A 72,089-nucleotide genomic window follows, 5' to 3' on the forward strand; every position below is an offset into this window, starting at 1 on the left:
AAATAACTCCTCAGATATTTAAATCTTACACAATTTGGTTCAAAATGATTATTTTACCCCTCACTTCCTCTTTCTTTCTTTTTTTTCTCTTTTTTTCTTTTTCTTCTCTCTCTATGTCTCCCCCTCTCTCTCCCTCTCCCTTCTGGCTAGTTATACCCCCTTTCGCTGGTCCGATTGCTCCAACACCTGATCTTTGGAAATCTCCTTACTCCCCTTAAACACATAGACCTTGCTCAATTCGGCGAACCCCAATTCATGCACATGCACTTAAGTCCTGAAAGAGATGAACCCAACCAAAGCATTCTCAGGCATAACCCAATCGCCTGTTTCGACGCAGATTTGACATAAGCCATCTCCTCCTCGATCATACACATGTCAAGCACGAAGACGAAGACTAGCGCCAGCAGCGAGTGCGGAGTCGAATCGAAGGGGAGGGAGTACTGGATAGTGGTGTACTGGCCGAGGATGTTGGTCTCCAAGATTAGGGTGTAGTGGGGAAGGAAGTGGTTGCGCTGGTAGCAAAAGGGGCAGATCCAGATCTTGGCTTTGAAGTAAATGCGCGAGAAGGGGTTGAGGATGGCGGAGCAAGTCTTGTAGCGCAGAGGCGTGTAGGGGAACGTGGGGATGTCATTGTGGAAGCGGATCGGGGAGTTGCAGGCGGCGAGTGGGTGCCCACACGTTCCCTGCCATGCGAACTCCATCGATCTCCTCAGAGTCGGTGTTCACCATCTCCGACATTGCTACGATCCGCTTGCAATGTGTGAGATATTTGAATAAAAAATAAAAAGAGGAAGTGAGGGGTAAAATAATCATTTTGAACCAAATTGTGTGAGATTTGCATGTCTGAGGAGTTATTTGTTAAAATTAGGATGTTAGGGACTGAACTGTCGACGCACCCAAAGTACAGGGTGTGACCAGTAATTTTCCCAAAAACAAAAAAATCCTTACAGGCAAATTTCTCAAAATTTTCCTGTAATTGAGAAATTTGCCTGTAATTCTTGGTGCTACTATAGTTAGAACATATGCTTTTAATAAATAATTTTCCAAATATAGTGTTGACCCATACAATAGAGAGTTATCCAATTTATGCTTCTTGATGCAGAGCAAGAAATGGAAGTTTCATTTGCTTTCCCAAGGAAGTAATAGGAAATCTGAACTACTGATGCCAGCTATTTAATAGTTTGCACTGACTAATATAGAGGCTTTTTCTTCTTTTTGTTTTCTTTGTTTGATTAACTTATAAAGTAAGCTGTTGAAACATGGGAAACTGAAATTATGACGAAGTAATGGCTATAACTTTAAAATCTAATTTCTGCATGTTTCCTTTTTTATTGATATTTAGAGTATACCTTCATGTTGCTGTTAATATTAATCTTCTATCAGGCCTTATCAACTATATTCTCTTTCTAATTCAGGGAGATTTCAGGAGTAAATGACTGTGGTATTATACTTAATGTGATAATTGAAGCAGATATCAGTTACATGCTCTCTTGTGTGCTTGCAAGTTAAAGTTACTCAGCTGCATCCAAATGTGGAACTTTTTGGAGTCTAGAGAATTGGCCAGAATTTTGTCTTTGCTACTCAAGAACCGTTCATTGATTCTTATGTCTTTGCTTTTCCATATTCAGTTGAAAGATGTTTATATGTAATTTGTATGATTCTGAGAACAAATAAATTTGTGGAATACAATTCAGCTTTCAATCAACGAGCGGCATTAAAATGAATTTGATAGTACCACTGTATTCTATTTTCTATTGCAGATAAGAAACAATGGAAATGAATCCATAGTTCACTCGAAGTTATCAAATTTCACATCGTGTTTTATCCTCAGCCTATATATTGGTCAGATCGAACAGTATTTTCATCATGTAAAGGAGATCGATGAATTTTTTTTAACGAGGGCTGGAACCCAATCTAGCTGAGGGGTTTGGCCCTCACACCCATATCATTAGTTTAAGATACAAAGGGGGGGGGGGGGGGGGGGGGCCTTAATTAATTCCGTAACCCCATGAGATTTACATGAATCGATTCTCTTAGATATCGATGTAAAAGAGAGAAACTGTAAACTAAAATGCAAAGTACTCAAAATCTGAATAAGCAGTATTCCACTCTCCTACTTCCCTGGTATTTGGTTGCTCATCAATCATTAGATCTTCCAAAAAAGACATAGGCCAGCTTTCACCAAGCATAGCGTCACTCAAGTTCCCTCCATACACATTGGCTTCAGCTCCCATTTGCTGCATCGGATTTTCGTCTGGGTGAGACTGCAGGTCATCAGCTGCAATTGATGGTGCATCAAGTTGCTGCGCATGCTCCAGATTTTCTTCTCCTAGTTGAGGTTCAGATTCCAATTGTTGCAGTCCTGAATTCTCATCAACTAGCGAGGCAACATTTTCAGCATAAAATTCAGCTTCAAACCACTTTTCTAATTCAGCAAACTCCAAGGACGATGCTTCTTGATCAGCCTCGAATTGTTGCAGTCCTTTATTTTCATCCACTTGCAAGAAAAGTGGTTCAACTTCTAATGGTGTCGGTACTGCTTCTTGTGTAGCTTCTAATGATGGTGCTGACTGCAAGAATTGTTGGTCGCTTACCAAGAATTGTACTTGTTCAGCTTCCAATGATGGTGCTGGCACAATATCAGTGCATGGTAGAAGACGCTGCCGTTTCTCTTGCGGCTCCTCACTAACCGATTCAGGATCGATGTTATCTCCATCTTCGTCCTCGACATAATCTTCAAGCATCTCCTCTTCTTCTTGCCTTTTTCTCTTCTTTTCCGGTAGTACATCATTCTTCCTAAGTAAACAAAGAACGTATTCATTCTTGTAAACTTGTTTCCTTTGCAAGAGTTGTGACTTGTCAAGTTCAAACTCATACATGATCCAGCAACCATGATGCACAGAGCCCTTGTTCTTGTAGGTGTAGGTTTTCTTGAAACCAAGAAGAGTAGATGTTGGCTGCTGATTCTAATCAAGAAGATATATCTCCGGCTGCGTTCTGGCCTTTCCAAGTACCGCCACTCCCAACTGTTCGGCTTGTACGTGAGCTTCTTGCAGTCTTCTTCTTCTTTTGGGTGAAGAAGTAGAGATCTTTGTTTCTCCTCAAGTCGTTGGCCCTTCTTGCTTCGAATCTTTCCCATATCTTCCAATCACCAGATCGATTTGATGTGAATCACTTCCGCCCGGCATGATTGATCTTGATGCCATCTAAGTAGCTCGTGTAATCTGAGCAATTGATGAAGGGATATTGCAGTTCAATGAGATGTGAGTAACGTGTGGCGCAAGGAAGAGAGTTAGGAAGAGAAAGAGCGAGGGAGCAGGTGATCATTATAAGACAACGTTGGGCAAATGTGTAAACAAATTAATTTATTTATTTCATTTTTTTTAATTTCTTTCAGCTATTTTTCTTTGCAAAATTATTTTTATTTGGTGCTGCCTTTCCATTCACCTTGGAATACCAGATACTAGAGTATTGCACATCTTCCATGGGACAATAACCCCCATGTTGAGATTTCTGCATTGATCAAACTTCAAATGACTCTTGAGTTGGACATTCTTGTGGAACATGAGCTATTTTCAGCCAATCCTCACCACTGCCTTGTCTACATCTTTCCTCAAGTTCAGGACATTCTTGAATAGAGAGGTGCTGGAGTTTAGTGAGAAGTTTTAGACTTTGTGGCAACAGTTTCAAATTAGGACAATCCAAAATGGTCAAAGATCTGAGTGAAGCAAGCTTCTCAACCCACTCTGGCAAAGCTGTTAGATTCAGGCAGCTACTAATTTCCAAACATTGCAACGTCTTCACATTTTGAAACCCTTCTGGCAGAGAATCAAACCAAGGACAGCTCAAGATAGACAAAGTTCGAAGGGCTGAGAGGTGTTGCACACCCTGTGGGAAAGAACCAAGGTTTGGACAGTACAAAATGGTGAACCGATCAAGGAAAGCGAGTTTCCAAACTCGATGACAAAGAAGTCAGATTACTGCAGTTCTCAATGAACAAAATTTGAAGGGACCTCAAACCTCCAATTGCACCATCTGGCATCGAGATTATAGAGCTTCAAGGTTCTGCAAACTCTGTGGCAGAGAGGACAATTCATCACGCCAACGAATGGTCAATGATCTCAGTGCAGTGAGGTTTCCCATCTCCAAAGGCAGTGAACAAAGCTTGGGGCAAGATAAGACCTCCAGAGAAGACAGATTAGCTGATGCAGAAAGCCCTTGTGGTAGACAGCGCAGCTCTGGAAGTTTTTCTATAACAAGCACTGTCAGCAAAGCTAAACCTCCAATGAAGATTGAAGATGGATTACAAATTTACAATCCCGCAGCTCCAAATGTCGAAGAGACAAACATAGTGGTATATGTGCTAACTTTGGGACACCTATTTATGGTTAACTTCCTCAAGCTCGGAAATGCATTTTCATTATTTGCACTTGACCAGATTTCCAAGTTGTTCAAGTCCAGCACACGCAGGTATATACAACTTAAAAACATTTTACTACTGTCTTTTGGAAGTCCATATTCTCCAATCAATAAGACATTTAGTAAATGTTCTACTTCAAAGAGAGCTTCTGGAATTGTAATTTCCCTGTATTTATAAATAATAGATGAGCGGCGAATTTGTGCTGGATTACTTGGTGGAAGACCTTGTTCAAGCATAACGGATTCATTTCCAGAAACATATCGAGCAAGATCATGAATGACATCATTCATTTTGTATCCAATTGTGCTACCACCATCACGTAATTCTACTTCTTGAAAGAAAGACATCCACAGCAAATCAGAAAAGTATTCATCACCAATGTCTTCTGGTCGCTTGCTACCTTCTTCTAGAATTAAGCCCTCTGCCATCCACAAGAGAACTAATTTATGCTTCTTGAATTCAAAATTTTTAGGAAATACGGAGCAGAATGCAAAGCATTGTCGAAGATGTGATGGCAGATGAAGATAACTCAACATAAGCGCTGGTAAAATTCTTTGTTTGCATCCATCTACTTCCCAAAGTTTACTATTTTGCATAAACAACCATTGCCGTTCTTCTCTTTTAAAGCGCATAACACTTCCCAAACTTTTGCCTGCTAATGGTACACCACCACATTTCTTCGCAATCTGCTTTCCAATCAGGCAGAGGTTGGGATAGTTCTCTTCTTCTCCTCGTCCAAAAGCCTGTTGCTTGAACAAAGCCCAGCAGTCATCCTCAACCCTTCAAATAATATGGCGAAGTTGGAGAGTCCATCATGAATGAGACTTTTTTATTGCGGGGAGTGATAATGATTTTGCATCCATCAACTCCTTCTCTAAACAAAGATCTTAGTTTGTCCCAGTCATCTTGATCTTCAGTCCAAACATCATCCAACACAATTAGATATCTTTTGTTGTGCAGCAAATGCCAAAGTCGAGATTGAAGTAAGTCACTCCGAGAACTTTCAATCTTCCCTTGTTACAGACTCAATAACTGACGTCATGATCTTCTTGATATTGAGATCATCCGAGACAAAAGTCCACATCCTAACATCAAAATGTTGGATTACCCGCTCATCATTATATGCCAACTGAGAAAGAGTCGTCTTAGCAATTCCTCCAATACCAATTATCGGAATACATTAAGCATATCCATCCTGATGACACTCAGAAGACAGCAACAGTTTCACTAACTTTAACTATGTACAAAAATGTCACAAGTACAGAGCCAGCTTGTCAGCAAGCAAAAATGAGAAGTATAGCAATAATGTTTTCACTGATTGAACATAACTCACACAGGGAGAAATGGACATATAAGCATGTTTTTTAAAGTACAAATGTATTGAATGGGAAAAAAAAAAAAAAAAAAGGGAATACCATCAACAGTTCCAGTTGGCTTCATTTCATAATTAACATGATATGCAGAGTTACAGAACTTATCATGGTCCATTATGCAAATTGTAGATAAAGGGAAGCATTCTACGTATTCTGAAATTCTTAGAAAGTCACATACAGCATAAACCCCTTACTAGACTGCAATCAATTATCTATTTAGCAAAAATAATAATGATTGATACTACACCAAGAAACATCCACCATTTTTATAAGGACAAGGGCAGCTAACAAAACCGGTGACCTGCACTGGCCCCTATATTGAAATGGTAGGTACCATTTATAACTTCTTACATTTCCATTTCTTAAGTACAATTAGGTGCAGCACTCAATTCATGTGACTGAGCTCAGAGATATTCAAACCCCCTTCATATTCCTTCTTCATTAGCTAAGCTATGCTATTCATCACTTTGTTTCCCTTCTCATTGACATAAGAACCAGTTTATAAATTCAAGCATATCCGAAACTTTATATAAAGACTTCCTGAAGAATACTTGAGCTTTCTCGATCTCATTACATTATTCCCAAACACCTCAACAATGTCTCAGCCAGCTTACATTAATATGCTCAAATCAAAAGAGATTAGTCATACAAATGCTTTAATGTACAAAACAAATTCGTGTAAATGCTCAAGTCACGACTCACAAGTCAGAAATACATTAGGAAGATTTTGCAAAGTAATTGATGATATCCTCATACAAGGAAGAACAAAAGGATAATTATATGTACAAGGATCCCTGTTACATACAGTTTTATCAGTTGCAATGCGGAATGTTCCAGGGATTGAGACACCAGCACCGCCACCCATGGTAACGCCATTCAAGATAGCCACCTGCATGGATATCATCAGTGACATTGTCAAGAAAACCCAGCAGTAAATTTAGCGATACACTTGAGATTATTTTTACTTTCGCAATAACCCTTCCTCAACTCTTAGTGCCTTGCTTTAAGTAAAGCAATTCATCCTATCTAAGAACAGAACTCAACTTAATCCTAAGGCCATGTATCCAGACAGAAAGGGCTAACTTATAATAAACTGCGTTAACTTTTCTCAACCATCAGGTGTGAAACACAACACAATATAAGAGTGCAAGTAATGAAGCACAAGAAAAGAAAAAGGAGCCACAGATGCACTAGCACACTCATTTGAATAAAAGCCTTTGAGAAAGTCACTACAAAAGAAGCTCACAGCACTGTGAATAACACACAAGAATGAAGAGTACTCACATGTGGCTTTAAACATGTGCCCAGGAGATATATAAAAGGATACAATGCCCTAAAAAACTCCTTACAATCTTCCATTCTCCCTGCAAACAGTAAAGCAAATGCAGGGCTGTCACAAACAAAGAAACAGACTTTCCAATAAAAGAGTGGAGCCTATTATCAAAAATAAGTATATCTTTGGTGTACATCTCAGCTAACTGCATAAAGCCAATTTTCTTATATAAAAACATGCATGCCATAGAAATATGTTTATGAACTAGCTTACTGGAAGGGAAGAAATTGGCTATCTGGGTCTTAACAAAGTCAAACATATGACAGTTCTACCTTCGTTTATCAAATGATAGAGAGACACTACATCTCCACCCGCACAAAATGCCTTGCCACTGCCCTTCAAAAATTCAAACCAATTTATATAAGTTACCACTTGTGTAATCAAAACCAAGCAATATCAGCTTCAGCATGGGACAAAAGAATAGTAGCTCATATTAAAGAACCAAAATAGTGGGAAGCGGGGCGAAAAAGAAACAGAATTACCTTCAATGCAATAAAGCCCACATCCGGATTATCTTCCCAACTTCTGTACAGTTTCTGCAATCTAAGCCCCTATAAAATCACCACAGACCGCTCATAAATGGGTGTCATCCAAAATCCCAAACCAAACAAAAGAAACTAAATGCAGCAAACAACTAATCACCCGGATAATCAAATGTCAGAATAACAACTAAAATACCCAATTCTAGTAATTGGGTATCTGCCAGTTAGCCAAAAGCTCATATACCCACAAAAGCCAACCAAGCATTACATTATATAACAATTCAAATGTATCAAACTAATGAAAAAAAATCACTTGTGAAAGAAAAACACACACCATTGCAGTAGTGAGAGCATTGAGCACAGAAGGTCTGTTGAGAACTGCAGTTCTGGACCAAGCTTTGCCTTCAACCAATACCTGAAACAGAGAGAAAGAGAGAGTCTTTCACATAATTGAGCTCATATAACATTATCGTTAGGATTATACAAGAAAAGGGTGGTGAGAAATTGACTTGGTTATCAAGATCATCGTTGAGGGCAGTGTCCGGGAGAGAGCAGAGCCCTCTTCTGCTGCAATGGCGGAGGAAACGACAACTGTCAAGGCCGCCATGTCTGGCCAATACAGCTACCTTGAGCCTCTGCATCATTTGCTTTCGAAATTCTACTAAACGAGTAAAGGCCCGATGATTTATAGTGTCTGCTTGAGCCGTTCCAACTCCCTTTTAACTTTGTTTCCAACTTTAAATAACATATATTAATCTATTCTCTTTTTTATATTAAACTAGAAATTACAAATGTGGAATATTGGTTATCAGTGTGTGTTCTTTATTTTTTATTTTTTTTATTTTGAGAAAAAAGATAATTTATTAATCCAAGAGGATACAACAACGGGGATGACACTATAAATCTCAACTACTCCAATTAGATAAGAGGACTCACTCATACCCTTAATATAGAACCAGCGATTACAAACACCATGAGCCAATAGGGGCTCAACTGTAACCTACAGACAAAACCTACCCCAGGAGTGTCGATACATCCTTACAACCAACCTCAAGAAGAGACAAACCTCTTCCGACACCATATACCAAAACTACCAATATGTGTAGAGGCGTCTCCCCATTACATTGACAGCAAGAAAATACTGAAATTTAAAAACAACTTGTCCCTGGATATGAAACCATAACAATGGCACAACCACTAAACCTAACCTAACCAAACAACCCTAACTCAAAAGAGTAGAAACTGATTAAAACCTAAACCACACCAAAAAAAAAAAAAAAAAACAAAATAAAACCCTAAGAGACTTAAGTCAACTGTAACATAAAAACGAAATAAAATACTAGAATAAACCAAATCAGGCCCCAACATGGGAGCCCGGTGCCCGAGCCCAATGATTTAGAAAAGCAGCAAGGAGAGTTAGTTTAGGGTGGTGCTATTCACACACCAATTTTCTCTATTCACACACCCCTCTACTTTTCTATTACTTTAAGTCAATTTATTTTTACAAATTACCATAACTATCCTCTCTTACAATTCTGATTATTTTTTTCTTTTTTCTATTTGGCAAGTCAATCATAAATCAATTATCATTTTTTTTTTACATATCCAACTATTACGCATCTTCCTATTAAAATAAGAGAAATGTAAACTTTACAAATTTTTTTTTTTTTTGAAACAGGATGAGGGGAAGATCCCTAGTATCCCAGAATTTATTAAAGAATAGAAAAAGAGAACAAGGGAGGGGACATATAAAGCCAAGAATTCCCTAAAAAAAGATACCAACTATTGAAAACAAAATTTCAGAAGACCCAAACTGTCCTCATTACAAAGCGAAGCAATAAAAGGGGGAGCTATATTCCACCACACAAAACCATTATTCGACATACCATAGTTAGCCAATGCATCAGCAACATGGTTTCCTTCACGAAATATATGAGATGAACGAAAATTTATCTGAGAAATACTGAACAAACAGTTTTTCCATTCTACCTGCAGTTTGTCCTCATACGAGTAGGAGGTTGCAAAGTTTGTCCTCATACGAGTAGGAGGGGTAAGACGCCTGCTTTACTCCTTTGTTATCTGGGGTTCCAATATTTCATCTAACTTATTAAAGTTTCTCGTTTCTTATAGATTGGCAGTAAGCCATTTTCATATGCAGTCTGCAAATATGGAAAAATTTTGGGCACAGAAAAAAATGGAGTATAGTTGAAAATTAAATGAACGAGACTTACCTGAAGGGTTAAACAAATGCAGACACACGCATAATCAATAGTATGAAACTCTTAATATAATGTATTTTAGATAACTGTATTGAAAGAACACTCACCCATAAATAAAAGTTCAACTATTAGGATGAAAAGAACACTATACTTTGGATATTACTTCGGGTATATCACAAGTAGATCCTATGCAATAGTATCTCAAATGTTGCAAATAGCATCCAAAGAAAATACAATAGCACTTCAGTCGAAAGATTGTTGTCACGTAGCCACATAAACATAAACAGAACATAAATAGAAAGAGCACAATGTTGGTCAATGCAGAGTTTTATAATGGATATCAGTAGCCACATAAACTTTCTTGATTACTTCCTCATCGCTCAAAACTTAAATTCTTTGTGCAAAATCTAAAGATCATGGTCAAAATTCTGATGTTAGGAAAAAATTTGAATCATCAACCCTACATAAGATTTTAAGAACATTAGCTAATGACTTAGAAAAATAGTCTGCCTCATTAAAATTGTCAACGTTCATGAAGCACAAAGGTGCTCCTCATTTTAGTTAATATTTTAGTTGCCCTGCAAAACTAAATAAGAAAAAACACTCAATTTCCTTGATTACTTCCTCATCACTCAAAACTTAACTTGTCCATGCTAAATCTAAAATTGCTTGCTCTGTCATAATTGAACTTCAAAGCATCACAGTAGAGAGATGAAATGACTATGCTAGAGAAGTTTTTGATGGAAAAGAAAAGAATGAATCACAAAGAGTTTTGAAGTCTTCGGTGATCTGCGGGTAAGGGTTTAGAATTTGGCGATAATTGACTTGCAAAACAGAAGAAGAAAAAAAATCATAATTGCAAGGGAGGGTAATTAGGATAATTTGTAAAAATAAATTGAATTAAAATAATAAAAAAATAGAGGGGGTGTGTGAATAGAGAAAATGAGTGTGTGAATAGCACCACCCTTAGTTTATTACCCTGATTTTTTGGAATAAAATCACTTTATTTTTTTAATAGATTTCATATCGATGTATTATTAAACTCAAGCTAGAATGAGTCATCACATATATATCCTCCTCCTACCGATATGGAGTATCGGTAGACAAAAAGTTTGTGGTGGTGCTACAACGATATATAGAGTATGTTCACTTATTCAACAGTTCCATAGAATTCATACTCACTAAAAGCAAGTCTATAAATAATATTAACACCACAACATAGTAAGAGGAATGCTAACAACATTTTCCATCTGCCTTCCCCTTCCAACATTTTCCACTTATTGTCTGCCAAGTGTCTTGTAACTTTACTCAATCATATAAACTTAATGCTGTGAAAATAAATTTTATTTTCTTCCCAATTTGCCCAAAATAATGCAATAATTTATTTTTCCTTATTTTCTTTCTTTTCTCTCTCTTGCTTCACTCCTTCGTCTCTTTCTTTCTTTCTTTTTTTATTTTATTTTTTATTTTTACTTTTCCTTTTGATTGCAAAACCAGAAATACTTCACACACAAAAAATAAAAAAACCCAAAAAATACTAATATCATCATATAAATCTACAAAATAAAACCAACCCAGAAATTCATTAGGAAAAATTTAGCTCGTTAAACCCTTAAATTCTAATTTAGCTTATTAGCTGAAAAATTTTCATCTTGTGGAAATTGTATTGTCTGAGTTTCAATCGGAGGAACGAGAGAGAGAGAGAGAGAGAGAGAGAGAGAGAGAGGGCAATGTGAACAAAGACATCGAGTGGGAAAATGTTGACAAGCGTATTATAGGAATTTAGGACATGTTTACTTACTTGGAATGGGAGAGAATGATTATGAGGTAAATTTATTCCTGCATTTACTAACACATGAAGGAATCAGAATGGGTGTAGGTCCCATCTTTTTATAAGGAATCGATTCCTGAATACTCAGGAATTTGATATCGAAGGGGGGGGGAGATGGGTTTAGGAATCAACTCCTCCGGAATCAATACCGATTTCTTTCTTCTCTCATTCCAGTTGTCTCCGATTCATGATTATTTCCATTCCAAGTAAGTAAACGTGTCATTATCCATTCTGTCTCTTGCCACGTCATCACTTGACGGATAATTTGGATGGAGTGTGAAGGATTGGACACGGCTGATAAAAATTGAAAGTGTAGGGATAATCTTGATGAAATTAGGAAAAGGGAGACTAACATGATATTAACTTAAAGTTGGAGAAAAATTAATCTATAATGTTTCATGTACTATATATACGGATTGTGAAGAACACTCATAAATGCTTCATGCCTGCCTTAATAAAGATCAATCACTCGGTGTTAGATGAAATGTTATAATTGGACCAAGATTAGTTGATATATCAAACCAAATGACCAAAATTAGATATTTTTAAACCACATGAGCAAACACAATCATGACCGCAAACCACGGGGACCATTTATAACATTTGCCCTTCATTTTTCTGTACAAAATTGCTCCCAAACCTTATAGTGGATATACAATGAATTGCCCAACTCAATTAGGTAAGCGGCCTAACCAATTGCTTTAATACTCTTGTCAATTACCTCACGTTACAGAGACCAAAAAATTATTGTAACGACTTTGGCATTTATTATGGTGAGGCTATTACTGGTATACAAATTAGTTGGACCAACATTAGTTGATATATCAAACTAAATGACCGAAATTAGATCTTTTTAAACCACAGGGGGAAACAGTGTCATGACCCTAAACCATGGGAACCATTTATAACATTTGCGCTTCATTTTCTTTGTACGAAATTGCTCCCAAACCTAATAGTAGATATACAATTAATCGCCCAACTTAATTAGGAAAGCCGCCTAACTAATTGCTTTAATACTCTTGTCAATTACCTCATGCTACTGAGACCAAAAATTATTGTAAAAGTTTTGGCATTTCTTATGGTGAGGCTATTATTGGTACAAATTTGTCACCATGCTATGCATATATTTTATCTCCGTCTTTACTCTGAAATAAAAATAACAAAATTCAAACAATTTTCCACAAGCGAATTAGCATTTGGTCAAGTAGATCAAACAATTGTCATTTTTTTTAATCTCCTACTTTCTGATAAATAAATCAAAACAAACAATGAGCCAGTCTTGGTCATTACATGTAATGCACACCTATGTAATCACTTGAAATGTTTAATACATTTGTAATGTTTTCAGTAGACGTATCAATCTTGAGCATATGCAAAAAAAAAAAATTATAAAAAAAAAAAACAAGTTTAATTTTTACATTGCATGTGATGCACATCTATGTAATGTTTCGTCAAGAACTTTTAATATAAACTAAGAAAAAAATTGCAATTGTTGGCACATGGTGCATATTGTGATTATGAGCATGACACTGTTAGTATTGCAACCTACAACCATTTTTTACATTAGTGTTCTATATAAGATGAGTTAGATGACCACAACAGTTCAATATTATGTAGTAATTGTTTGAACCCCAAAATTAACATTTTCCCGACAAGGACGTCTTGAAAGAATCAGGGTCAATATCAGTGGTCCAAGCTATATATTTTTGATAAGTTCAAAATATATTATTTCGTGAATTTAGAGGCTAAATAAAGTCTACTTAGAGATCAAGCAATCTTGAAGCAAATCTAGATATTCATTGATTTACTAGTAATTATCAAATATTTAATGGTGATTTATTTGCTTGATTACCAAGATTGTGAAAGAGCGAAAGGATTATGCAAGCTGCACTTATGGTTTAAGACGTGAGGCATGCAAATCTATACTATTATTAAGAGAAGAGAGTTTGTTAGCTAACACAGAAAAATTTTACCAAAATATCCTTCAAATATTAAAAAATATTTGAAATGAAATATTTGAGAAAGGCAAAATGGCCGATTCACAAATAAAAGAAAAACAAAAGAAATTTAACAAAAAGAAAATCAAAAATCAAAAATCAAAAACAAAATATGTGCAGCAATTTTCTCCACATTCTATGGAATAACTTCCTACATAATTATCCACACCTATAGGGTGTGTTTAGAGTATAGTATTCATAGATTCCATGCAATTAAGGAATGGCGAAACATGTGAAAGAAAGTAATCACATATATAGGCAGCCTCCTCTGCATGGTGGGCCATCAACATATTCGCTACCAATAATCAAGGTTGCCCATTCTGAAGATCCTAGAAGGAGCCTAGAGGGGGGTGAATAGGCTCACAACCAATTTTTTTCGTTCAAAACTTTCTCAGGGATTGCAACTGGGTGATCAATCCTGAGTGCTGATATTGAACAGAATATATTGAACAATCAAGCAAACCAACTAAAGCATTAAAGAACACAGATTTTTGTTAACGCAGTAAACACCCTATCGAGGGAAAACATATGCGTGGCCTTTAACTCTTGAAAGACCAAAACCAATTCACTATGAAACCAAATTACAAGATTACAACACAGTGATTGCACTGAACTCGGCAACCATTCTAGACTGACTCACTAGACTGTTTGTACTTAACTCTTGCTAATTGTTTACACAAGTGAACAACTCAGAAATCTCAGCTATGAAACAAGCTATGAACGCAGCAAGTTCTTCTTGGAGATTTCACCTTTGAAGTTTGCAATACCCAAATGACCTCATGGGATGCAAGATATGATATGTATGAATGATTGAATGGTTTGTTGTTTTTCAAATTGTTTTCAACATGGAACAAGACACTTTGAAAAACAGAAAACCAAAGAGATAGAACTTTAAACAACAAAGGGATTGAAAACCCAAATATTTTCAATGCTTGAGAATGAACAGAGAACCGATATATATATAGGAGGAAGAGAAAGCACAGTTCACTCAAAGAACCCTTAAACTCAATTGGAGAAGGTAAACCCATACCCATAATTTTAGATTGCCCATGTAAACCCATGCTCCTAATTTCAATTGGGAATACCAATTCAAGAAACTAAAACACTCAAGCTCCATAATCAAAACTGACATAGGAATGGAACCCATGAAAAACCATTGGGTTTGAGAAAGAGATGCCATGCATGAGCTTACTTGAGCCATGGGAAGAGGGGTCTTCTTTTGATCTGCAAGGTTGAAGCTTGATCTTGGACAAGACAACAAGGTGAGATGGGATGGGGAAGCACATCAACAAGGCAGCAAAGCAGCAAATTGATGAGGTAGCAAGTTCTAATTGAACTAGTCTTCAAACTTGGTCTTGGTCTTCGACAGCAAGGCAGCCCCCAGAGAGAAAAAGAAGCAATTTGCAATTGATCAATTATGCCAGGATGGGAAAGCTGCTAGCAACTGATTTTCCATTCTTCACGAGGGTCTTTGACAGCAAAACAACCAAGTCAACCACAACAATTGTATTTAAACAAGTATGGGCTTGGGCTGCAACCTTGGGCTTCTTAATGAATAGAGTTTTGTGAAGAAGGAATGCCAATACTATACTAACACATTCAATCAAGGAATATGGCATGCACGTGCGATATAAGGAAACATGCAACCACCTTGCTTGCAATCATCAAGGATTACATATATGTAATCTTGTTATACATATATAATTGCTCATGCATGGCAGATGGTCAATTAAGGAACCTATCAAACTTAATTGCGTGAATATATAGATATATATGCAAGATGTGCATATCCAACAGATTCGCATCTAAGAGATTGGTTCCCAGAGACAATTAATCTTGCCTATATTCTAGCCAAGTACAGAGGCAAATAATAATCTCTTATTACCTATGATAGTTATCAAGACTATTAAAAGTTTTGATTTGATTTAGGACCAATAACTGTGGCCTAAAATATAGTATTTAATTCCTATTAAGAAGGTGAATCTGCAGTCTATACATAGAAGCTAAAACAGAACAACAAAAGACAAAAAAGTTAAAGAAGGTTAAAGAAGACCAAGTGCATCACAAGGAAGACATATTCAAAAACGTTAAAGAAGACCACCAAAAAAATATACAAAAACAAAAAAGCTAAACATCAATATCTTCTTTATTTGTAGATGAATACATTGGGTTGGTTCAATATCGAATGTGGAAATAACATGTTCAACCAAGAACTAGTTTTGGAACTAAAATGATCAACCAAGAAATACCTTTAGAATTTTCATTTTCAATACTATTCAACTTTTTTTTTTAATCAAAGGTGTCAGCCATTTATTGAAAGAAAAGAAGTCTACAAAGTACAAAGCTCAGCTGCAATCACAGCTTGTAAGAAATTTGGAACTGAAAAATAAAAAGCATTCTGCCTAAGAGAGTGACCATAGGTAGCCAACACATGCGCAACCCCATTTCCTTGCCGACCAACATGTAACACCTGCACCACATTCTGGGACTTCAAAAGTATCCCTACATCATCATAGATTCTGCCCAATAGCGATAAGTTAGCTTAAGCACACCTCGAGAGCTGATGTTGAACCTCCAATGCGTCGGTTTCCAGTATAGCTGGACCAAAACCGTGCTCCCCTGCAAACTCTAATGCAGATTTGCATGCCAAAATTTCAGCGTGTTCCAGAGAAAGCAAACCACTCACAGGCCAAGCCCCTCCTCCTAACATCACTCCAGTCTCGTTTCTGATTACGAAACCCAATCCACCTTTCCTAGTAACATGATGAAATGCACCATCCACATTGATCTTAACAGACCTATTGGGGGTGCTCTCCACACTACTCTGTGTACAGATTTGGATTGGGGAGGTTTCTAATTATGAAATCTGAACTCCTTCAACCAAGATACAATCCCCAAGCTAACATCCCAGGCCTCGAGCCTCTTTTGATTCCAAACTCTATCGTTTCTTTCCTTCCAAACACCCCAATGAGAAAACAAAAGTTCTCTGAACTGAGGTAATGACAAGTCTTTAGCACACTGACTTAACCAACTAATGACATCCCCAGTCATATTGCTAGGGCTATAACATACCCATTCTTCTGTAGTACCAACCTAGTATAGGGACAATCCCTACATAAATGGAGAGTCGTTTCAGTAAGATCTTCACATAAAACACATACATGCGAGTCCATTACCACTTGGTTCGAGGCTAAGCTTCCTAAAGATGGAAGTATATCCAAACACGCCCTCCAGACATGGATCTTGGCTTTGTTTGGAATTGCCACCTTCCACTGTTTTTTTCAAAAACCCGAGTCAACTGGGAGTTGCAATGGCTGATAGTTGGATGACTTCAAAAAAGCAAACCTATAGCCTGTCTTCACAGAGAAGTTTCCATCTTTTGAAAGTCTCCAACATAGGCGGTCGTTCACTACTCTCCTACTCAAGGGAATAGCTGCAATCGCCCTTCGTCAGCTATGAAGACCCCCTGTATTAAGGGTATATTCCACCTGCCATGTTCACACATTAAGTCATTCACTGTCTGGATGTCACTATCAATCAATCCTGTGGGTAGAGGTCTTCCAGCAGGCAATGCCACCACCCAATTTTCTGCAAAGATGCCAATGTTCTCTCCGGTACCTACCTGCCAATAACAACTCTCTTTAAGCAATTCCCGGGTAGAGAAAATACTATTCACTTAAATAAAAAGAAATTAATATTCAAAAAAATAAAAAATAAAAAAATTTAGATGTGCACCAAAGTGATCGTTGTTTTACAATTATTTAGTCCAGTGACATCAGTCTTCGACTTGAAGTTATAAGTTATCATATCTGATTACTTGTATTGCTAATTATCAAACCATTTTTTTCTTTTTTTTGGGTGAAACTAGCAGCTAAATGAGACACCTTACCCTTTAGAATTTATTTAAGAAAGAAAAATGAGAAATACAAAAGAGGAGTACAAAATTAAAATATGCTCAGAAAAAACAACATACAACAAACAAAATTTCGAGACCCCTAAGCTTTCACTGTTTAAAGAAGTAAAAAGAAATGAAAGAGTCAAGTCAGAAATGCTCCAACTGTGCATTGCGGCACAGTGCCTGGCCACTTTGACAGTTTCGGGGTTCGAACCTAGGTTGGAGAGTACACCCAACTAGGCAAAAACCACTAGGTCACTTGCAGTGGTTACCAAAAGGAATTGATAGATGATGTACCATCTTTCATTCATACATCGTTAAATTGATTGCCTTTACGAAATACTTACTACACAACAATTAAACTTCAATATGAAAACATACTGTTGAGGAAAATAGACTTCCACTGTGTACAAAATTGTCACATGTGAGTAAGCCAGAATGAGAAGGAAGTATAGCAATAACGTTTTCACTTGACTGAATATAACTCACACAAGGAGAAATGGACATATCATCATGACTGTTTTAAGTGCAACTGTATTGAATGAAAAAAAAAAATCATCGACAATTCAGTTAGTTAATAGAATAATTTAACATGAGATGCAGAGTTTACAGACTTATAGTACTTATGGTCCCTTATACAAAATGTGGATAAAGGGAAACATTCTACTTATTATGAAATTTGTGACGGTAAATGAAGAAAAGGGTTCTGAGGAATTCACTTATTGGTGATCAAAATCGTCGTTAGGTGCAATTTCTAGGAGAGAGTAGAAATCTCTTCTAGTGCAATGACTGAGAAAATGACAACTTACCGTGAAGATTATCGAAGCCTATGAAGGAAGCACCGAGTCCGAAGGTTATTTCTCGAATGCTAGTTAGTTGCCTTTGGCACTCATTTTTCCATTTTTTCTGTTGGTTTGAAGGGAAAAAAGAAAAAAAGAAAAAGAAAAGCTACCATTGGTTGCTATACCTCAATGAAGCGGGAGGAAATCAGCTGTCCCGAAATTGGGTGTCCCATTCTGTCTCATCCACTTCTATGTTGACGTGTGGCATCTTACTTAACCACAGCTAACTCTGTTAGGGAAAAGAAAAAGAAAAAACAAAAAAAAGGTTGAAAAAATAACACAATTAACCGAATAGGGCTTTCCTTCCATCTCTCCTCTCTCTTCCTTCATCACTTCCTCTTTTCTCAAGTCATCATGAAACTGCTTGTCTGGCATATAATAGTTACTGTACTGAGGAACTGAAAAGCAATTATGAAATTCATAATTTTCCTTGTTTTGTGAATAAACTATGGGAAAAAAGTCATCATCTGATTCTGGTCATCGTCTTCCCCCAATTTATCCCTTCTCTTTTTCCTGCAAAAAGCAGCTTGTCGTCTCTTCCAACCCTAATTCTGCATTAAATTCAAATAAAACATCGAAAATAATTTCTGGAAAGGTATCAACTGAATAATTGAAAGGAACCTCATGATCTCATCTAATTCAAAATACCAAAGTTTGGAGAAATTGAGTGATAGAAAAATTGAAAATCATTGGCTCTCCAATTCTGTCCAAGAGGAATGCTAGCGACCTTCCTCTTCTACTTTTCCCTTTTAACCTTCCCTACTCAACAAATGACATGTGGATTCCACTACCACTTTAAACTCAATATTTATTACATTGCATAACTAATTCTATTTTTTCCATGTCTGCCCTTCTAATAAATGTCTCACATTTTTTTTTCTTTCTATATTTTACTTTGACTTTGTAGGATATTTAAGTTATTTTTCATTTTTTTTTCTTAATTAATTTTGCATTTTTTAATTGTTATTTTGACAATCTGGGTTGTGGTTTTTTTCTTTCTGGGTTCATCTAGGTCAAACTTCCCCATACCTATCTTCCCTTTCTCTCAAATATTTCTTTATCTCTTTCTATTTCTCTAGCATCCATTCTGAAATCCATTCCCATTTTCGTTCAATCAAATCTTTTTTTTATCTCATTCTTTTTCTCTAGCATCCACTCTGAAATCCATTCCCATTTTTTAATCTTTGTTCAATTTCATTTCTTTGGCAGGGAAATGAAATTGAACAAAGATTTTAAAAATTGTTGTTGTTGTTGTTTTTTTTTTTTTTTTAAGAAATTGAGCTAACTAAACCCTTTCACCGGACATACCATTACTCTTCCACCACTTATAAAAACCACAGATGGAAGAGGTTCTATTTATTCGGTTGAATTGTCGGCTGACCCATGTTTGTGTCCTAATGATTATGAAGTACTAGTACGATACAATAGTGAGTTTCTTTCTGTAACCAGTCTTGCTGCATAGTTTAGATCAGGGGATGATACTTGGACTCAAATAGGTGATGAAAGTTTCGCTAGCAAAGTTAGATGGTGATTAAGAGTATTGAAAGTGATGTTTTACTAGATAATAATAATGCAAGCTAAAAAGAAAAAAACCACAACCCATATTGTCAAAATAACAATTAAAAAATGTAAAATTATTTAAGAAAAAAGAAATGCAAAATAAATTAAACATCCTACAAAGTCAAAGTAAAATATAGAAAGAAAAAAAATGTGAGACATTTATTAGAAGGGCAGACATGGAAAAAATAGAATTAGTTATTCAATGTAATAAATATTGAGTTTAAAGTAGTAGTGGAATCCACATGTCATTTGTTGAGTGGGGAAGGTTGAAAGGGAAAGGTAGAAGGGGAAAGTAGCTAGCATTCCTCTTTTAGGGCTTAGGGTCGGGCCGGGCCAAGTCAAAGTCAACAAAATTTAGGGCCGAGTAGGGTCGGGGCTTAAATATGCTAACCCTTACCCGCCCTAAAAGCCCGATCTATTAGGGCCAAAAGAGCCGGGTCGGGCCGACCTTCCGAATATGGCCAAATAGGGCCGAAAAGGGCCTTATTTTGTTTAATAAAAAAAAACTTACATTATTTTTTTTTCCTCAAAATGTGACTCAATGGTTATATAGATAATATAAGACATTGTTTTTAGTTGATCATATTTAATATGTGTGTGTGTGTGTGTGTGTGTGTATAGGAATTAACTTATAACATTTATTAATATTAGTTAAGGTGGTTATATTCAATTAACTATCTCTCTAAATCTCCTAATATTAATTGTTATGTAACAAAGAAAATAAAAACTAAAGAAAACAAAGCTTAAGAAATCAATTACAAAGAAAGAGATAAATTGCATATTATAGAAAAAAGAGAAACATAATTAAAAAATAGAAAAAATGGAAAATTATTAGGGCTTATTCGGGCGGGCCTAAAGGGTCGGGCCGAGCTTGGCCCTAAAGGGCTCAAACGGACCGGGCCGGGTTTCATTCTCATGACCCATACCTTACCCTATTTAAAAAATGGTCGGGCCGGGTTGGGCTTCAGCCCTACAGGCCGGGCGGGTTTAGGGCCTAAGGGCCAAATGATGACTCCTAAAATGGACCTCACCTGGCTATACCATTTGTAATTCTAATGGGCCCCACGGAATATTTCTCATTTTCTCTCTCTTCCCTCTCTTCCCTCCCACAACAAGAGACCCTCAGTACCATGTCTAATTGTGCAGGCCTTGCCTTGCAAATTTTTTGTACAACCTATGTCCATTTTATTGTATAAATCTGCTTTTGTTCACTTTAGCATTACTCAAGTGTGTGATTAGACTAGTCGAACAAATTATGGCTTAGTGATTGATTGATGGAGGAAAAAGTTGATTAATTAGTTACCAATTTCTTTTTGTACCTACCTAGTCTCACAACATCTAGATGTCGAGCTTACTTACATAGTATGTACATTCTTTTCTACTTGGCGTACAATTAAAATATTTCGCTTTAAAACTTAAAAGGCATCACGTTGTCAAGAAGCAAACAACAAATAGGTAACTAACTACACCTCACTGTTTCCTCAAAAAAAAAAAAAAAAAAAAAAACTACACCTCACTGTGGAGCTTCAAAATCTATTAAGTGCGTATTTATTTTCTTCTGCTAACGAAAAAATTGTGATATACAAAAAAAGTTGTATTTCTTGAATATTTAGTTTGGTACAAGGATTGAAATTTCTCTGAAACTGCTGAAAGGATCAAGTTTCCTTTTCCAATGCTTACTTGCCGCAAACCAAATGAGAGTAAATTCACCTAGAAAGTAAACTAAAAAACGACATGAGATTTATTAAAAATTGGAGCTTCAATATTGAATGTGGAAATAACAAGCTAGAAACTATAAGAGTAAGGTTATTTGATTAATGTGTTCTCCTTGTCTATAGCTATGTGCGAAGATTTTGTACAATATTTAATTATAATAGAAATTTAAAACTACCATAGCGATTAAAGTGAATTAAACTACCTATCTCTAAATACCCAATAGACCAATAGAATAATCAACAATTCAAGAACTAGTTTTGGGACTAAAATGATCAACCAAGAAGTACCCTTAGGATTTTCATTTTCAACACTATTTAATTAAATAAAAAGGAAATTAATATTTAAAAAAATAATTTTAGATGTACACCAACGTGATCGTTGTTTTACAACTATTTGGTGTAGTGAGATCAGTCTTCGACTTGAAGTTATAAGTGATCATATCCGATGTGGTGTTAGCTCAGTAGTTAGAGCACCCACTACCTATGTACGAATGTACGAAGTCATGGGTTCGAGTCACCATGGGGGTAGGAGTGAAATCCTTTAATCCTTTTTTTTTTTCTAAACAAAAAAATGTTATAAGTTATCATATCCGATTACATGTATTGCTAATTACAAATCAAAATTTTTTTTTTGGGTGAAACTAGTGGCTAAATAAGACATCTTACCATTTAGAATTTATTTAAGATAGAAAATAGGGAAATACAAGAAAGGGAGACGAAACCAAAACATGGTAAGAAAAAAGAACCTATGACAAACAAAACTTCGAGAGACCTAAGCTTTCACTATTTAAAAGAACTAAGAAGAAATGGAAGAGTCAAGTCACACCAAAAGAAATTTATTGATGATGAACCATGTTTCACTAATACGTCATTAAATTGATTGCCTTCACAAAATCTTTACTACACAACAATGAAAATTTAATATTCAAACATATGCCAAGCAAAGGAGCCTCACTGTGTGCAAAATTGTCACATACAAAGCCAGCAAGTGAGTATGCCAAAATGAGATGGAAGTATAGCAATAACATTTTCACATACTGAACATAACTCACACAAGGAGAAATGGACATATCATCATGCCTGTTTGAAACGCAAATGTATTGAATGAAAAAAAAAAAATTCGACAGTTCAATTGATTTTGTTCCATAATTAATAGAATAGTTTAGAGTGAGACATAGAGTTTATGGACTTACAGTACATGTCATAGTCCCTCATACAAAATGTAGATAAAGAGAAACATTCTATGTATTTTGGAATTTGTGACGGTAATTGTAGAAAAGGGTGTTGAAGAATTCACTTGGTGATCAAAATCGTCATTAAGTGCAATTTATGAAAGAAAGTAGAGGTCTCTTCTGCTGCAATGGCTGAAGAAATGACAACTCACCATAAAGATTATCAGAATCCCATGAAAGAAGCACCGAGTCCGAAGGTTATTTCTCGAACTCTAGCTAGTTGCCTTCAGCACACATTTTTCCCTTTTTTTTTGGTTGGTCTGAAGCAAAAAAGGAAAAAAAAAATTATAAAGAAAAGCTAGCATTAGTTGCTAATATGCTATATATACCTCAATGAAGCAGCATGGCATCCTCATCAGCAAACCTCTTCTTTTTTCCCTTTTTTTTACTATTTTCTTTTTTCTTTGTCTTTTCCACGTTAGCAACAGTAAGAGTTAGTGAGCTGGAGTAGCGTCCAAATCTCAAATGCTCCGATCAAAACGGACCTGGCTATACCACTATACCACGGAGTATTACTCACTTTCTCTCTCTCTTCCGTCTCTTCCCTCCCGCCACAAAAGACCCTCTCCATGTCCAATTGTCCCATGCCTTGCCTTGCAAATTTGTTGTATAACCTACGTCAATGTTATTGTACACAGTTTTTGTTCACATTTTTTCTTTTTCTTTTGGAGAATATAACTGATTTTGTCACTTTAGCGTTACTCTAGTGTGTGATTAGACCAGTAGAACAAATTATGGCTTAGTGATTGAATGATGAAGGAAAAAGTCCATTAATTAGTTACCCATTTCTTTTTGTACCTACTCATATAATTGCTGGTTAGCTCATGAAATCTTGATGTCGAATTTATTTACATAATATGTACATTTTTTTTAACTACATATATAGTTAAAATATTTCGCGCTAAAACTTAAAAGGGCATCACATTATCACGAATGATAAATAGGTAACTAACTATACATCACTTTGAAGCTTCATGGAGAAATGGACAAATCATCATGTCTATTTGAAGTTCAGTTGGTTTCGTTTCAATAGAATAATTTAACATGACATGTAGAGTTTATAGACTTACAGTACATGTCATGGTCCCTTATATAAAATGTAGATAAAGGGTGTTGAGGAATTCACTTGGTGATCAAAATCATCATTAAGTACAATTTGTGGGAGAAAGTAAAGGTCTCTTCTGCTGCAATGGCTGAAGAAATGATAACTCACCGTGAAGATTATTGGAAACCCACGAAGAAAGCACCGAGTCCGAAGGTTATTTCTCGAATGCTAGCTAGTTGCCTTCGGCACACATTTTCCCTTTTTTTTTTGTTGGTACGACGGAAAGAAAGAAAAAATAAATAAAAATAAAAGGTAGCATTGGCTGCTATACGGTCTACACCTTAACAAAGCAGCATGGCGTTCTTATCAGCAAACCTCTTCTTGTTTCCGTTTTTTTTATTTTTTTTCTTTTTCTTTGTCTTTTCCGTCTTGGCAACGGTAAGAGTAGCTGGAGTAGCGTCCAAATCCCAAATGCTCTGATCAAACGGACCCACAGAATATTTCTCACTCTACTCTCCCTTCCCTCTCTTCCCTCCCGCCACAAAATGCCCTCACCATGTCCAATTGTCCCATGCCTAGCCTTGCAAATTTTTTGTACAGCCTATGTCCATTTTATTGTATACAGATATTGTTCACATTTTTTTTTCCGGAGAATATAACTGATTTTGTTCACTTTAGCGTTACTCTAGTGTGTGATTAGACTAGTAGAACAAATTATGACTTAGTGATTGAATGATGAAGGAAAAAGTCGATTAATAGTTACCCATTTCTTTTTGTACCTACTCATATAATTGATGGTTAGCTCACAAAATTTTGATGTCGAATTTATTTACATAGTATGTACATTTTTTTAACTACACATACAGTTAAAATATTTCACACTAAAACTTAAAAGTGCATCACGTTATCAGAGAACGAATGATAAATAGGTAACTAACTACACATCACTATCACTTTGAAACTTTAAATTCTATTAACTTAAACCCAAAAAAAAAAAAAACAAACAAAGGTGGAGCACGCTCAGCTCCGTACGAACGCATAAGGCCAAATCAAATTCTGCATGGCACCACTACCACCCTCCTCTCCCCTTAAAACCTCCTCTGCTCTCTGTCTTCCTCACCCACCCAGCATTTCAAATCTCATTATTCCCATATCACTGTCTCTCTCTCACTCTCCTCTCCTAAGCGCTTTCTTTATCCACAACCATGTCTTCATCGCCTCCTCCTTCTGGCTCTCCACTCCCAAGCAGGTGCTTAGATCGATTCTTTAATACTAAAACATATGGAGTACTATATTTATTTGTTTTGGCTGAAGACTAATACATATATCTTAGACTATTTCTCTTTCAGGGGCTCTGGGCTGAACTTTCCAGACTTGTTCCAGAGCTTCAACAACACTGATGCTGCGCTGGGGTATGAGTTTATACCTAACCTAACCTCAATCACTGTTTCCAGGTATTCTTTTTTCTTTGTCGTGGTTACTTGCGTTTCCTGATAAATCTTCTCAGTTTTGGGTCATGTGCTTGTCTAACTCTATATGGGTTGTTTACGTGTATAAAGTTTGCATTTGTTGGTTGTCTGAGAAAACAAACTGTCTGAGAAAACTTGATTACTTGGAGAATGATCTTCAAAACCTTGGGAACCTTGGTCGGAGTGGGGTAATGGAGGAAGGGGAGTTGCTGTAGAAACTTCTTCATTCGATTGATTGAAAGGAACACAAGGAACGCTAGCTCGTTCTTCAGAAACGACAGGAATGCCCGACTGTTCTTCAGGAGGTACAGGAACGACTTCAGGAACGAGAGAAATGCTCGACCGGTCTTCAGGAATGATAGGAAAGATCGAACGTTCTTCTGGAATGAGAGGAACACTTAACCGTTCTTTAGGAACGACGGACAGTTCTTCATCTTTTACATCTTCAGCTTTTTCATCATCTTGGCTTCCACTGACCATCTCTTCAAAATAGCTAAACCTCTCCCCTTGAAGAGAAGTGTCGGTGGGAGAAAAATAGCAGGCATCCTCGAAGAAGTAACATCCATAGTAACATAAAACTTTTTTGTGGGAGGATGAAAACACTTAGACACTTTCTGATGAATGAAAAACGATAATTTGGAAGACCCAAATAATCAGCTTGTAGAAACCTGTGGAGCTCACTAGGAGGATTAACATACCAAGTAAAAGTTGCATTTGAGATTCCCAGGTTTGCCATCTTGTCAGCTACAATATTACCTTCTCTAAAAATATGACTACATCTAAAATTCATTTGGTGTACTTTAGAGAGACAATTGCCCCAACGAACTCTTAAGTTCCATGGAGGAGAAAAGGACCTAGAAGAGAAGCAAGCTACCACACTAATAGAATCACTTTCCAACCATAAATGGAACCACCCTCTAGCAAAGGCAATTTCGATAGCCAAGATAACGGCATAAAGTTCAAAATAGAAGGAAGAATTCCAGCCAAGGGACTGACAAAAACTCCCTAAAAAACCTCCTGAGGCATCTCGAAACACTCCCCCACAAGCTGCCGGGCCTAGATTGCCTTTCGCTAAGCTATCAGTGTTTACTTTGACCCAAGGAAAAATTGGCCGGCCATTTCCAAAAAACATGGTGAACTTTGGGAGCCTTATCGCATTTAGGAGCAACTCTAAGAGAATACAATAATTGGGCATCTAGAACACCCTTATTGTGACCAGGAGCAAACAAACTAATTTGACGAATCTATGCCATAATAGAACAACACATAGTAGAAAAGAGAGGGGGACGATTATCAAACCTTAGTCTATTCGGAGCCTTCCATATTGCCATAAAATTAAACATGCCAGCCTCTAGCCACAAATTAAAGAGCTGAGAGGAGAAAGGTTTTTGACAATAGCTCACCCAAAAGTCCAACAGAGAGTCAGAAGAAGAAAAAGAAGTACGAAATTGAGCAGCCAACCATCCCCAAACCCGTTGGGCAAAAGGGCAGTGTAAAAATAAATGTAATGATGATTCCGCAGAACTATAACATAATTGACAAATAGACACAATAGGAATCCCACATATTTTCACTCAATCATCAGTAGGGAGCCGATCAAATAAGATTCTCCAAACCTAACTGAATTGTTCAAATCCAATTTACTGATTACTTGCCATAGGTGGCAGGCCAAAATTTGTAATATAAGTAAATATTGTTTTATGATAATACCCACGAATATCGTGTTGGAGAAAGCTCCGTTGTGATGAAAACAAAAAAATATCAAAAAATGAAAAAGCAAATGAAACGAGAAAAATGTTAAATCCAAACAAGCCCTCAAAGAATTTAGTTGTAGTATTAGTTTCATTACTAAAAACTGTAAATAACATCGATTGAAACAAAAACCAAGTAATAATCAATTAGTACAAATTGGCTAATAATACAATCACTACTCTCTCGATGATAGTTTAAGCACTACACTTACTACAGACAAACAAATTTTATAGTTGAAGGCACCGTCCTTTTAAGCTGATGCATGGCATGATCTCTTGCCTTTTTACTCTTCTCAACTCTTCTATCTGGTATCGTATGATAGCAAGACCAATTCTCAAGCTCAATAGGATCGATAACAATTTTCTCAAGTGCAACAGCATTCTCTACTAAGTCCATGACATATTCAACAATATGTGGTCGACCATGATATCCTATTATTTCTACTACCTTCAGACAATGATGTGGCCATTTGGGTGCTTTTTCTAGTTCCATTGGCATTCGCTTGTGCAAATATTCTGTATCTCGATCTTCAGCAGGATAGAAGCACAACTGTGGCCAAATAAAAAAAGCATCCAAAAACTAGTATCAAACCTAGACTACAAGCTCCTAATCCCATCCATTGGGTATTGCTTCGACAGATTGGCGACATGGCTGGAGCTGATGATGAGTGGGTACCTCGATTGGAGAATGGGGGCGAAGAAATCTCAAATTATGGTGAGTGACTGTATTGAAATTTCCATTACATTAAATGATTACGGTGTTTAATGGTGGGTTACAGAGTTGAATATGTTATTGATTTTGGGTGTATGCTGACTAAGTTTGGTCATTTAGGGTTTTGGAAGGTTCAGATTTAGGGGTTTTCAGTTTAGGGTTTAGGAAGTTTCTAATTTGGAGCTTTCTGTTTCATAAGATTCCAAAGTTGAATATTGAATGATGCGTATGGATGTTGTTGGGTAGCTGAAATAGGGATTTAACTAAGTGGTCCTTGTTAGTGTTGTTGTGGTCCTACGAATGTAGCTGAACCCCAAATCATATGATTGGTTAATTGGTAAGTCTCAATCTCCTATTTGTGCATTCTTCTGTTTATATTGTTAAATGGGCACTAATTAATGTGAAATCTTTTACACTTTGTAGATCCTCAAAGAAACCCTAGGCACTGGTGCAGAGTTCACTTTCATATTGTTTTGAAATGTGATGTGCTCTTGAACAACCTCTGTGAAAGCTTCAATGCTTTCATCTTACCTGCTAGGTCAAAGCCAGTTATTTCATGTTTTGAGGATATAAGGGTGAAACTGATGAAGAGGGTTGCAATGAGGAAGGAGAATATGAGCAAAGTTGTGGACCCCGTCTGCCCCAAGCCTAGGCAAATCTTAGAGAAGAACAAGGCCGGAAAGGTCTGCATCTGATTGCATCCCTTATGGTTCTAGAAGTCCCCAGATTGAGGTAGAGAGCTATGGAGAAAGCAGATATGTGGTTGACCTGACAAGAAGGACTTGTGCTTGTAGGAGGTGGGATTTAACAGGTATCCCTAACAAGCATGCCATCTCAGCTATACATTTCATGAGGCAGAACCCTGAGGACTATGTGGACACATGCTACTTGACAAAGACCTATATGGATATCTACTCTAACACAGTAAAGCCTGTGAATGGGATGGACCTGTGGATCCCTTATGATGAACCTGCAATCCTCCCACCACAGTATAACAGGCAGCCTGGTAGGCCTAGAACCAAAAGAATCAAAGATGTATCAAAGAGGGAAACTGAAGGCCCCAAGCTGGGAAGGGTTTAAAAGTCCTTGAAGTGTTCTAATTGTCACCAGTAAGGTCATAATGTGAAGACATGCCATAGGCATCTTCTACCAAAGGAAAAGGCAGCTAAGAAGAGAAAGCTTAACAGAGGGGAGGGATCATCTACTGCAACTCAAGTAATTTGTGTTTGTGTTTGTGTTTGGTTAATTAGCAGCAGATAATGCATTCGGAAATTGGTGTTTAAATTGATCAATTTACTTGATGCAGGCTAAGGGTACCAGAAAGGCCTCAAAGACAAAGAATGACCTTAGGGCAAAGGCAAGGTTGAGAGCTGTAGAGGCTAAGGTAAATTGAGGGCTGCCATGTTTAGTGAGAAGCTATGAAGAAAGAAGCTTTGAAAAATATCATGAACCAATTGAACTCGGCCTGCCATAGATAATAATTTTTCATACCACCCAGCAAGACGAGCTTTTGCTTTGTCAGCAATAGACTAAAGATGAACACGTCGTGGCTTACCTTTGAAAATAGAAACACTTAAATAAGTAAAAGGAGCAGCCCGATTTGAACCCCAAAATTCTTTGAACATGCTTACGCCTATGGGAATAAAAATCCCCCATATGTCTTCTTTGTTGAAGGATGTCGACATAGTGTGCCTCTACAAACTAGGGTTTAGGATTGTAATAGGAAAGTGTTATAGGTATTCAATTGTATTTGGATTCTCTTACGTTTTATATACCTTGTAACTCCCTATTTAAAGGGCTTCTATTTTCAATGATAACACACAATTCCATTCTCATACAACACGTTATCAGCACGAGTTCTAACCCTAGCCCAAAAAGAAAAAGGAAAACCAAAAACCCTAGCTTTGAAAAAAAAAAAAAACTTATCTCTGCCGTCAACTCCACCAGCCTCCAGCCCGTGCAGCACATCTGCCAGCCCACCGCAGCAGCACACTGCAACCTGCGCACCAGCCCACACACGTCCCCGCACCAGCCCGCACATGTCCCTGCACCAGCCGCGCAGCCTCCAGCCGGCCTCCCTGCAGCCTCCAGCCCATGCACTGTTGTTGCCCCCGTAGCCCCTGTACATCGCCTGCACACCACTTGCGCACCCGCGCCCTGCGTCCTGCACAGCCCGCCCTGCACACCTACCTGTGTCCCTGCATAGTCCGCGCTGCACACCAACCCGCACCGCTCAACCTCCGCGCAAGCCCACTGTAGCCCAACCTCCTACCGAAAACCCTAGCCTCCCTGCGCACCAGCCCGCCTGCAGTCCACTACTGCAGCCCCTGCTGCGCCTGCCGCCTTCACTACCCCTGCAGTTCGCTACACCTACTGACCTGCACGTCACCCTTGCCCACAGCACACAACCCACATCCGCCCTGCACAGCGCTTGCTCCTGTACCACACGCTACTGCCCAATCAAAGTAGTGCAAGGAGCAGTCTGCCCCGCCCAGCTTGCTTGCGTTCCCTCAACACCAACGCAGCAAGCATTGCTGTCAAAGAAAAAAAAGGGAAGCCAAAAGAAGAAGACGCTCAAAGGAAGAAGAAAAGGAAAAGAAAAAAGGGGAGAAGAATCTCTCACCCCACGTGCCAGCAAAAAGAAAGAAAAAAAGGAAAAGAAAGAAGGGGTGCCTACAGTTGCAAAAGAAGTGAAAAAAAGAAGAAGAAAGAAATGGGGGCCCAGAAGAGAAGAAAAGGAAAAGGGTGGAAGAAGGTGGACGCAAGTCAAAAACCAGAAGGAAGAAAAGAAGAAAAGAAGAAAGAAAAAAAAAGAAAGTAGGCCTGGGCCGAGAGAGAGAAAAAAAAAGGAAAAAAAAGAAGGGCAAGCAGGCCTGGGCTGCGAAAAAGAAAAAAAAGAAGGGAGAAGGGCAGCCCACCAACTGCTAATTTCCGACCAGATTCCAGCAATCCTAATTTAGCTACACGCCTGTATCAACACGCGCGTGTCTTCAAGCCAAGAACAATCACGTAAGTTTTTATAATTAAGGTTGCTGCTTTCTTGTATTTAAATTCCTTTTATTTCCTGCAAATATTGGAATATATGTTGCCAAATGATTTTGATATTTAACAAAGCGGAATTGTGGGGATTCACGCTTAACGAACTAAGAGTGTTCGTATGAACTAAGAGTGTTCATAATTAAATGAACTAAGAGTGTTCGTGTGAACTAAGAGCGTTCACAATGCTTGGACTAAGAGCGTCCGTAAGCATCAAATTGTGACTATATTAAAACATCATTGTTTGGTCTAATCCAAAAGAGATTCTTGGAAATTAATTTCTTGGTAGCATAGCTCGGAAATCTTATTGTTTTAGTTTTCGTGGAAGTTTAACTTCGAAACTAATATATCTTCTCTTCTTATTTTCAGGATGTCGAATGAACCTAGACTCAACTTTCCCATGCTTGACTCAACAGGCTCGGATTACCACAGTTGGGTAACCGATGTTGAGAACCATCTCACTTCAAAGGGAATATTACCCATAATCCAGGCACCTAACCCGGATCTTGTGTTCGTGCGAACACCTACAAAGCATGCTCAAGCAATTATCTTGATGCGACGCCATATGGACAAGGCACTCAGATTGGAGTATATGTCGATCAAGAATGCAAGAGAGCTATGGGTAGCGCTAGAAGAGCGCTTTGGCAATGTCCAAGATTCCCTCCTCCCTGACTTGAAGGTTCAATGGAACAACCTGCGCTTTGCTGATTTCAAGTCTGTTGCTGAATATAATTCAGAAGCTCTTCGCATACAGTCCATGTTGAGGTTTTGTGGACAACCTGTCACAGAGCAAGAGCTAATTGAGAAAACTCTCTCCACCTTCCCCGTTTCAGCCATTGTGGTATCAAAGCAATACCGTACTGAAGTCAATGCTGGACGGATCACGAGGTTTCATCAGCTTATCAATGTTATATCTGTAGCTGAGAAACATAACATACTCATGAGGAATTATAATTCAAGGCCCATTGGAACTAAGAGCGTTCATGAGGTGAATTATAATGCACCCAAAGGAGGGCGCAAGGAGCGGTACCCTAACATGGGGGACATGAGGGACATATGGGCCTATATAACCGCCCTAACCAGGAAGGAAACCACAAGTTTGGTGTAGATACACGTGGTGGTAATGCCACACGTGGGAGAGGGGGTCGTGATATCCCTAGCCGTAATGGTGGCGCCATGGGTCGTGGTGGTACGTGGCACCAACCCTCCTAGGGAACGCCCGCAACGTGCGCCTCAATTAAAGGGAGGCAACCACAATGATGAGTGTCATCGATGTGGATCAATTGAGCATTAGTTCAAGAAATGCAAGGCAAGTGAGGAACTAGCTGAAAGATACGGGGCATACAGGGACCTGAGAAAGCAAGAAGTGTACCTTGCAGAAGAAGAAGAAGATGGTGGAGATGTCAATCTCACCATAGAGGATTTCAAAGCTGAAGATGAATTGCACAAGGATGCAGCAGACTTTTATTAGATTAGTCCTTTTATTTTTCCAAGAACTTTTGTAATGGCAATTTACCTTAGTCAATAAATGACAATTGTATTAACTCTTTCTTATGTGGCGGACCCAATAAAATGTGATGTCTAGGAAAGTCATTGAGATTAGTGGTACTTAAGAGAGCCTTGCTCCACCAACATCTCTATCTACTTTCCTGGTCATATTTGATTGTAGTTAACAAACGGATAGAGTGACTACAATGTGTCTTACATTGATTTTATTTTGGATTCGATTTTGGAAACTTTAATGTAATCATTGGCTATTAATAAAGTGTCAATTCTTTTACTTAATGTCTTGGACATACCTTAATTCGAACTTTATTATATAAGAGTCAATGGTTTTCATGTGGAAACACATTATGAGAATGGACAGAGTTCCTTTGCATCACCTCTAATGACTACGGACATAAACGAGTATTAGAGAAACTTATGTGTCGCTCTAGTGGGTTGTATGCAACCACTATTTGAGTTATTGAATCCAACAATGACATGAGAGACGACTTATGGGATTCTGACACATATAGGCTTTGACATGATGATCCGTGTATTAAAGACTTTACACGGACATCCATTTTCAGAACGAAGAAAAGTAAGAACCAAGAATTGGTTCGAGGAGCTGCACATGCACCTCATGGCACCATGATTGTGCAAAGATAGGCCATACATGGCCGGCGCCGCCTACCCCCTGCGGCAAATACATGGCATTGACGCCATAAACTCCTCTCTCTACTTCTCAAGTCTATTATGACATTATGGCTTAACCAAAACCTTCATTGGTTGATTACAAAGCCCATGTTTCGTTCTGTAAAGCCTGTTATTTAGGATTGAGATCATCCTATGCAAAGGAGATTGAGGAAATAATTCCATTCTCACAAAGAATCCAAGGGAATTCTGTGGATTTGATCAACCAACTTGCACAGTATAGATGTTTTATGGTGTTGGTTGATACGCAAACACGCTGGTCACGTGTTGTGCCATTATCCACTCGTAATGTTGCTTATACTACACTCCTAGCACATAACATATGGCTACCGGCTCACTACCCAGATCATCCCATTCAGTCAATTTGACTTGATAATGCTAGAGAGTTTACATCGACAATTTTCGATGACTATTGCATATCATTAGATATTGATATCAAGTATCATATTCCCATGTACACACCCAATTGGTCTCGCGGAAAAGCCACCATTAAACGACTACGATGGTAGCCCGGACATTGGTAATGTGCACCAATATTTCTGCTTGGGTTATGCAATATCGCATGCAGCTATGCTAATTCGTCTATGACTCATAGCAGCCACTCAACTTTTATTTGCGTTACAGCTAGTGACTGGGTTCGAGTCTAATATCTCGTATTTATCCATATTTGAGTGTGCGGTTCATGTGCCAATTGCGCCGCCACAGCGCATCAACATGAGTCATTGCAACAAATGCATATATATATTTGTTGGACATGAGTCTCCAACTATAAGTCCGCTATGTAGAACCCTTGACAGGCGATCTTTATTTTGCTGGATTTGCGACTTGTCACTTTGATGAGACAGTCTTCCCGTCGTTAGGGGGAGATTAGAACGTCAATGTTCAACAGAAACGACAGAAATTGTCGTGGTCTGTCCCCACTATGTCTCATCTTGATCCCCTAAAAGTGACGAGATCACATATACCTGCTGCAAACATGCCTGCAAGGATTGATGTCCCCACAAGAAGACATGGTGCCACCCAGAGAAGATGGGTACTGCACCACTACCATGGATGGTGGTATGGTGACGCCACAAAGGTGGCATAATGGCGTCATGGGCCATGGGTTCCACTAGAGAGAGTAGGAGACCCATAGGTTCGATGGATTCTCGCCCTAAGAAGAAAGCGAGTTTGGCACAACTTGATCCATTGATCATTGATACTCAAAATCCGTCTCATGAGAATATTTTGGATTGTGGTTATGTCCAAGAGACATCGTTGGGGGACGCCTCAATGTTAGAACCAATTCCTGAGAATATAGAGATGTCTACGAACTACACTAGTGTACATGAGGACGTGGAATTATTGAGACCAATGACATCAAACCTTACTCCGTTGAAGAATGCCAACGTAGAGAAAATTGGCTTAAATGGAAAGATGCGATCCAGGTTGAATTGGATTCACTAACGAAGAAGAAGGATTTCGGGCCTGAGATGTCAATACCTCCTAACATAAAACCTATTGACATTAATAGGTCTTCGTTAGATAGCGTGATCAGAAAAAGAGATGGTAATCTCGCCTTATGGCGCAAGGTTTCTCACAACGCCCTGGAATCGACTACGAGAAGATATATTCTCTCGTAATGGATGTCATTGCACTCCACTACCTTGTCAGTTTGGTAGTTTCCAAATAATTGAACATGCAGCTTATGAATGTGGTCACTACGTATCTCTATAGGGATCTAGATACGGAATATAATGAAGGTCCTTGTGGACTTCATTTACCCAAGTCAAGTGGCTCTAGACCACAGAGCGTATTTGCAACGAGGTTGAAATGCTCACTAAAATGACTATTTGATTGGGAAGGGATATGATGAACTATGCCCACGCGTTTCCATGACAAGTTCCGGATTTGCAATTGTCGCGGTTTATGTTGATAAACATAATTGGAACCCTTGACAGTTAAGGGAAACCGCTGAACACCTGAAATCCGAGTTTGAGAGGAATGACCTTGGGAGAACACGGTTTTGTCTAAATTCATAACTTGTATACCGTGTCAAGAGACATTTTTGATAAAGTCAAAGATGCACCATGGTCGTCTGTAGTCTTGGCCCTAAAAGGGATCCATTTCGTCCCAGGGATGATGACGAAGACGTGTTAATAGCAGAAGTGCTTACTTAGGTACAATAGGCGCATTATTGTAATTAGCACAATACAAGACCAGACACCTCAATTATTATGAACTTGTTGGCTAGATATAGCCCTGCGCCAACGAAACGCCATTAGATTGGTACAAAGACAATCTTTCGATATTTGAGAGGTACGATTGATATGAGCTTGTTCTATCCCTACAGAGAAGAGATGATGGAAGTGTGGGATCGGACCCCACAAGGCAAAATGCCACCTTCCGTGCTCCTCCTCCCCTCCATCAAAATGACAACAAGCATTTCTAAATATTGAAATGAACCAAATCCGATCAAAGGATAATGTAGCGGACTTATTTACTAAGTCGTTACCAAAATCCACCTTCGAGAAACATGTGAAGAGCATCGGATTGAGAAAGTTATCCGAACTCTCATGATTGTAGCAATCAGGGGGAGATATTGACATCAGGGGGAGGCATGATGTCTACATGTTCGATCTCGAAGAGTGAATGACGTGTTGTGCTCTTTTTGTCCTTCGACCAGGGTTATTTTTGTCCCACAGGGTTTTTGTTACCTGGCAAGGTTTTTAACGAGGCAACGATCAAAGCGTCATCACCAAGTTTGAGCGGCACAAGGGGGAGTGTTAAAGGATGTCGACATAGTGTGCCTCTACAAACTAGGGTTTAGGATTGTAATAGGAAAGTGTTATAGGTATTCAATTGTATTTGGATTCTCTTACCTTTTGTATACCTTGTAACTCCCGATTTAAAGGGCTCATATTTTCAATGATAACACACAATTCCATTCTCATACAAAATTTTTTTTCTTTCTTTTTTTCATTTTTTAATTTTTTTTAACCAATTATCCAGAAGCAGCACCATAAGAGTCAAAAAATAACTGCAAACATCAAGGGATGAAATATCACCCCTGCAGAAAATAAACAAATCATCATCATAGAGCACACGAGTAAGCTTCCAACCTCTCGGCATAGATACAGGGCACATGAGTAAACTTGCACTCGTTTTCAATGCAAAAAGAACCCATTTATCAATTGATGTTGTGAAACAGTGGTCTAGATGAAACCGAGCCTTGAATTGTTCAATGGTTGGGCCTGTGTACTGTTCCACCACCTGATCGACCAAATCAACGTAGCTACGTCTCTTCTGTTCTGGATGGAGAAGCCGGAAGCAACATAGAGTTAAAGAGTTTCATCAAAAAAATCGAGAATCCAAGTAGAAGACTCCCACATATGCTGCTATCGACGACAAATAATGCTTGCAGGTGCTGCTTCCTTTAGAGACAACAGAGAAAATATGCTCTCACAAATTGCAGCTGGCAACTGGCTGATTAGGTCGTACGCAAACACATATTACAGGGTAATCTCTCTTTATTAATATCATGATACAAACTTTTGTATCAGTTAGATGATCATATCTCGGAGTGTTATAAGAGAAACCAATTTTCACATACACACTAGTTCGTTACTTATTTAAGAAAAACAATTTAAAAGATGCAAACTATTTACCTTGTCTTGGGCAGATGGACAGGTTTGTCGTAACAAGGTCATCTAATCTGGCAAATGTACTTCTCACGGCGGCGGTTCTGTTCTACGGGGACGTGAAGCTTTCAATTTTTTGACTTCAGAACTAATGTGATTCTTGTATACCGAAGTCAGAATCAGAATAGTAATAGTAGACAAGTTATAGTACCAGAAGTCAGAATCAGAATCAGAGTAGTAGTAGTAGTAGAAAAGACACGATCAGAATCAGAGTCGAATTTTGATATTTCATTAATGGAACCTTATTTCATTAAAAAACATTAGTAAGTGGACATATCGATCAAATTCATGTAGTAATTCTAACAAAACAGATTTGTAAGGATTTCTTAAGACTCATATGCTCACATCAATCTTAACACTATTCACACTTGGCTAGCATCAAACAACATAACCGAATAAAGCAAGTAAAGACGAGACTTATGGAATCTAGACATTCAGATATAAAACAAGCAATTTTTCATCATCAAGACAACGTATTTCCCCAATCAGACAGAGACTAGAGATATGATAAAAGTTATATTATCAAAATACAATTTTTTCGTCAAAGAATCAAAACATCAGATCATATATACTAAGTTGGCAGAGTAAAGGATTTTTATGATTCCCAATTATTTTCTAGGTACCAAATCCTAATAAAAACCCAGGCCCTAAACACTAACACTAGAATAGTACCTGAAGACAAATCAATTCTACTGCTTGATTCAGTTCTGAACATCCATGACGCTCTTAGCTCTGCATTTCGTGTACCCACTGATGTTGTAGTCCATGACTTTGCTCAAAAGTTTCAATGCCATCAAGGAGTTTGGTGATACAAACTGAACTGAGACGGCCAGCAGAAGAGGAATTCAAGATGACATTCTTGTCAAGCAATCGATTTTTCAGGAGAGGGATCGAGAATCGTTATCAAGGAAACTACTTAAAGGAATATGGAGACATTGAATTATAGAAACATATAAATGGAAAGCTGCCAAGTAGTCTTTGAGCTGTATGTGAACGGAGGCCACTGGACTTGCTTGTAGATTATTTAGAAAGCATGCATTAATCTTAATTTTTCTATAGTCTTCCTGGTGCACGTCCTTTTCTTTATCCACACAATAATTTTTCTTTTGGTACACATATAAAGTCTAAGAACAGAACATGAGAGAGAGAGAGAGAGAGAGAGAGAGAGAGAGAGAGAGCATTACGAAGGCGGCATATTGAATAGTGAAAACAAATCATTAATAGCTTCAACAGAAACACAAATAAACTAGTTCATAAACTAAACTATCCCTTTATTTCTGAAGTTCGTAAATGAAGAAAACTTCACTATGACTTATTCCTAGTTTGAATTGTACAGAAAAAACAAATATTGATATTCCAAAGTCAGTTCATCCATGTAACCAAAGAAACTAAGTGATAAAACTTCAGAAACACAAATTGGAATAAAAATTGGCACATGGTAATATCCTGTTCATGATGATGAAGCAGTTGCTTGCTATACAGATGTTTCAACAGAAGAGCTGCCCGATGTACTTGCTTCACTACTGGACTGCCTCATCTCCGGTGATCCAATGTGCTTATGTGGAACATGAGCTATTTTCAGCCAATCCTCACCACTGCCTTGTCTACATCTTTCCTCAAGCTCGGGACATTCTTGAATAGAGAGGTGCTGGAGTTTAGTGAGAAGTTCTAGACTTTGTGGCAACAGTTTCAAATTAGGACAATCAAAAATGGTCAAAGATCTGAGTGAAGCAAGCTTCTCAACCCACTCTGGCAAAGCTGTGAAATTCGGGCAGCTACTAATTTCCAGACACTGCAGCGTCTTGACCATTTGCAACTCTTCTGGCAAAGAATCAAACCAAGGACAGCTCAAGATAGACAAAGTTCGAAGGGTTGAGAGGTGTTGCACACCCTCTGGGAAAGAACCAAGGTTTGGACAGTACATAATGGTGAACCGCTCAAGGAAAGCGAGTTGTTCCAGACTCGAAGACAAAGAAGTCAGACTACTGCAGTTCTCAATGGACAAAGTTTGAAGGGAACTCAAACCTCCAATTGCACCATCTGGCATCGAGATTATACTATGACAGTCACTAATCTCTAGTGATTCCAGAGCTTTGAGGTTCTGCAAACTCTGTGGCAGAGAGGACAACTCATCACACCAACGAATGGTCAATGATTTCAGTGCAGTGAGGTTTCCCATCTCCAAAGGCAGTGAACAAAGCTTGGGGCAAGATAAGACCTCCAGAGAAGACAGACTAGCTGATGCAGAAAGCCCTTGTGGTAGAGTGCGCAGCTGTGGAAGTTTTTCTATTACCAGCACTGTCAGCAAAGTTAAACCTCCAATGAAGATTGAAGATGGATTACAATCCCGCAGCTCCAAATGTTGAAGAGACAAACAAAATGGTATCTGTGTCAACTTGGGACACCTACGTATGGTTAACTTCCTCAAGCTCGGAAATGCATTTTCATTATTTGCACTCGACCAGGTTTCCAATTTCGGAAAATCACTGAGCGATAGTTCTTCAAGTGATGAAAAGCATATGTCTGTACTATCACGATGGAACTCAAAGCCAATGCGCGTCACGCTCTCCATTCCATGCAGAGAAAGAGTCTTGAGTAGAAGAAGATTCCCAAGGGCTGGAAGATATTCACAGTTCTTACAATTGGACAAATCAACTGCAATTAGATTTGGCAGTTTCCAATCTGGAAATCTGATTCCTGGATAACCATGTATAACTAGCTTTTTCAAATTCTTGTGTGGTTTCAGGCCATCAAGAATTTCTACCGCCTCTTCAGCATCAGGTTCATGCCACCGCATCCCTACTTCTGAACAGTACCATTTGGCTGAGGACTTGGCTGGTTTCTTCAATATTGATTTATTCCTATCGTGCACATCTCCAAAATCTCCCCAGTATAATCCCAACGACTCAATATTTTCTTTCATCTTCAGTCCAGATGATTGAGCTCCAGTTGCATTTCTTATATTCTCCAAGTGTGTAATATTCAACTCCCCATAAAGATTCAAATTCTCTAGTGCACCAAGATTACCGGGATTCTTGCGAACGAAATATAATGGCAGTGTCTGAAGTTGAAGTAACATTTTAATACAAGGAGATATATACCACAAGCTATCACATCCAGTTATATTGAGATGTCTTAGGCTGGTCATTGCTTCGAAGTCTCGCAATACTCTAAGATTATGACATCCAGAGAGGTTTAAAGTCTGCAATGAACAGAGATTCCTTGTGGTTGCCGGCAACTTGGAGATAGGCGTATAAGACAAGTCGAGATACCTCAAACATATCAACCCACCTATTGATGACGGCAAAAAATGAACATCACAGTTGTTCAAGTCCAGCACACGCAGGTATATACAATTTAATAACATTTTACTACTGTCTTTTAGAAGTCCATATTCTCCAATCAATAAGACAGTTCGTAAATGTTCTGCTTCAAAGAGAGCTTCTGGAATTGTAACTTCCCTGTATTTATAAATAATGGATGAGCGACGAATTTGTGCTGGATTACTTGGTGGAAGACCTTGTTCAAGCATAACGGATTCATTTCCAGAAACATATCGTGCAAGATCATGAATGACATCATTCATTTTGTATCCAATTGTGCTACCACCATCACGTAACTCTACTTCTTGAAAGAAAGACATCCACAGCAAATCAGAAAAGTATTCATCACCAATGTCTTCTGGTCGCTTGCTACCTTCTTCTAGAATTAAGCCCTCTGCCATCCACAAGAGAACTAATTTATGCTTCTTGAATTCATAATTTTTAGGAAATATGGAGCAGAATGCAAAGCATTGTCGAAGATGTGCTGCCAGATGAAGATAACTTAACATAAGCGCAGGTAAAATTCTCTGTTTGCATCCATCTACTTCCCAAAGTTCACTATTTTGCATAAACAACCATTGCCGTTCTTCTCTTTTAAAGCGCATAACACTTCCCAAACTTTTGGCTGCTAATGGTACACCCCCACAAGTCTTTGCAATCTGCTTTCCAATCAGGCAGAGGTCGGGATACTTCTCTTCTTCTTCTCGTCCAAAAGCCCGTTGCTTGAACAAAGCCCAGCAGTCATCCTCCATCAAACCCTTTAAATAGTATGCCGAATTTAGGGAGTCCATCATGAATGGGATTTTTTTATTGCGGGAAGTGATAATGATTTTGCATCCATCAACACCTCGTCTAAACAAAGGTCTTAGTTTGTCCCAGTCATCTTGATCTTCAGTCCAAACATCATCCAACACAATTAGATATCTTTTGTTGTGCAGCAAATGCCAAAGTCGAGATTGAAGTAAGTCACTCTCCGAGAACTTGCAATCTTCCCTTGTTACAGACTCAATAATTGACTTCATGATCTTCTTGATATTGAAATCATGCGAGACAAAAGTCCACAGCCTAACATCAAAATGTTGGATTACCCGCTCATCATTATATGCCAACTGAGCAAGAGTCGTCTTGCCAATTCCTCCAATACCAATTATCGGAATACACATAGCATAACCATCCTGGTGACACTCAGAAGATAGTAAGAGTTTCACTAAGTTCTCTTTGTCATCAGCTCTTCCATATATTTCTGACTCCATAACAAAAGAGCTAGTCTCCCTTTTATCAGATTGCCTATCTACTGTACCAGGCTCTCGAAAATTAAACTTCAATAGACCCTCTTTTACTGTCATTTCTAATGTCAAAAGCATCTTTCTGACTTTGTCAGCATCTATGGATTTTGAAATTGCTAAAGTCCACTTATCTTTTCCTTTGGCCGTAACGAAATCCAGAAGGTCATCAGCATCATGAGCTGCGTTCTTGAGCTTCAACAGCCAAAGCCGGACGGCTTTATTGGTCAGTTGTTGCTCCTCTGCATCTTCAAGAATAGCTTGAACCATGACCAAGGCATGTTGTAGGCTCTGGAGGTTGTCCTTCATGTCCCAGATATCAGCAAGCTTTTGTAGGACTGGGGATGCTACTCTGTCAAAGATCACTTGCAAAGCTGGTGATAAAACTACGTCTGCCATTTTTAGCAGCAACAAAACCAGAACAAGGCTAAGATGAGAATGGTTGATATGCTTGGGTCAGGTGCATGATTAACTTCAAGTCAATGTCTAACATCTCTAGTTTTCCTAGTCCCCACTTTGAAAATCTTCTTCCAATTAAACCTTGACACCAACTCTTGTCCGGATGTATAAAATCAAACATCTTGAAACTGAAGAAGAAAAAAAGCATCACGTCTTTGTCGAAAAAAACAACTAGAATGAATCTCCTCGGAACATCTAATAAAATTAGAACCATACAGTGATACAGAAATGATCTAATGCTTTATGCAGTGACCACATAAGTAACTGGTAACTGATGCGCTAATACAAGTTGTATGAAAACAATCTTTACTATAGAAATCCTTGCGCAACTTACTCCCGCCAAAACCCGCTATCTCAGTGAGAACAGACATCAATAAGGGGGTGTGCAACTATCAACTATATTCCAACTAGGAGCCCATCTCATCATACTGCCTATACTACCATTTTGCAAAGAAGATTTCTTTATTGGATCTATTTGTTTTCTGAAAGAAAAAAATGGACTGCATTGTACTGCTTCAGAAAACTTTGGTGGTTCGTCTTCAGGGTTTGCTTTATTTTGTAATTTCTAAAGAACAAGTCTTGTGCGTAAAAGTTTTGTTCTTGGGTCGAATGACCCAAAACCCGTTTAGTTTCGACCCACCCAAGCCCAATACCCTCCCATTCCTCTCCTCTGTTTCACTAAAAAGACCTTCTCCCTCTGCTTCGTTCTTTCTCCCGCCACCACAGCTAACAGGTATCTTGCTCTGCCGCTCTATCTCTGTAATTGAATTTTTGGGGTTTTGTGTGTAAATTTTCACTTGGGTTTGTTTCAATCCAGAAATTGAACAATCCCATCTCATGAGTTGTAGCTTTTGCTTCAGTGGTGCTGCTAGAATTGAGAATTGAAGAATGGACGACAGCATGAAGCAATTCCAGAAAATCTTAATTGAGCATGAGACTCAAGCTGAGCAACTCTTTCTAGCCAAACACCAGGTAATTCATACTTGTTACTCTAATGATTTAATCATCTGCTAAATAGGGCATCTCATATTTACATTGGAGAGTTTGATACAGAATTGGGGTACTTGTATATGGGTTTCCAGGTTTTTTTTTTCTGTCTCTGGCTTGTAGTTTTTTATGGAATTGGTTGTACCCAAGGTTTTGTTTGCATTCTTATCCTGTTAGTCATATCTTCAGGCCATTGATGGAGTTATATAAAAAAAAAAAAAAAAAAATCAGTTTTAATTAAAGAGTGATGGTCTTGTTATTAAGAAAATGAAGGGGTTATGGTGTTTATCTTGAAATGTGCAGCTGGTTGAAAATGATAGGGTGAGGAATGGGAACAGAGAAGCACTTACATCTTTGAGGAAGATAGCTCGAACAACGAAAACTAGTGTTCCATCTCCTTTTGAGTCGATGATGAAGGAGATTGGGGGAGCTCAATCAAGACCCCTGGTGAAGGAGGTTTGCCCCACCTGTGGCAACCATGACTCAAATGAGCGCACATGGATGATGTTCCCTGGAACTGATGTCTTTGCTAGGATTCCATTTCATGCTGCCCATACCATCTTGGAGAAAGGTTTTTTTTTCTTCTCACGCCCCTGTCTCTTAATGCAATTATTTGGAAACATAAACCAACAATGTTAGTAAGAAGTACACTACTTCACATATCAGCTCTAAAAAATTATTTTACTGAGATTTTGTTCAGTTGTTCAAGAAGCTGGCATGGTCCATAATCAGGTTTGGATTTTTGATTTAAAACTTGGTAGGCTTTCTATTAATGGGATTAGAACAGTCATTGTTTTGGTTTGGTCGAATACATTCTTTTTGTGAAGATTGTGCACTACTCAAGTTAACACTACCTCATTCCAACTATTTAGGATTAGATCAAAAACCTTTTCATTATGATGTCATGCTCTTCTACCTGGGCGGGTATAGGTGGAATAGGTCTAAGATTTTTATTTTAATTCTTTCTTTTCTTCCAAGTTTATAGGTTTAGGGTGTTAGTTTGAGTTCCATCTGGTGATTCTGGTGTTAAATGTTCTATTAAGTGATGGTATAAAGACTGGGTTGAGAATTGATGAAAAGGCCTAAACTTTCAAATACGAGGACCAGAGTTTCTACATTCACTTATTCTCCAATATCAGCACTCACTTGTTGTGTCAGACAATAGTTCTGTTGTGATTGAAACTCAGGTATTTAAGTGAAGGAAATAGTAGATGGAAAAGGGAGTTTTGATGGGCACCTAGAACACTCTCCATCATAAGGAAGGAATCAAATCAAGCAACAAAAGGTGTAGAGAGATGGAACCATCTTTAAAAGAAAAATAAAAGTTGATAGACTGATTTAACTCATGAAGCTCTAGAATTGCCTTCCATTCGAAACACCTACAGTTGATTATAAAGTTGTCATTTCTTGATATGCAACATCCATTAGTTTCCCAAAAGGAAGATATGCTTTAGATTAATATAGAATAATTCAAATAGTTGATGGGAGGGATCTATTGGTCAGCAAACTTCCGTTAATAATTAGGTTTCTTAGTTCCTACCTGACAGTTTTCAGAATCTGTTATTGTGTTCCTACTGGTTATGTATAATTTTAGTAACTTTACTTTTTGATTGTTGGGAGCAATTCACTCATTTGTCGGATGAACAATAGTGCTGTGACAAATCTGTCTCTCATTACTTAATTCCTGCCTAAAAGTTTTCAGAATCTGTGATCATGTTCCTACTTCTGTAACTTTACTCTTGAGGCTTGTTGGAGTGATTTATTCAATTATTAGTTGAAAATTACCACTGTGACAATTCTGTCTCTCATTACTGTAAAAAGGCTCAGCAGTTGTCAATTTTTGTCACGTGTGTTTATCGGGCGTGTTCCCTCTCATAGTTAGATGCGTTTTTTAGTATAATTACACTTCATCTTGTTTCCATATTGAACTTCTACTATTGTCCGTCAATGCAGATCAAGAACAACTCGACTTTGATTCCAGAAGGCTACAGAGCACTATGAAGGAGAAATCTCTTGTGCTTTCAGAAACAGGTGCCCTTGCTGACAAGATCTGTCCTGGTGTGCTAAAATCCTTGGTAACCCTCACAGACAAACCTAAGTGAGTTCGCTCAGCTTGATGGTATCATCCACTTTCAGTTTACCCTCATCCACTCCAATTGCACCCCAAGGCGAAAGGAACAAAAAATTTCTCCCCAACAGCATCAGTAGCATAGCTTTTGTAGATTAGTGTTGTATTTTTTCAAGTCTTTGCTACTCCTACTGCACCTAATGTCAGCATTCACCTAAGATGGGGATTAAATATAATGGAAATGGCAGATATTGTCACATACTTGGTGTATGTGGCAGTTTGAAAACTTTGAATACCTCTTTTGAGTTTTGACACTTTGTGGCATTGGAAAATTAGATGTTATAACTTTCTTCCATGAGTCCTAGTGTTCAAGTTGCTATGTTCGTGATTACGTCCAGTTTGCCACTTAGATATCGATGACAACTCAATGGTTCCCATATAGCTCTGGAGTTCATATATTTTTCATGATGCCTGCACATTAGTGCATCCTGTTTTCTTTTGGGGTTGTTTGTCCTCTGAGTGCCAAGTTCACTTTCCCCCTTACCAAGAAAGAATGGTGTAAGGTTAGGGGACCATTTTGTTTCTTGGTTTCCAGGGACCATTTTGCGTCATATGTTCACTGGCTTTGTGGAACTTTCGTGGGCACTGCCATAGTATTGAATATGAACGTGAATTTCAATGACGGAAATTTTATTATAGAAGACATACACTGGTTTTTCCCGTCAAAATTTTGTTAAAGTTTCCGAAAATGATGAGTTTCTCTTGTTTATTGGCTGGTATCACAGATTTTGAACTCCCCCCATATTTATCTAGGTATTGATAGTGTAAGGAATTAGTACTGTACTAAAGGCTACAATGGTTGTATAATTTTATGAACACTCCTCATTGCAATTGGATGTGTATGGTGGAGATTTTAGTGAATTGAAATCTGGGTCGGTATAGTCAGCACAAATCTAAATTTAACAGAAGGTTGAAGCGTATGCACAAACTCCCATCATTTGACGGGAAATTATAGTGTAGTGGTGGGTATCTCATACACAAATTTACAAAAGTGAGAACAAATTTTGTTGTCAAAGTTGTAATTTGAGTCCTACTTTATGTAATCTTAGTTCTAATAATGGTAATTACACCTCTTACGACATTTTTACAAGCTTTTGAACAAATTCGTTGTCAATGTTATAATTTTTGTTTAACTATATGTAAATAGTGTAAATGAATATGGCAACTTTTGTTCTCAATGTTGTAATTTTGGTTCAAATACTTGTAAACTTTTGTTCAAATAGTTGTAAATGAGGGTATCTCACACCCACCAGTACACTAGCTTGTCTATTCCTTCTTTCTGCCACATTAAAAATGCTCATACCCATAAGATAATCTCATTTTTTCCCTCTAGCCATCTTTTCATATATATATATATATATATATATATATATATATATATATATTTAAGATGAGAAGAGAATGAAGTGAGTACGAGAAAAGCCAAAACTTCTCTCAGCTTACAACTACTCTATTCGAGAGAATATCACTTGCCAATTGCCAACTGAATTTTCTTTCATTTTTTTTGCAATAAATGAAAGTACTTTTGACACGTTTAACTTTGGGACGGTCACATATCAATTGAAGTGATAAAAAAAATAAAGAGATTTTTTTTTTTAATTACAAAATAATTGGAGAGATGAACGCTATCATGCACCTCCGAATAAATGAAATGTGATAGGTGTCTCCACAGCATTTACAGATCGTTCAACCAGACGCAGGACTGATAGCAGCAGAGATCGAATTTAAATTAGAACTCAACCACAAGCACGCTCATACTAACATACATACTGAACGAACTCAACTCACGTTGAGAATATTTCTATTCTTTTCCTCCCCTATGATATCATGTTTCTCAATTTCTGTTTACTATGTTATAGTTTATAATGATTTCCTCTCAGCCTAGTGCCTGCCTATGAGGCAACAAGTATCAGAATTAGATGTCCGATATAACCCAACTACTGCTATTTTCGTTGCAAAGATATGAAATATCAATTCCTCACATAAAATTATAAAATTATTTATTTGCCAAAAGAAAAAAAACCAATGACTTTGATCATTGACATTCCGTACAGTGGAGTCAACTTCGTTGTCAGCCCCGTCCCCCACCAGACTGTGACTCTCTGCCACCTCTTTGGACCTCAGCTCCTTCCTACCTCACCCTCCCCGACACGTGTTACTCCCAAGCCCATCTCCGTAATTTCACGGCCTTTCGATGGACCAGCGAGTGGGGTTATGGAGGAGTACGAAATACTATGCAGCAGACGGGATAATATACGGTGTACGATGTGGATACCATCATCTGTTTCATCTGTACTTGGCTTGCTTATTACCCTTATGACCTCCCTTTTTCCCCCATTTTACAGAAGAACCTCGCACATCGGACTCCAACGTCAGGATGTGTAGCCTTGCACTACTAGTGGTGCCCCCGTTACCGCCACCGCCACCGCCACCGCCGCAATACTTCCCCGACCGCTGCCACCACTGTTTATTTTTATTTTTTAGAGCAAAATTCGATTCAACAAGAAATTTTGTAAATTTCAGAAGTATATTGTTTATCTTTCTCTTAAATTACATCATTTAGATATAAACTCTGAAATGAGATTGTTGACATGAGCTTGAATTTGAAGGAACCAGTTGAAAATAGTATTTAAAACAACGAAACTATAAATGTTGGCTTTTGTCTGCTTTAACTATGTTTACTTCATTATTGTTGTTATCATATCTCATGTAATATGAAGTATCTCTAATGAAGTAAGTTCATTGAATAAAAAATAAAAAAATAATTAAATATGATTTGGTACTATCTTCGAATTACCATCGGTCTGTCACCAGTCACCACCACTGGAACGATCAACACCCTAACCACTGCCTTGCTCCCACCATAACAATTTCACTACAAGGGTTGGCAAGAATTAGCATCTCTTTCTTTTCAAAAAAGAATTAGCATCTCTTCACTCCCACCGTTTTCTCTACCATAGCCTATTTATCTAAACAAGTGGATAACCCAACAAAGCATAAGAATAGTAACTTTTTCTCCAAGATGGAACCTATTAGGGTTTCATGCCTCCAAAAGAATCCAAGAAAATCTCATATATAAGTTATATTCCGCTAGATCTTAAGACAAGATATTCATATCAACTTTAGTCACTGCTTTAGTTGAGAATAACACCAGCTCATTTGATCAGTAGTAACACACCAGTGCCCTAAAATTCAAATTTTAATTATATTTCTTGTGTTATGGTAATCTCTCCGGCAACCTAAGAGAAAATGTGCTTACTACGTATACCATAATTTTTGTATAGTTAATTTTATATTCATAATATGATAGGATTAAATATTTTTTTTCATTTATCCGTGTGAAAATGGGACTATTGAAATAATCTATAAAATAATCTTGATGAATTTAAAGTACTAGATTTTTTTTTTTTATCATATTAACAACTAGTGTTTTATTAGTCAAACTCACGACCTCTCACTTACAAATATGAGACTTATATTATTAGACCAAATAGTACTGGGTAGTACACTAGTACTAGAGACTTTGTAGCCCTAGCCTCTATTAGTTAGGGGCATTTACCTTTCACATAATTATTCATTTATTTGAGTACAACTGAGAACCTAACATAAAAAAACAAATTTAACTAATTCATCCTCTCCTTTCTTTTACATTTAATCGTTTGTCGATCACTGTCTTAGTATTATGAAAATTGCCATTGCAACAAAATATCCAAACATGTTTTCCTAGACATCGCTTTCCCTTCTCCTGAAGTGATGAAACATTTATAGGTGGATGGGGTGAAACCCAAAAGATATCTACAATAGTTTAGGCTCAACCATTCATTCGTTTATCTCTTACTTTTTCTTTGTTATATTTCATATCTAACTTGACTCATTCTCGAGTCTAGACTCGTTGCAAATTACAACCCAACCATTCTTGACCATATCGACTTACAAGAGCAAATATGGAGAAAAGGATTGTTTTGATTACAAATTCATCTACTTTTTAATTTCCCCCCTTAGACCCCTGAAATATTTGAGAAATTACTTTACTTCTTTGCGGGGTGAATGTAGGCAAGTGAATTCGATATCTGTGATTGTCGAAATTGTGTTCAAGTTTGGTTCTTAAAAAATAATTAAGTAATTTAAAAGTTGTATTCCAGGTTTATACTTGCGATGTTTCCACATTCAGAAAATACAATGAAGCAAGAACAATTGGTGAGCATTAACCAATCCTATATATAAATGAATTTCTTTTTTTTGCGATTAAGAAATGAAGCTTTTGAAGGAAGCCCTAATGAAAATAAAATGAATATTCTTATCAAATGATGGTTCTATGAAATTTGAATAGAATATTGCAAGGAACATATCTAAGTTCTTTAAATACATGTGTCAGTATAATAATTTTGATAGTTTATCCTTTTTAGTTTCTCTTAATTTCTGAAGCATACGCAGGTGCATTTAATTTGGAGCTAGCTTTCTCAGTTCCTCCCATATGACACCAGTCTGACTTCAGCAATTGATACTCTCAGATATTCTTGATGTAGTTCCTTTTTAGTTTTACCTTTTTATTTATCTAAAATAGCAAATTGAAATTCAGCTTTACCCCAACAGTTTGTACCTTCATCCTAAACTCATTTACTTCACCACCCTGAAACAATAATAAAGTCATCTGAAATTGGTAGTTGAAGTTGCTTGACCTCCTTTACTTATGGACATGGATAAGATATTCTCTTGTAAAAAAGGTTACAGTAATAATTATGAAAAAAAAATTTGAACACATGCCAATAGTAGTCAGTTTTGTAATAAACTCTCAAGGTGACCTTCTATTAGGTTTGACACACGATGGACTTCTATATAGACACTCTCGTACGTTTTAATAACTAGATAAAACTAATTTATCACTGAATTATGATAAAAATCACACGAGGTTGCCGAATGAGCTTTATGCCCATCTCTGGGATGTTAAATAAATGAGGGGGTGGAAAGGCAACCAAATTAAGGATGAGGGTACAATATTAACCACTTATGACATTACAGAGTTAGCTTGAGAGCATATGGGGTGATCATTAGTTGCTGAGCACGCATAGTTGTGGAACTAATTCTGATTTTCGCTAAATTATCCTCCAATTAACATTGTTAGGGGGCTGCTGCTATAATTTTTGGTGATAGTCACATAGTAATATCATCACAATAAAAGAGCAAATTTTTCTTCACAATTTGTATTTCAGAGTCACAGTAAAGAATTTGGTCTAGATGGATGTGAATAAGAACTAAAACACGTGCTTCGCTTAAAATTCACATAATGAAGCAAGTTTAATTCTAAATCATATAATGAATTATTTAGAATAACGGTACGTTATACTTTTCACACCAACACATAATTAATTGTGCAGATTAAACATCTAATGTTTAGTTATGTTAGAAGTCACTAAAATTTTAACTTATCAGCTAATTAATAAGTCACGACTCACTGATAAAAAATAAGTATTGATTTAATGAAAAACTCAAATTCATAAAAATAAAAATAAAATGAATCTCTACCTTTTAGAAGAAAAAAACAACACAGGTTCCTTTCAGACGACAATTGAAATTCTTCTCCAAAAATCAAAATGAAAAAAATAAAGAAAAATAGACATGAAAAGAAAAGTAAAAAGTGCAGAAAATCCTGGAAAGAGGCATAATGATCCCTCTGCGCAAACTGATGAAACTGGACAAGGGCGACACAGATCGCGGGTCCCCCGCCCCTTAATTACCACAACCGCGTCTCTAAGCCATTGCCCAGAACCAAAAGGGGGCCCCCACCGAGTCTTTTAAACTCCCAAACCCAAACCCAAAACCATCCTAACTAGTTGGACACAGAAAAAATTCCAGTTGGAGTTTTTTGTTCCCAGATCGATGTGCGTGTAACCGGAGCTCGGGGACAAAACGGTAATTCCGGACCCTGATCGTGATCAGACTTGGCTACCAGTACCACCAGCTGCAATGACTTCTACAGTAGTAGCAGTTCTCTCTCCTCCTCATCTCTGACCCACCAATCAACTCTCTCTGCACCAAGCCGCCTCATAACTCACTCGCTCACACTCTCTTCTTCTTCCCCCAACACACTTTGCCCTTTTTATTACCTTTTAAGCAATTCGTGCCTAGAGCCCTTAAGCCCAAGTCCTCCAAAACCCTTCCCGTAGTGAGTGCCAAGAATTGTCTGAAAATTACTATTCCTAATCCTCTCTGTGTCTCAGTCTCGCACGTACCACAAACCCATTAAAGCTTTGGAGCGGGTTCAGTTCGGCCAGCTGAGAAACCCAACAGAGAGGAAAAACAAAGTGAGTGTGACTCTCTGTCACTTTGATGAGGCAGCAAATGGAAAAGATCTTTAGGGTTTCTCGTTTCCCAATTCCTTCTCTCTCTCTCTCTCTCTCTCTCTCTCTCTTTCTCTCGCTTTCAAAGACATCAATCGTCTTTAATCTGACACATACGAGAGTGTTTTTGATTGTTTCTTTCTTTTTCTCGGCGCAGGTTTCGAAAAAACGACGTCGGAGAGGAAATGCTGGACTACGAATGGGCCAACCCTTCCTCGGTCATGCTGGATGAATCCGAATCCGTCAACGGATCCGACCCTAACCGACACCTTCACCACCACAACAGCATTCTGGACCACTACTCCAGCACTCAGGCGGCCTTCAACAACCTTCTCCCTCCACAGCCTCACCAGCAGCAGCAGCAGTCGGCCGGCAGCGCATTCGCCCACCATTTCAACCAGGCCCAGGCCCAGGCCCACCAGGTGCACTCCCTCTTCGACCCCAGCGTCTTCGCCAGCGCGTCGTCCTACGCGCCGACGTCGGCTCACCACCACCCCCACCACTCCGTGCTGACCCTCGACCCGTCCATCCCGGGCCACCACGGGCTCGTGTTGATCCCCAAGAGCGAGGATGTCTGTCCGCCCGCCGACTTTGCCACGAGGATCGGACTTAACCTCGGCGGGCGGACCTACTTCTCGTCCGAGGACGACTTCATGAACCGGCTCTACCGCCGGTCCAGGCCAGCCGACCACGGCCCGATCAACTCCCCAAGATGCCAGGCCGAGGGCTGCCACGCCGATCTCTCCCAGGCCAAGCACTACCACCGCCGCCACAAGGTCTGCGAGTTCCACTCCAAAGCCTCCACCGTCATCGCCAACGGGTTGACTCAGCGATTCTGTCAGCAGTGCAGCAGGTTGTCACATACTCGAAATTACCGCCGCACCCTCCCTCCCGAAACTCTTTCCCCCTCTCAAAATGACGCAAATGCCCTGGGTTGCGCTTCTCCACGGCCAACGGTCGGCCGCTTTCGCATAACCTGAGGGCATTAGTGTCCGTGTACGCACCGCACTGTAGTGCATACAGTGCGGTGCGACTCTGCTTTTGCTAAAACCAGTGAGCATAATTTTGTCTGAAACGACACGGCAGCGCCCCTGCGGCGAATCAAAGGGCAAACTGTCGCTGTCCACGGCGGTGGTTGACGAGAATGCCTGTGGGATCGAAACCATGTTGTGCATGCCAATGATTGGCTCGTCCGTACATGTGGAAATCCCGAGGGCATTTCTGTCCTTAAATTTTGAGCGACGTTACACTATTAATCATCACAATTATTACACTTTCCGTTCATGTACTGTTTGCATTACTTTTTATAGCAAGAATTATTTGTTAATCTACAACAGTTGACTCCTGCACCATATATTTAATGGTCAAATAGTCGTAGTTATTCTATAAAAAGTAAATTAAGTGTTTTGATTATAGTTGGGGAAATTGTGGCAGATTCCATCTTCTTGCGGAGTTTGACAACGGAAAACGCAGTTGCCGGAAGAGATTGGCCGATCACAACCGTCGCCGGCGAAAAACTCAGCAACCAAATCAAGAAAACCGCAGCTCTCAACAGCGGCAGGAAGGTACCCGGAATTCATCATCAGACAATGTTACAAGTAATTATCTTCTTCTTCTTTTTTTTCAGTAGTACAGATATGCAAAATCATTATTTTTAATTGAACACTATCAACAAAATGTGTTATTTATGCGACTCTGATTGTGACTTGTAGAGTCTCCGGCGGAATCAGCAGGTCATTCGTCTTCGGCTGTGACTGTGGCCCTGTCGCCGCCGCGAATGGGGTTGGATTGTTTTAGGCCAAGGCAATATCAAAACACAACTTCTTCAGGGTCATCAAGCTCACTTTTTTTCTCAAGTGGGTGAAATGACCTCTTTCATTTTTAAGGGTTCCAAGGAAGCTAGAGCTAGTAGCCAGGAAGGAAGCAAGACTTAGCAATTTAGATAGATGAATGAAAGCAGTTTAAGTAGTTAATTTGATTGATGTCCTCGTCCATCTTTAATCTTCCCTAAATTTTCAGTCCTAGCTAGTCTGAAAATGAATTATTATGATCATGATCATTACATGTGCAGTATTGAATTGATTTGCCAACTGTGTTATTCATTATATTATTTTTGAGTAGTACGTACTGCAATTGAATGAAAACATAACTCAGGGGAAACAACAGAAGGTCGGTGAGATAAAGTAAGTTGGAAGTTTCCGAAACCGGTCGAGTCGGGTCAGTCTGTTTGTTTCCAGATAAAGTTTGTGGTCGAGCTTTTGAGGGTTTGTCTTGGTGCTGGAATTTTCCTGGTAAATGAGGAGGTGGAAGAAGGTAGAGGGGGGGGGGGGAGAGTGAAGAAGAAGAAGTCAAGTTGTCTCCTCAATGGAAGCTGTACTAATCAGTAAGCCAAAGTTGGTTAATTATTGAACAAATGATCAATCAATCACATGGAGGGATTAATACTCTGATTCGGTTTGGGACTTATCATGTCAATGTGGTTGTTAATTTGCATTTCATAGATGTTGGGGGCCTACACATAACGGAGTATCACATGGTTGGATGTGAATTTTAATCATGGCATCCAATTATTTCACCATGATGTGAGTTTTCACCTGATAGGACATGGGGTGAATAATTACAGGTTTTTGGTTTGGAAGTACTTTTTAGAGCAGTAAAAAAGGTTTCGAATACGAAGAGTCTGCTATCCACGTAGGTGGTGCTCACCATTTGACAGTTTACAGCGTAAGGAGCACCAACAACCCGCTCGACCCGAAGCCGGCGCAACATCCTGACACGGTAACGGTAACGGCTATAATGGACTAACGGCAAATTCCAAACCCTACGTGAGAGGTCCAGAAACCGAAATGAAATGAGTGCCTCTCGTTCTGCCACATCACCAGGTGAGCACCACCTAGGTGGATAGCAAAATTTTCGGGGTTGGAATACACTGGAAAAACAAAGGTTTGAAATATGGGTAAATTTATAAGGGAAATAGGTGTCTATTATAAATACCTCAGCCGGCAATTATTTATAAAATAATAATAATAATAATAATAATAAGTATAGAGGAAATATATTGTTAGTCACATGCCTTAAAAGTCAATCTCGATATCAAATAATATTTTCTTGATTAAAAAAAAAACACATACATAACTCCTAACTGCTGCTCTCTCCTTGCAGCACCCCAAAACCTTAAAATTCAAAAATCTTGTGTGTTTCTCTCATCAATGTCAATGATGGATGAAATGGCGGTACTCTTAACATCGCCCATGACTCTAGCCTTCGGTGATCCTAATTGCTACTTGTAGGGAAGCTTCTGATTGCTCGAGCTTATACTAAAAGCTCATTTAATGAATGTTTCTGCGAGCATGACATCTTGCCAGTGAATATCAGATTCAGGAACATGAAGCTCGATACATATTCTCCTTTTCTAAACCCTTAGACCATGCTCTGATCCTTAAAGGTGATCTTTGGGGATTCAAACAGGCACCAATGGTTCTGGCACCCTATGATGGAGTTGCATTGATTCAATATGTGCCTTTGAGTACGCTAGGATTCTGAATTCGAATCAATGACATAACACCAGTGTTCCAAAGTGAACGCCACATCAGCTTGGTTGGAAGCTCTATGAGGAAGTATACTGATAAGGATGGAGGTGAATTTTTTTTCGGTCGAATTCATATTCAGGTAGAAGTCAATCTCTCTCAGCCTATTATTTTCAAAAGGAGTTTCAATGTGAAGGATGGAGTCGATTTCCATATGGACTTCTTCTTTGAGAACCTTGTTAGTTGGTGTAGGCAGTGCGGGTTACTCACTCATATGGGACTCCCCTACTAGAGGAACTGTAAAGTCAGACTGGTCAAGTGCGTCACAACCTCAAAAAGGAGCTAGCAAAGGCAACAGCTCCGTCAACGCAGGCTGTTTCGGATTTTGCAAAGCTTGCCCTAGTTTTCAAGGCTCAGACTCCCCCTATGGTGGTGTTGTCGCTAGCTTCAGTTTCTCAAGGCGGTTATTCCTTTTCTCTCTCTAAGCCCCAAAACGTGTTGTGATCAAGAAGCTTGAACTATGGTGGCATTGTCACTAGCTTCAGTTTCTCAAGGCGATTATTCCTTTTCTCTCTCTAAGCCCCGGAAATGGGTTGTGATCAGGAAGCTTGAAGCTGGGAGTGCTTACCCTCCAAGTTTAAGCGGTCAGAAGAGGCAAAGAGGGAGTAGGTGCTTGAGTCTTCCTTTAAGAAACCACGTCTGAGTCTGGCGATTGAGCGCTCAAACCTTGGACGCTGTCAGTATAGGGCTGGCACTGGTCTCAGTCCCACAAGTTGTGATACACCTAAAATAGGCATATAAATAAATTCCTGCAATCACAGTAGTTAATCGATAGTAGTACAAGAAAAAGGGTGTCTCCTGCAGAGGATTGTTGCTCAACAATTGCAAATTAAACTCTTAACAACAAAAAACTTACGAAACTGACTCTTAACAAAGATGAAAATAAAAACTATAGCTAGACTGAATCAAAAATTATGAAATTAAGTCTATAACAACTAGACACATATAAGAAGATGCATACAAAATTTGGGGTTAACTGGAGAATGTTTTCTATGCTAACCAAAAACAAAACAAGGGACAAAAGGACCTACGAAAAATAAAAGATTGTTTTTGAGATTTTTGGTTTTGGAAATCATATATAAGAAAACTAGCTAGAAACTACTCCACACCACTAGAAAATGACTATACCTATGATGTATTTACTAACATGTTTCAATTCATTCGGATACCCTTACTCAAGCTAAGCCAATGATGTGTTGAACTTAACTTGTTAATCTTTCTTACTTGGTATGTTAAGTGCATGATGTGTGCATCCTAACTTAACTTCTAAAATGGAATCTAGAGTGATGTTCTCGCACCGCTCTCACCTATAAGTCATTAAGATTGAAAAATATTATGCATAAGCCTAGAAAATGTCGATACTGATGTTGTCCTAATCTACCTAGACATTGATTTATGTGAATGGGGCTCAAGTCACTCACTGGTTACTCTAGAATGCAAGTGGACATGGATGATCATACAAGACACTTATAGCTTTACAACCTAGCATGCATACTAATGTTGCACACAATTAATAGTCATACAAAGTTGATCAATAAAATAATGATAAAACAATAAATATCCGATATTCTTGAAACACATCAAATAAATGCCAATATCATAGTTTACATCATGTCTAGGGATTAAAGCAGCCCCTAACTATATTAAATTATTTACTCATGGTATTATAAAACACATTAAAGAAAGTCATAGTTTGAAACAGGGAGAAAAGAATCGAAACAATGGTGAAACAGGGCCAAAGATCGATCGTTAGAATCTTGAGATCGATCATTGGCAGAGCTCTGAGCTTTACTTCTTTTCCTTGAGTTGCTTGAATGGTTTCTAACTTCTCTTGTGCATTGTAGGGTTTGCTTATGACGTCCGAAGCCTTTTTTGTTCTGTTCCAAGATCTTCCTTCTTGTTTTCTTGTTGGTTTCTAACTCCTTGCTTCAAGGAAAAGTCATAACCAAAATTTCTGATTGGTCCAACAACAATTGACATCACTTCATCCAAATTTACTCATTAATTTTGTTGAGGAAATCCACCTTTTAAGTAGCTTCATGAATTAAGCAACCCTCGGTCTATCTAGAATCCTTATTGAATCAAAAGTCCATGCACTTTCGGAAAACTTACTAAACACAAAAACAAATAATTTATCTAAATATAAAATAAACTAACAAAGAAAACATAGGGTTAAAGAAGAATAATATCACATAAAATTCTCCTATCAAGTTGTCCTTGAGAAAATAGGGAACAAGAAAACGGACCCTACTGCAAAGTCAAGCCCAGTGAAGATGAAGGTGTCACAAAAGAAGCACGGAGCTGTAAGTCAAAAGAAGAAGAAGAAAGCAGGAGATTGTGAAAATGGTTTGCTTTTATTTTCTTGCCCTAAAGAATCTAGTACCTCCAACCCTTCGGGGAAGGAGATTGTTCTTGCTTAGTGGGTCGAGTTTGTCTAGTCTATTTCAACTGAAGTTCTTCCATGGAAAATCCCACAAGATACTAAAGAGAGACCAAAAGAGCGACTAGGGAAGCCTAACAGAAGAAACCCTAAAAGTTTATGTACATGAAATTTTAGATTTTCATCTATTTTCAATTGAGTTTCTAATAGACGCCAATATATATAGTGTGTGTGTCTAATACAAAGTGAGTTCCGCTTTGAAAATTAACGTGTGAAGTTCAAGTTTTGGGTCACTTTTCAGTCACATATTCACATCTCGACCGTTCAATTTTTAGGTACTAGTGTATAGATCGTCTCTGCAAATTTTCAGTCAAAATGATGATCGTTAAGACATTGATAATTGCCTTAAAACTAGTACGGTTCAGGTTGACAGATTCAGTCCGTCCATTGGTTTAAGCGAATTAGATACCTTAATGATCATCAATTTGGCAAAATTTGCAGAGATGATCTATACACTAGTACCTAAAAACTGAATGGTCAAGATGTGGATATGTGACCGAAAAGTGACCCAAAACTCGAACTTCACACGTTAATTTCAAAGTGGAGCTTCGCTCTGGATAAAATCTGTGTGTGTGTGTGTGTGTGTATATTTATAGAGAGAGAGAGAGAGAGAGAGAGAGAGAGCCGTTTAGAAGCGGACGTCCACAACCCAGAAAAAGTACTGACGTCGCTCCTCCGGGCTGTATCAGGCCCCGATGGGTAGGGCTGCTCGTGCCGGACGGAACAAGGCCACAAGGTCGACCCTCTTCTTGCTGCTGGACTCGTCGATGAAGGGTTCAAAGTCGACCTTGACAGTGCTTCCATGGTTTAAGGCAAGCTCGCCTCGCATCAATCGCTGAGAATCTGATCGCCTTCGCCTTCGTGTTGATGGCTATGTTATCCGGAATGTCCATAGCCTTCGTCCGGCAACAGAAAAACCGCCATAGACGCCTTATCGTGGCCGGAGGAGCGACATCCATACTTTTTCTGATCAGTCATATATATATATATAGACACACACACACAGAGTCTGTTTCAGGTGCGGACGGTACGGATTTTCTGTTTTCGACCACTTTCCGGCCACATTTTTACATCTTAACCGTTCAGTTTTTAGGTCCTAGTGTATATATCACCTCTGCAAAATTTCAGCCAATTTGGTGATCGTTAAGGCATCCAAAACTGCAATTTACCATTATAAATACGAACGGTTCCGGTTCGACAGATTCGGTCCGTTCGTGTAAAATGCAGTTTTGGATGCCTTAACGATCACCAAATTGGCTGAAATTTTGTAGAGATGATCTATACACTAGGACCTAAAAACTGAACGGTTAATATGTAAAAATGTGGCCGGAAAATGGTCGAAAACAGGAAATCCGTATCGAAAATTCGGTACGGACGTCCGCACCTGAGAAAATTCCTATATATATATATATACACACACACATATTTGATTAAAGGAGAATTGAATCGATCTTCACCTAGCCTAATTCTAATTCACTTTTCAAAACCTGTTAACGACTTGAACTAACCTTAAAAACTTAGATACCTAAAGTTTTATTTGAATACGAGTATTGCTAGTCTTAATTCTAATTCACTTTTCAACCCCTGTTAACGACTTGAACTAATCTAAAAGACTTAGAGCAAGTTCACTAGTTGGGTCACCAGGTCACCCACTATTCACTTCTTTTTACTGTTAATTTCCACCATTTGGGTCACTGGCAGAGTTTTCATAGTGACTTAGGTCACCAGGTCACTGTGCAGGTCACGATGGTGACCCAAAAAGTGACTCCGGGTGACCCAGGACATGAAATACACTGTGCCAGTAACCCAAAAGGTAAAATTAACACTAAAAAATTGTGAATAGTAAGTAACTTGGTGATTAATGAGTGAACTTGCTCTTAAATACCTAAAGTTTTATTTGAATACGAGTATTGCTAGTCTAGACCTTCTTTATTGGGCATGTGCTTACCAGTTACCAGATTTGACGTTCTTCTAGATTCTGACATGTTACAGTAACATTTTACATGGCCATACACAAGGTAAGCTCTGGCCATACTTTCCCACTGCCAGTCGCCAAGTCTACTACCATGCATCATACTTTTTCTGGTACAAGGGAGGTCAAATGAAATATGGAAAGAAAGAAACAAAATAAAAAGGAGAATCACGATCAAAGCTAGAGCAAAATTAATCACAATAATCGACGCTGGCGACGAGGGGATTAAAACCTAATTCTAGACGCTGGTCTCCTTATCCTCGTCCCCAGCATTGTCTTTCTACAATCACAATCTTACACGTAGAAAGTCCAAACGGGGAGCATCCTCAATCATATTTTATCTTCAGCCTCTGTACCTTCTCTTCGACCTTCGAACTTTAACCTTGAGCTTATAATAAATTGCTCCTTAATTGCCGCTATATGATCCACGTTTCACCACGAATGTCATGTGTCGATTACATTTGGTTTTCCTCAAGGGAGACAATAAGAAGCATGCATGCCTTGGAAAAAGTTTTCCATACCTACTCCCAAGCATTATAAGTGTACTGGAATTGTCAAGTGCCACAAAGTTCAATCTTCACATCACATTTTTTTTTTAATGAACTCACATCACTATTTTTTTTTTAATGAACTCACATCACATTTGTTACTTTCACAACAATAACGTTAACATGACAGAGCTGCAAGTACTTTAGAAGGCATGCAAGGCATGCAAAGATACTTGTCCTCTTTCCTTAGAAGATGTAAGTGGGGGGATGACATTGACTCAAATTAGTCACATGACATTCCATTAGATAAAGTTATACATACACTTTGTCCCAATTGATGATTACAAAGGTCCATGATGTGGATGTTTAATAATACTGGGTTTCAATCTTGTTTCTTATGCTTTTGTTTTTCTTAAATTTAATTAATGGCTGTCTAGCTATCATGTTCGTGTATATATACTAGTAGTGATTGGTAATGCGCGCATGAGTTTCCTTCTGCTTCTATGATGTGGAAGTTGGAAGCCTCCTTGCACTTTCCATGGAATTTGTTGTAGCCTCGCTTTCTCTTATGTCAATTTAGGCATAATCATGAAAATGCACCTTCACTCTTTGTTAATGTGCATTCCAGGTTACTTTTTTTTTTTTATCTCCTCTGATAATAAAAGAAAATAAAATCTCTAAATTTGTAGGATTAGATCAATGTGATTCATGATGTCAATGTTCAAAAATATTAACATGTAATGTGCACGTGAATGCTCAAAGCAATGTCAAATACAAAATGTCTCCACTCTGGCAACTATCAATTTAGAGACCAATGGATGAAAGTCACTCCATTTGGAAAAACGAATACTAGGCCGATATGCAAAGTTGCTGGAAAAAAATAATAATAATAATCTCAAAGATATGAACTGTACTAAACTAAAATCAAAAGGCGCGCACGTTTAGTTACTAAACCTTTAGACACAGAATATATTTGTTCCTAACCAAGGTAGGCAATATATCTTATACCATCAATTCCAGATGTGCAAAACTAACAACAGACTTGGCTGGTATTGGATTAAAGTCATTAAGGAAAAAGAAAAAATAACTTTTTTTAAGTTTGCAGTTTTAGCCTTTTAGGGGTTAACAGTTAATAAAGATGGCGGGGGAGAGTAACAGTAGTGGATCAAAATATCATCTTCGTTCTCGAAGTCATTCTTTAGTCACATCCTCGTCCTGATCTCTGTTAGAATATATAGTATTAGGGATTCCCATATCCGTACCTGTAGGGGATTAAGTTCTCGTACCCACCCGGAATCCCGTTAACATATATATATTTGGGTAAATTCCTCCTATGGTACCTGAGGTATTGCTACTTGGACAGTTTGATACCTGATGTATTAAAGGGGACAGTTTGGTACCTGAAGTTAGACTCTGTTTGACACTTCAGTATTTCTGTTAATTTTTCTGTTAAATGTAAGGATAAAATTGACATTTAGAATATATGTATAAAAACATTATGAAAAAACATGAGTTTGTGGGTTGATTGCCGTTCTTCATAATTTTATAGGTATGAATTAATGTTTATGAGTTATGTTGAAGGCGAAATATTCGAATTTTATGTTAAAGAAATATAATAATCAAATATTTTTTTGGTACTATTCTCGATGAATCCACTGATTTTTCCTCCAAAACTTGGATTTTTCCTCCTCTTCATAAACACAATGCGATGATATTATTTGGTATTATTTTAGGTCTTCATCATTTTTTGGGTCATTTAGGAGAAAATGAAAATGAAAATGAATTAATGTTTTTGGGTTATGTTAAAGTTGACATAATTGAATTTTATGTTTAAAAAAAATTTAGTTGTACGAGACTAGTTTCAATGGAGTACTCTCGTGGGTGTTCACTATATGATTACTATATTTTTTAAACATAAAATTCGAATATTTCACCTTCAACATAACCCATAAGCATTAATTCATACCTATAAAATTATGAAGAAAATCAACCCACAAACTCATGTTTTTTTATTATGTTTTTATACATATATTATAAATGTCAATTTTATCCTTACATTTAACAGAAAAATTAACAGAAGTACCAAAGTGTCAAACGAAGTCTAACTTCAAGTACCAAACTGTCTCCTTTAATACATCAGGTATCAAACTGTCTAAGTAGCAATACCTCAGATACCATAGGAGGAATTTACCCTATATATTTCTTATTTTAATTAAGAAGACAGATATATATCGTTTGAATATACCGAATCTTGAAGTTTCTTGGATCTATACGTTGTGTTATTTCATTAGATATGATAATAATATGTTGATATATGACCCTCTAAGGAAATACATTTTGATATTCTCCCAAATTCTTGTTCTCTACAACTCCCACTATTATTTCAAATCCTAATTAGTCCGGCTCAAGCGCTAGTGCTGTAATCGACTGGCCGAGCTAGTTCGATCCGGCCCAATGCACTGACGACATTTTACATATTTTTGACGAAGTACGTATTTTTTCTTCGAGGACAAGAAAAAAGGGCATCAGTGTGTATGAGAGTTCTCTCACATGATTGCCTAAAATTAACGATTATGTGTGGCCAGTACTTGTGGCTGAACTGAACTAGGGATTGCAACTCATCATCTTGCTTCACTCAGTACCAATTGTTTGGAGAGAGGTCATTTTCTTTCACCTCTCGCTTTAATTTTGATGTTCCCTCATCATATGTCAAGGAAAAGCAAAACATAGCCCCTGCATTGGTTGTTCAATAAGTTAACTGGGTCCGGAAGCATACTTATTTAAGCACCTGATGAACAAATAACTGCACTTCATAAAAATTAATCGAACCATCAATATATCTTCATCCTGATTCCTGCAATGGTTGTTCATTAACTTTACTGGGTCCGGCAGCATTTGTTATTAAGCATCTGATCGGTGAACTAAAAGCGTAAATTATTGCACTATATAAAAATGAATCAAACCGTTATTAAATCTTCCAATTGCACTCTATAATGTTCGCAATTTTGTTTCCATTCAATCTATAATTTTTATATATGAATAATATTTTTGTTTCTCTTAGAGAGAAAAGAAAATTATATATAAATAATAAATTGACATCATTTTTTTAAAAATAAATTAAACACGTAATATCAATGAGAACACCAAATATTTTATTTCTAATCACATAATTTACAAGATTCTGTTACACTGTGATTAGTTTATAAATGGATGCAAATAGATATTCCGATATTATTCATCCATATTGGAACACAAAATGCAAGAGAATTATAATTTAATTTCATATGAAGAAAAACTGAAAAAGAGGGATCCATCCATTTCCATTAATATGTGCAAATGTATGGTGGTCCAATCTTTGGATTAAGTTGTTCTCACGATAAGTTCAGAACATATAGGAGTAGTCACTTAGACGTCAGTAGTCCAAAGTGGCACGCAAACAATCAAAAATTTGAACGTGTTTGTAAGAAAGATATGTACGTTGAATAATTAATGGGGCGCATCTTGTTTCATCGAGTGAGTGCAACATTACCATCAGCTCCCCAATCTCCACTCTCCAGTGCCCCCAGTCCAGTTATGTTATATAGACTTTACTGCCTACCTAGCTACCCTCTTTCCCACTTCGATCGAAACTAACCAGACCCTTTTGCTCATCATCCTCACCAGCCACCATTATTGAGAGAGAGAGAGAGAGAGAGAGCTGCAACAAAAAGTTCTGCAATGGAGGAGAGGCCGAGAGGGTCCTGAGGGATAGTGTCTGTGGAGCCCTTGTGGCAAGTTCACTACTGCAGCAACTTCCTTCACCTTCGTATAAATGCCACTGTCACTGTGTGTGTTTTGTGAGTCGCAAAGAGCAGCTAGAGCATACTTTTCAAACCGCGCACGTGGGCCGGTTTTTTTCAGGGCTAGTTAGTAACTAGGGTTGTTATGTGGGAATGTGGGAGCATCCAGTGTGGTGTTGCAGGTTCACGTGCACAGCACGTGACACCAGGAAAATAATGGGGGAGGGGTAGGATCCTAGAAGAGATATGGTGGATGGTGTCTTTTAGGTTGTTAGGTGGGTGGTGTTGGTTGGCGATGGCATGGACTGATGGTGTGTTGTGGTGGTGGAGGCAAGGCTTCCTTTTAGGATAGGATATGGGCAAAGTTAGTAGATACATATCTAGCAACTAAAACTACAATAGGCAGATTTTCTTTTGGTTTTTGTAATCACTTCATCAGAACCATCTTTCTTCCGAATTTTTTCAATTCCACAATTATTCGTGTCAGTAATCGATCAAATCAAACATCATTCTATTATCCTCATCACTATTTCAGTTTTATACAATAAAATATGTTTTTGTTTCAACAATTGATATGATCGATCAAACACCTTTCGATTTGTGATTAATTGGTTAATTTTCTTAAAAATCATTCCCCTAAAAAAAAAATTAAACTTAAAAAATAAATGACTGAATCACTAAATTACATGTATTTATAAATTCTAATAAAATACCAACCTAGTTTGCTTCAACTCTTATTCTAATAACATACCGGCCTATATGTAGAACTTTTCCTTACCGCTATGAAACTTTGTCAATAACCATCTGTATATCATGCAAGGGGAGAGAAAAGATACCTTAATTAATTTCTCGACTTAACCGGAAGATGAGGTAAACGTAGAGTGGTTTAACTATCATGACACATAAATGGAACTGAAAGATGACACACGTACTTTGTAAATCATGACACATAAATACATTGCGAGCACAAAAAGTTTTAACAGCTTCAACTTCGTAGATTATTATTGTATTGTCAGTAACATCAAAATATTGTAGATTTCTACAGGCTCATAGGCAACATCTAAAGCTGTGTATGGGACTACAACACGAATTAAGGTACTAGTCATATGCTTTCTTTGTAACATATATGCCAGTTCATGTGAACTCTTTCTCCCAAGTTTTGAGCACCTCACGACCATGATGTCTATTCAAATCACTGTGTTGAATCAGTAACTTTCCCTTACTCTTGTTTCTTCACTGTATATAGAATAATTTATTTTTCTTTGGTTGGGATGTCAAAATTCATTCCACAAGCCTCTCCCTAAATTCTATTCTTTTTGTATTTTGGGTCTTGATTGTTTATGGAAAAGAATTGTTTATTTATCTTCTCTGACAACAAATTGAGTTTCTATTGTTTCAAAGGGAAGGGAAAACAAACTTTGCGTGTAGAGGAGTACTATCACAACATGATTCAGAGTCTTAGATCTTTCTACAATCAAATAGCAACAAAATTGTTGAACCTTCCGCCTTACGAAATATTGAGACATGAAAGCAACTAGTCATACAAAAATTTAGAAGATGAGTACTCTTCTCACATTTGGAAAAACAGAAATCGGAAAGTATGGCAAATTCTGAAGATGATGATGATGATGATGATGAGGAACTTTCCCTTTGTCGTTAATTACATTTACATTGAATTCTTGCAAATGGTGCTATCCATCAAAATCAATTTTTATTTGTGTCTGTACTCTTTTTAAATCTGCTTTCTTGTAAAGAAACCTTAGAATAACTTTACCAGTTGGTGAAGAAAACGTAATAAAAGATAAGAAAGACTTTCTAATAAATAGGAAAGCATGGAAAACAGGAAAAGGATTTAATACAAGCAAAGCATTTTCCAATCAAACATCCGAAATGATCCTTACTAAGAACATAAAATAAAAGAATAAAAAACAATAATATAAACATTTAACTACAACTTCAGGGAAGTCAATATTGTTGCAGACCATTTTGCTATTTTAACAACTTTCCTACTTAATGTGCTTCCATTGTTAGTTTTGATGCTTCGTTGACTTGTTGTAGGAGATGATGCATAAGTTTGGGAAGTTTTATTCACACATCCCAAATACTTAATACATACTCCTTATGATTTGGGTTTAATTCTTTTCAAGTCTGCTTCGTTCAGGTCACTTGGGGGCGACGTTGTGGTGGTTGTTGCCTGGTCTGTTCGCAGCGGTGGTTGTGGTAGTGGTCGCAATAGCGTGGCGGTACAGGTCGTTGTATGCGTGGGTTGAAGGTGTTGAGAAGTGGGAGGCTGAATTTGTCGTCCAACTTTGTTGGGCCTAGGGTTTTTCGTTGTCCTTTAGGCCTTATCCTACAAATTATTTAGTTTTTTAATAAATAATTTCCTACTTCTCTAGAGAGCTATGCTTATTAGTTCTTAATAAGCGCTAATGAGTATGGTTACTTGGCCTATTTGCTATGTCCTAGTTTTATCATAGCTTATAGGCTAACTTTTAGTGAGCATTATTGTTTAGTGAGTGATCTATCCCTATGTATCACCATAGTACCACTACAACTTCTAGTCAGCCTATTCATGGCAGAAGTATATGTAAAGGTCATTTTGCATTGAGATTAATATATGGTCTTATGACCTTATTCAAAAAAAAAAAAAAAAAAACACACACACACACACACACACATACCTACTACTAGAATTTTGGCCTAAGACATCATAACAATTACATCAGTGAGGAATTCACGCGATGTAAAAAAATGCCATTAACATCGATTCCTCAAATACCGATTTCTATGCATATTACTGACATCTATTTTTACTGTTGACCGATGTCTATATTTTTATTCTAAAATTTTCAAAAACGCGGAAAGACTAAGTTAAAAACTTTGATACACGCGGGTAACAAAATTTTCCCACTTTACTTCACTCTCTCTCTCTCGCCCTTCCCCGAAGCCCTATCCCTCTCCTCCCACTTTCCTTTCTGTTCAGCACCCAACCTCCTCCTCCATCTCCGAACCAAACCGTCCTCTTCTTCCTTCTTCGCCTCTGACCAGAACCGGACCCTTCCCCCAAACCCTATCGCTCTTTCTCCCCTGTCCTAATTGAACCAAAACCTCAAAGCACCAGAAAACGGATTCGCAGAGATCGCTTTGTGGCTCATCTCCGAGGTGCAACCTAGCGTTGACTCATCAGAGGAAGGCGAAGAATATGGTGGCCACGGTGAGCCCACCCCGGTGGTCGGAGATCGGTGACGGAGGAGAGAGTCCTCCAGATCCAGTTTCTGTCTCCTCCCTCTCTCTTTCGTATGTGCTTTTCTCTCTTCCTAGCTTTATAAAGGGGGCCAATCGGCACCAAATGCTTATTCATTCTCTAAATCGCTTCTTCTTCTTGTTCTTCACGGAGAGAAATATTGAAAGGATTGATTTTGAATCAAAGATTTAGGAATGGCTTCGAGAGTCGTTGATCAACAACAAGCCAGAGGTATTGCTTTCTGATTCTAATTGGGGGTTTTGTTGTTCTTGATGATTGTTCATCTGATTTGTTGAAACGAAATGTTCATAACTGGGTGATTTTGATGAAAAGGCTTAATCTTTAGACTTTGTGTTTGTGTAATTGGATAACCCATGTTGAGAAATCGTAGATTCTGATGGTTCTTGGTGGCTTTTTGGTTTAAATTTTGCAAGAAATTTTCTGATTTGGTTTCTAGGTGTGGATAGTTCTCCCCCAATATGATTAATTGAGGCTTACACATGTTGAGAAATCGACTATTCTGATTATTCTTGGTGCCTTTTCGTTTGAAATTTGTATGAAATTTTCTTATTTGCCTTCTGGGTTTGGTTAATTTTTACCCAATATGATTAATTGAGGGGCTTAAGGTTTAGATCTATAACGTTGTTCTATTATGGGCATTTACCTTGATTGGTTTTAGAAAGTTTCAGATTGGTCACTGCTCACATCATAAATGGTTAGATTCCATTGGTCACTGCTCACATCATATCTGTTGTCTGAATAAGACTTATTTAACAATATTTAGGTGCTCTATTATTTACTGGTTAGAATCCAGATTGGTCAGCTCTCACATCACATATTAGTTGTTAATTAGATTGTTGGTTTCACTTTTTTGATACTTGCCTTCATTATGTCATGGTTTATAATTTTAAAAGATTTTTTTGGACCACCTTGATTACCAGAAGCTATATATTCAGAAAGGCACCATTGATTCTAGAATGAAGAGTCGTATTGTTACCAGGCATTATTAATCTTTTGCTGATGAGTGAACAGAAGATGTTAATACTGAAGTAATTTTGTCCATTTGATTTTTTTGTGTCAAACTAGCTGATTGCAAAAGATTGAGACTATATATATATATATATATATATATATATATATATATATATATATATATATATATTCTGAGCGAAACACTTAATACCTGATTAATTAGTTGATCATAATGTGGAGTCTTTGTTGAGGATGGATCTCTTGATGATAATGTGGAATATATATCTCATGATGATGCAGACCCTAGAGATGCTCTGAGAGATCGATGTATGGATGTCAGCAAAGGTACAGATCCAATTGTTCTCTCTCACCTTTTAATTTGAAGTTGATTAAGGGTTCACATTTATAGAAGTAAACTCTGTCAAAGTTACTAGTTGTCACTTCTTATTGGATGGAAAACTTCTTACTAGTGGTGGCCATGATAAAGAGGTGAGTGAGTGAATTTCTACATTGCGAAGAAGAGATCTGGAAAGAATTCAATTCTGCTCCATATTGACTAATTGGTTCTTTGGAAACATAAATGGGAAACTGGTTTAATTGTTTCTCAAGTGCAGTGACTTCTTCTTTCTGGTGTTGCTTTTGCTTATTAAGACTGCTTGTTGATATATGGTGCAGGCTATATTATGGTACACTGATACTCTAAAACCAAAATCTACACTTGAAGAACATTCAGCTTTGATAACTGATGTTCGGTTCAGTCCGAGCATGCCACGTCTTGCAACATCTTCATTCAACAAAACTGTCAGTCTGGGATGCTGATAATGTGAGTGTAATATTCTGATCTTTTCCATCATATTGTCATATTGTGCATAGCTTGTGCTTTGTTATCGAACATGTCTAGAGTACGTAATCAATATTTATATTTCTCGATCTTGAGTAATCATAATACTATTTGTTTCTTACCCTTATCTTCGGAAATCTTTCCAGTATGAGCTTATCTCTGTTGGTTAACCATTTTAATTTTTTTGTTGGTGGTCTATATTCTTGCAAGTAATCTTTCTGATCATTTCAATTGACATGTAATGAGTTGTAAGAAAGTTTTGTTTATGTCTTAATCTGCAGCCTGGTTATTCACTTCATACTATCCTAAGATGTCATGGTAAAAAGTAACTTATACTCTTTTCTTTTTATGGTCTCTAGCATCGATTTCTCAGAGGACACGCTGGAGTTTAGCATATGATGGGATAATTGTTGGTTGTTGTTTATGATAATTTGATTAATAGGGGAAGATTTGAAAGTGCAGTTTCTATATGTGAAATTTCAGGTCAAGTTTCCTTAAGGAAAGTGCTTATGATACTATAGATATTTGTTTCTAACCCATGCTCCAGATTTGGTTTCTTTTTTCTTTCTGGTTCTTAAATAGAGGTATGATTCATTGGATTGGAGAAGCTACAAGAGCTTAACTTGTCTTCCAACCTGTTGGAGTCAGTGTCTGACACCATTGGACTGCTGCAAAATAAGGTTGTAGGTGTCTTTGGCAACAAGCTTGCTGCTCTTCTCGACTCTTATTTGGTAACAAGATCCTCTAGTTTTGTCTTCATATGGTTTATTTAGGAGACTTCAATCTTGTTCTTTTCTTTTGCTATTGTATATGGAGAAGTTTAGGCCATATGTCCCCTTCTCCCTACTCTTTGTACTGTTTTTATCAATAATATTAATGAGAATTTTCTTTTGCTTCCTACTGGTATTCTCATTGTGATACTTTTCTAGTGAAGAAACTGCTTTAGTAATCACTTCTAAACTATAAATTGAAGCAAAAAGAATGAAGACACAACAATTTGAAATAACAAACTGATGTTATAAATGACTCAGGACATTAGTTCTATCTATAGAACATATGTCTAATACTGACATATAAATCAGTTTCTTATGTAAAACGATGTCTTAGTAGGAAACAAAATCAGTTTTTTATAAATCAAACGATGTCTAGAGTCATTTTAACATCGGCTAAAAACCGATGTCTGGGATTTCCCGATCTTTAACATCACCCACTAAACATCGGTACATTTTTTTTTAACATCAGTTTCTGGCCGGTGTTAAAGGCAAAAATTCTAGTAGTGACCCCTTATTTAATACAACACCTTTTTTTTTTGGGTTAAAATAGTTTTCATTATATGACAGGCCAGAACGGCACATATAAATCCCTAATCTCTGGGACCATGGTATCATTCACTTAATATAATGAAGGTCAATTATAAAGAGCCTACATATGTAACCATGTAAAGTCATTTCACACAAAATAAAATAGCTTGAATCCTCATTTGTCAATGCCCCAATTATGGTACTCCAGAAGATTGATTTACCTGGTGCAAGCATAACCATATAGTCTGCAAGCTAGTCCCACACTCCCACCTATATCAAAAGCGTAATTATTTGGAACAATCCCCCGGGACTCCAAATACGAAATCCTAACATACTAGAGCCTATCAGACGGGTCCTTATTTAAGCCTAGATCAAAACAATATCTCAAACAGCTTTGGTCACCCAAAACCCTCCGAGGATTTCACATATATGTTAGCCAAATAGTCACCCTCAAGTATAAGGGGTAGAAGTAATAGTATAGGGATTTAAGAAAGATTGTCGAACCCACAAGGATTGGATTCCTTTCACTAGCTAAGGTGTGAACCTAATGAGAGCTAGAATATGCAAATGTACAATCACAAACCTAGAATCACACGGAAATCTAGGCTCATGGTGAGTGTGTGCAAGATGGAGTAGTGATTTGATTTTGGTTTTTGAATATAGTTTTGAATTGAAAACAACTAAAGGCTCAAAAATAAACTAAATTACTCTAAACGAAACTAGTGATTAAGTGGATGACAGTTAGGATTTAGATTGTATATCACTAACCTCCCTTGCAAGTATTGGTGTATTTCAATATGAATAATGCTAAATTAATTAACCAATTTATCTCCTTGCATTTATCTCAGATATGACAAGAGACATGCTCCTTTTGTGATATCAAGCAACTCCTCTCGAGTGTACTACTTAACTACTTAAGTCATGCATTTCAATTAGGTTAGATATCTAGTGCATTAGCCTAAGTGCATAAATTTTGGAGATGAAGAAATCCTGCAAACCAACCAAGCCTATCTCTAAGTGATTGTAATTCACAACCCCTACATGCACACCTAGTGTGCTTTCATGCTGTAACATTTAAAGGTTACTAATCTCTAAACATTATATCATGACATGTTAAACACACATATTCAAAGTGGTAAAGTCTATAAGCATATACATTCAACTCTTGAACTAGCATGTAGGCATGTTAAAGAAAATTGCATCACATCATATGTTAAAGAAAATTGCATCACATCATATTATAGGATCAATCTATACAAGATTAGATAAGGCTTTCAACCCTAACTCCAACAAAGTAACTACTGATCACTCATAATCATACAAATTAATATCAAATCTATAAAATAAACTAAGATAATTTAAAGAGTTAAAAGAAATAATGAACTAGTTGAATCTTGACAAATTGATGGCTAACTCCTCCTCCTCCTTGATTGCCCTTGGATCCTCCATGATGATGAAATGAATGGATTACAAACTTGTTGATGGTGATGATGAATGAAATGGTGATGAATATATGATGCTCCCTTAGCTAATTTTGAGTGGTAATGATGGAGTTTATGGTGGTAGAAGATGGTAGTTGTGGTGGTGATGATGGAGGAGATGGAGGAGTAAGGGAAGTATAGGTTTGACTTTTGGTAGGTAGAGATGGAGGTTTTATGGTGGAGATTGAGAGAAAAGAGATGTAATGGGTGGTATTGGTAGTGATGGAATAGTGTAATGGAGAGATGCTTATATAGGACAGAAAGAGATGTGAAAAATGGGAGATCAGAGTTAATGGGGTAGCTATCTCCTTCTAAGAGACCAAAAGAAAGAGTGTTGGAGTGAGTTTAGGTTCCAAAACCAAGGGGAAAGGGTATGGAAGAGATGGAGTAAAAAGAGGGAAGTAACGATGAGCTATTACAGATAGTAGAGTAGAAAACTATGGCTAGGTAGAGGAAGAGAGCATCTAGCTTCCTCAAATGCATGAGAAACAAGCACAGGAAAAGTGTAGAGATGATTTTGGGTCACCAAAGTCAAGGGGACAAGTATGGAAGAAATGGTGTACATAGTGATACCTATTATCCAAATAATAATAGGATGGATATAACGATGTTATTCCACCTCCTTGGTCCTCCTTAGTTGTGATTGGAAAAGCTATGGGACCACCATAAGCGGTGGTG

At 37.8% G+C, this 72,089-nt stretch overlaps 4 protein-coding genes across 7 annotated transcripts; 2 read left to right on the plus strand and 2 right to left on the minus strand.

The window, feature by feature from the left end:
- Positions 1-5,197: 5,197 nt before the first annotated feature.
- LOC112175684 (3-hydroxyisobutyryl-CoA hydrolase-like protein 1, mitochondrial) lies at positions 5,198-8,335 on the minus strand. 2 transcript variants are annotated; one of them, XM_040515889.1, is made up of 7 exons: positions 8,118-8,334; positions 7,943-8,023; positions 7,609-7,677; positions 7,399-7,462; positions 7,078-7,157; positions 6,599-6,682; positions 5,198-5,615 (listed from the first exon to the last, which is right to left on the minus strand). In XM_040515889.1, the coding sequence occupies exons 1-7, from the start codon at positions 8,250-8,252 to the stop codon at positions 5,601-5,603; spliced, it is 528 nt and encodes a 175-aa protein (XP_040371823.1). In that variant the 5' UTR covers positions 8,253-8,334; the 3' UTR covers positions 5,198-5,600. The 2 variants fall into 2 exon arrangements, with proteins under 2 accessions (XP_040371823.1, XP_024169175.1); XM_024313407.2 differs by lacking the exon at positions 5,198-5,615 and having other exon boundaries at positions 6,384-6,682; positions 8,118-8,335.
- A 29,927-nt stretch (positions 8,336-38,262) lies between these two features.
- LOC112167027 (disease resistance protein RGA2) lies at positions 38,263-41,793 on the minus strand. The gene has a single exon (XM_024303986.1). It carries the CDS (start codon positions 41,791-41,793, stop codon positions 38,263-38,265), a length of 3,531 nt encoding a protein of 1,176 aa, XP_024159754.1.
- Positions 41,794-42,447: 654 nt separating this feature from the next.
- LOC112175694 lies at positions 42,448-45,263 on the plus strand. Of its 3 annotated transcripts, none has more exons than XM_024313419.1 (4): positions 42,448-42,586; positions 42,714-42,825; positions 43,144-43,411; positions 44,794-45,263. In XM_024313419.1, the coding sequence occupies exons 2-4, from the start codon at positions 42,742-42,744 to the stop codon at positions 44,940-44,942; spliced, it is 501 nt and encodes a 166-aa protein (XP_024169187.1). In that variant the 5' UTR covers positions 42,448-42,586; positions 42,714-42,741; the 3' UTR covers positions 44,943-45,263. The 3 variants fall into 3 exon arrangements, with proteins under 3 accessions (XP_024169187.1, XP_040371826.1, XP_040371824.1); XM_040515892.1 differs by having other exon boundaries at positions 42,570-42,586; positions 42,702-42,825; XM_040515890.1 differs by lacking the exon at positions 42,448-42,586 and having other exon boundaries at positions 42,640-42,825.
- Positions 45,264-50,751: 5,488 nt separating this feature from the next.
- On the plus strand, positions 50,752-53,396 carry LOC112182200 (squamosa promoter-binding-like protein 8). The gene is made up of 4 exons (XM_024320659.2): positions 50,752-51,270; positions 51,464-52,159; positions 52,741-52,904; positions 53,019-53,396. Exons 2-4 carry the CDS (start codon positions 51,492-51,494, stop codon positions 53,168-53,170), a joined length of 984 nt encoding a protein of 327 aa, XP_024176427.1. The 5' UTR covers positions 50,752-51,270; positions 51,464-51,491; the 3' UTR covers positions 53,171-53,396.
- Positions 53,397-72,089: the final 18,693 nt, after the last annotated feature.

The sequence above is a fragment of the Rosa chinensis genome, chromosome 1 (genome assembly GCF_002994745.2).
Source record: "Rosa chinensis cultivar Old Blush chromosome 1, RchiOBHm-V2, whole genome shotgun sequence".
In the NCBI taxonomy this organism is placed as follows: domain Eukaryota; kingdom Viridiplantae; phylum Streptophyta; class Magnoliopsida; order Rosales; family Rosaceae; genus Rosa; species Rosa chinensis.

Excerpts from the sequence above, each read along its gene's own strand:
- LOC112182200 (XM_024320659.2), top strand. The coding sequence starts at position 51,492 with ATGCTGGACTACGAATGGGCCAACCCTTCCTCGGTCATGCTGGATGAA. Across the intron at positions 52,160-52,740 it reads TTCTGTCAGCAGTGCAGCAG|ATTCCATCTTCTTGCGGAGT; the intron begins GTTGTCACATAC and ends AAATTGTGGCAG. Across the intron at positions 52,905-53,018 it reads ATCATCAGACAATGTTACAA|AGTCTCCGGCGGAATCAGCA; the intron begins GTAATTATCTTC and ends TGTGACTTGTAG.
- LOC112175684 (XM_024313407.2), bottom strand. The coding sequence starts at position 8,252 with ATGATGCAGAGGCTCAAGGTAGCTGTATTGGCCAGACATGGCGGCCTT. Across the intron at positions 7,678-7,942 it reads ATGCTCTCACTACTGCAATG|GGGCTTAGATTGCAGAAACT; the intron begins GTGTGTGTTTTT and ends GTGATTTTATAG. Across the intron at positions 6,683-7,077 it reads GCACATGTTTAAAGCCACAT|GTGGCTATCTTGAATGGCGT; the intron begins GTGAGTACTCTT and ends ATATCCATGCAG.
- LOC112167027 (XM_024303986.1), bottom strand. The coding sequence starts at position 41,793 with ATGGCAGACGTAGTTTTATCACCAGCTTTGCAAGTGATCTTTGACAGA.
- LOC112175694 (XM_024313419.1), top strand. The coding sequence starts at position 42,742 with ATGGACGACAGCATGAAGCAATTCCAGAAAATCTTAATTGAGCATGAG. Across the intron at positions 42,826-43,143 it reads TCTTTCTAGCCAAACACCAG|CTGGTTGAAAATGATAGGGT; the intron begins GTAATTCATACT and ends TGAAATGTGCAG. Across the intron at positions 43,412-44,793 it reads CCATACCATCTTGGAGAAAG|ATCAAGAACAACTCGACTTT; the intron begins GTTTTTTTTTCT and ends CCGTCAATGCAG.